General features: G+C 44.0%; 4 protein-coding genes across 17 annotated transcripts in view; 3 read left to right on the top strand and 1 right to left on the bottom strand.

Moving 5' to 3' along the window:
- Positions 1–599, top strand: part of psmd11b (proteasome 26S subunit, non-ATPase 11b) — a 7,851-nt gene extending 7,252 nt beyond the window's left edge. For both annotated transcript variants that reach the window (XM_079334398.1, XM_079334397.1), the window contains exon 13: positions 1–599. This exon is cut by the window's left edge. The gene's annotated coding sequence lies outside the window, so the exon portion shown is untranslated.
- A 944-nt stretch (positions 600–1,543) lies between these two features.
- LOC306817153 (vesicle-fusing ATPase-like) lies at positions 1,544–18,222 on the top strand. Of its 2 annotated transcripts, XM_079333806.1 has the most exons (22): positions 1,545–1,676; positions 2,961–3,046; positions 3,623–3,719; positions 4,328–4,367; positions 5,215–5,381; positions 6,263–6,370; positions 6,454–6,529; positions 7,108–7,263; positions 9,007–9,206; positions 10,106–10,271; positions 10,380–10,454; positions 10,591–10,778; positions 11,353–11,448; positions 11,990–12,146; positions 12,237–12,370; positions 12,595–12,661; positions 12,821–12,900; positions 14,107–14,241; positions 14,355–14,468; positions 16,437–16,492; positions 16,703–16,775; positions 17,733–18,222. In XM_079333806.1, exons 1-21 carry the CDS (start codon positions 1,665–1,667, stop codon positions 16,731–16,733), a joined length of 2,241 nt encoding a protein of 746 aa, XP_079189932.1. In that variant the 5' UTR covers positions 1,545–1,664; the 3' UTR covers positions 16,734–16,775; positions 17,733–18,222. The 2 variants fall into 2 exon arrangements, with proteins under 2 accessions (XP_079189933.1, XP_079189932.1); XM_079333807.1 differs by lacking the exon at positions 16,703–16,775 and having other exon boundaries at positions 1,544–1,676.
- Positions 18,223–21,091: 2,869 nt separating this feature from the next.
- Positions 21,092–41,136, bottom strand: wnt3 (wingless-type MMTV integration site family, member 3). Its single transcript, XM_079334419.1, has 4 exons — positions 40,685–41,136; positions 27,632–27,873; positions 24,092–24,357; positions 21,092–21,858 (listed from the first exon to the last, which is right to left on the bottom strand). The coding sequence occupies exons 1-4, from the start codon at positions 40,762–40,764 to the stop codon at positions 21,379–21,381; spliced, it is 1,068 nt and encodes a 355-aa protein (XP_079190545.1). The 5' UTR covers positions 40,765–41,136; the 3' UTR covers positions 21,092–21,378.
- On the top strand, positions 32,001–54,683 carry ormdl3 (ORMDL sphingolipid biosynthesis regulator 3). Of its 12 annotated transcripts, none has more exons than XM_079334406.1 (6): positions 32,001–32,138; positions 35,986–36,140; positions 40,649–40,712; positions 50,592–50,827; positions 52,168–52,319; positions 53,957–54,683. In XM_079334406.1, the coding sequence occupies exons 4-6, from the start codon at positions 50,654–50,656 to the stop codon at positions 54,090–54,092; spliced, it is 462 nt and encodes a 153-aa protein (XP_079190532.1). In that variant the 5' UTR covers positions 32,001–32,138; positions 35,986–36,140; positions 40,649–40,712; positions 50,592–50,653; the 3' UTR covers positions 54,093–54,683. The 12 variants fall into 12 exon arrangements, with proteins under 12 accessions (XP_079190532.1, XP_079190536.1, XP_079190533.1 ...); XM_079334410.1 differs by having other exon boundaries at positions 50,589–50,827; XM_079334412.1 differs by lacking the exon at positions 32,001–32,138 and adding an exon at positions 32,527–32,541 and having other exon boundaries at positions 50,589–50,827.
- Positions 54,684–70,356: the final 15,673 nt, after the last annotated feature.

Here is a 70,356-nt window from a genome sequence, read left to right as displayed (position 1 = left end):
GCTACCACACGTGTACGCAGACTCGAGGCTCTCCTCCTTCTTCATAACTTTCAGAAGCACACGTGTTCTGTTTTTGAAAGGTTGGGATACTCCTTTAGGATTCTGAATTTTTGTCAAAGAGCTCCCTGTAGCTTTTTATTTGTCCCCCCTTTCACCATATCAATGCCAACAGTTAAGTATCCTCTGTATTTCAGAAATGTATTAAACTCACTTGATTTGTTTTTGGTTTTTTGTGTTTTTGTTTAAACAAAAAAAAAAGAAAAGAAAAGAGAAACCAGATGGTTGCCACATGTCTGCCCGCCCCGCCTGTGTCGGTTCATAGAACAGACCAGTTTGCCATTTCACCACTAGTGCCACTTTTTCGGCGCTTCAGATTGCCTCACTGTTCGGGTTGCAATATGAGATCTGAGGGCGGAGGTGGAGATGTTTTCATCCTCTCCTCTTGAGCGTCTGCGAGTTATCCCTGAGTGAGCATTTCTTCATTGTTAGCTCCTAGCACTAGTGTGGTATGCTAGCAACCAAACAATTTGTATGGTTTTTTTTTGTTTGTTTTTTTCTCTTATAAAATACATTTTCAAAATAAATATTTTGTATTTTAATGTTTTTGTCTTGTCTCTTGCAACAACAACAAAAATATGCTGGTGGTAATTGGACATGCTGTCTGCGGCCCCTCAGCTGTGATATTTGATGTACTCGGGGAAGGACGGGACTGTGATTTAAGACAGTGATGTACATCAGTGGAAACATGCTGGATTAAAAGATTCAAACATTACCACTCTGGAAATAAATGTTGACAGACGCCATAAATCACTAAATTAAGATGAGTATCTTCCTCCTGCTGGCACTTTTTGTTAAAGACTTTTTTTGTTGTTAGAAATAGATTGGTGCACAGAGTCAGGAACCAGGTAGAGAATGACATGAGAGAAAGAAGCCAGAGGTCGGATTCAAACTCGGGTCGCACGCAATTTAGGACTAACCCTCTGTACATGGGTCATGTGACACTAGCCACGAGATACAAGTTCAAATCAAAGGGCACTGATTAATTGCCTTATAATTTTAAAATTGACACTTTTTTCCACCTTAACTCTTAAAACTTCAGGAGAGGCCAGGTCAACTCTACATGTACCTGAGTCTGCATGTACAGGGTTTGTTCTATGACCATCAAAACCATTCATCAGGACACATTTAAAAGTGTCTTCATACCTGTTTGTTTTTGGGTTTTTTTGAAGTTGCAGACAAGTTATCAAAACATAAATTACTTAACGCAGACTTTAGCTGTTAAGGAAAATAAAGAAGAAATACCTTTACTGTCGTTTAAAATGTTTTAAAAAGGTCCCAAAAAAAGTATATTTCATCTTTTTAAACCAACACAATAGAATATAATATTCTTCTATAGATGCATCCTGCTATGCAATTTACACTATTTCCCTAAATAATATATAATACTTAGTTACTAAGGCAAGATTAATGTATTGAGGTTTCCTTTCACTTTTCCCCTGTCGCTAACTGCATACGTCACGTACGTGATGACATCACACACCCGGAGATCCCGCCCCCATCATCGGGCACGTCTCTCCGTCTTTCTCGTTTCTGCAGTTTGTTCTGTCAGCGGGGAAGCTTTTCTCTGAGTTTCACTTAAAACTGGAGTTAAAAACCACTCAAAGATGACCGCTCGGGTGAGTTAAACGAAGACACAAGGTCGAAGTGCACTACATACGTAAAATAACGTGAACTTAAAGGACTATTTTCTGTGTTTTTTAACACGTAAAGTGAGCCAACACAGCAGCTGGCCTGTGTGGCAGAATGAGATGTCATTCAAAACTTCGTAATCAACCCGGAAGTGGAAGAGCGAATCTCATGACCACTCAGACTTGTTGTGGATGTTAATTAGCTTCATGCATGTTACAGCTTTGGGTATTTTTATTTGTCGAAAGTGTTTCAAACTTTTAAAAGGAAATGCAGCTGTGAATGTAGCTCCGACTTTTAAAGGGTTAAATCTGTGATGGCTGCTCAGAGGAAATAAAGGAAGTGAAGCAGAAATAAATGGAGCTTAAAAGAAGAACTACAGATGAACTGATGATCAATGTTGTTTAGTTACATCAGTGGAGCTGCAGTGTAAACAAAGGGCCTGTGTGTGTGTGTGTGTGTGTGTGTGTGTGTGTGTGTGTGTGTGTGTGTGTAATAAAAAGAAATGTTAAGGGGATGAAGTTGATTTAAAAAAAAATTAGGGATTTTGAACGCCTTTAAAAGTGTAAATGTCGGAAACAACTTTTTGGATGTTGAGGACAAAATATAAAGAAACAAAATCAAAATGTCGACACGTGCAAAGTAATTTTGCAAATGTGGGGGGAAAAAAATATTGAAAAGAAAGTGAAAATGTCAGAGATCTATCAATCTACCTATCCATCCATCCGATGCATTAGCCACTAGGCTACTGTTGCCACGACAACACAAACGTTTGCCTCCAAAATGAACAGAAAAGTAGAATTAAGCTCTCGTCGACACAAACGATTTCAGTTTTATTCTTTTTAGCTAGCTGCTTTCAAATGAACAGGTGACAGGCTGGACAAAACGTCTCATATGATTCGATTATTCAATGAGCTGTTTTCCTCTCTGAATATTGTAAAAGGATCATCGGTCATATAGTCTTTAAGTCACTGTGAACTCTCCGTACCTCATTAAACACTGTGAGCTGATTACGTGGAAACAATGTGAGGAATGCTCTTTACACAATCTGTGGTACTGCGCACAAAGATTTACTGTGCCGATGGTCGATCATTTCTCACATCTTCAGGTCAAGGATATCCCAAAGATATTAGTGTTTATTGCTGATCATGTTCAAACTAGGATTTTAATGCAAACTTAGAGCGTCAGCGGTCACGTCATTGAGAAAGTGTCCTGGAGTGACTTCCTTCCTGGAGTCATCGTTTCATGTTTTTTTCTCTTCTGTGTCCCGTCAGGTTATGCAAGCGGCGAAATGCCCAACAGACGAGCTGTCGCTGACCAACTGCGCCGTCGTCAACGAGAAGGAGCCGCAGCTTGAGCAGTGAGTGGGATTTCCTTCTTGACACGCGTGACCCGGCGTCGTGCTGCGGTCGCGGTGTGGAGGTGTGGGATGAGGGGCCGATGTGCGTCGACCTGCTGCGTGGGATTCACTTCTCTCAGCATGCATCCATCACTGACTTACTTTTAGCTGCTCCAGTAAAAAGAGGAAGAACGCTTACATGTGGTTTTGTATGGAAGCCCTAATGAGTCGACATGTGTTCATACATTACAGATATTTAAGGGGCAGCACAAACGGAAAACCTGGAATAAAATGTATCGATACAGTCAGCTTCAAAGGCAGAGTGTGTGTGAATGTGCATACCTTGATTTACATCATATCCTGGGAGGGTCCTTTCACGGGGTCTTTCAGGGGCCCGCTCATCTCTGAGGCCGTTACCTTTATTTCCTCACAGTAACTGTAACGCGTCATGGATCAAAAACTGCAGCCTCTGCATGCAGCCTGTGCTACGAGCTAATTTGACCTGCTACACATGTTGCACATCAAACCCTCCTTTGGTATCTGTGTGTCTTCACTTCTTGTTGGTGACCTAAAATCCTTTCCTGTGTCCTCATGCAGACATGTAACGGTGCGTAACGCAGGCCACAGGTACGTGTTCACCTTGAAGACACACCCCAGTGTCAACTCCGGCACCATCGCCTTCAGCCTGCCGCAGGTACGTTTCTTCTTCTCCTCCCCTCTGACGTGTTCTCAGCGATTCATGATAACAGCTGCTTGTTGTTGCTGTTGAGCTGTGACTGAAGCTCGTGTTTTTATGCAGGTTACTTTTATTCCAAAAACGATAACTGGATGTTTGTTTTTTTACAAAGCAGCACATTGGTGCCTCGTGTTAACCCGTGCGCTTGTCTTTGGCTTCTCTGCATGGACCTCATTGTCTCAATCTTTCTGTCACTGCTTTTTTTCCCCCTCTCTCTCTCTCTCTCTCTCTCTCTTACCTTGCCTGTCTGCCTGCTCTTCCTTCATCTATACACTTGGCAGCCTCAAATGGCACACAGGTACAACTGAAACCCTCCTTTAGTGTTGTCTTGTAGCCAACAGATAAACACGCGCGTGTGTGTGTTTATCAGAAATAGTCCACTGAGCGTGTGAGATGATTTGAGCTGTGCATGTCAGAAGGAGAAGTGTGAGATAAGGTCGTGCTGCTGAGGGTCGTGGTTGCATTGACGTCTCCTTCATGTAGAGTGTTGTAGCTGTAAATGTTTTCACCTTTTACTGATGGTTTACTTCACCAGTGGATTAAAAAATGTGTTTTTTCCTTCGCAGAGAAAGTGGGCTGGACTATCGATCGGACAAGATGTAGAAGGTAAACTTATTTTAGTACTTTTTTATACCCACCTCATGGATGAATACCCCCCCACCACCCCCCAAAAAAAAAAAATTAACTGATCCCATCACATATAGTCTCACTGCCATCATTGCTGTTGCATAGCATCCTAAAATGTGTGCCAAAAAGAGCTGCTGACGGATCATCTCTACTTTTTTTGTTGGTGCTCCCTCTAGAGGAATCCTCCAGTAACGCACGTTGAATGCAGTTTGTAAACATGCACACTAATGCAGGTTGTCTACCCGGAGGCGTGGCCTGAAGCTGTACCTGATGTGTACCTGCAGAGTCCTCCGGCGGCTCCCAGCCTTTTATGGTGCTGGCGTCTATAAAGTCGACTATTGATGAGGAGTGCTTGACAGCCCGTCTCTCTTTTTTCCCCTGAATCTCTTTGAGTCGCAGACACCTGCAGCTGAAACATTTCAGCCGTGAGCAAAAAAAATAAAAATCTCACCTTCACCTTTTAGAGGATGCAGTCGGCTTACCTGTGACTGACATTCAAGGTGTTCAGGACTCAGCCATCATGCAGGTGGCATGCTGGGTGGAGGGGACTTGATGTCCCCCTTGCTCATTGAGAGACAGAGACTGGAGAAAAAGAAAAGGCCTGCTCTTTGATGAAATACCTCGCCCTTCTCTCCCAGGCCGAGTGATGCCCAAAATGATGAGCGCTGTAACGATTCTGAGCTTCGTATGTGGAGAGAAAAGGAAAATATAATCCACCGTGTGACGGAGTGAATAGGCCTCTCGATTGCTTTGGTCTTTCTTCACGTCCTGTTTAAATGTTTTCCATCTTTTCTTCCCTGAACAACGTGTTTCTCTTCCTTTTTAGTCACGAACTACAAGTTTGACAAGTCCAAACAGCTGATCGGCTCCATGACGGTAGAGATTGACTTCCTGCAGAAGAAAAGCGTGGACAGTAACCCGTACAACTCCGACAACATGGCCAGTGAGTTCCTCCAGCACTTCAACAACCAGGCCTTCAGTGTCGGACAGCAGGTGAGTTTGGATGGTCACTAACGAGCACTGAACACACTCAGAGTGTTTCAAACAATACCTGATTCACAGTTTAAAGAAGTTATGGGGTTTTTTTAAAGAGGTATTTGGTTTAAAGGTCACATGATCTCCTCTTCTTCAGGTGAAATAAGAGTCAGAGCTCCTCTTCAACATGTGTGTGAAGTGTGTTGTTGTAAATCCACTCTGATCCTGTATTTGATCATGTCTATAAACCCCTCTATTTCAGCCCTGCTCAGAACAGGCTGTTTCTGTGTCTGTAGCTTTAAATATGTAAATGAGCTGTGTCTGACCACGAGAAACATGCTGGTCTATTTTACATAACATTCGACCTTTATGTGTCCAAATTGAGCACAATAATGTTTTATGGCTCGTCTACGGGAGGCCAAGACACAACATGGGAAAAAAAAGCCCAAATTCCTCAAGTCCCAAGCAGCCACGGAAACTTTTTTAAAGGTTTATTTTTGGGGGGGGTTTTTTACGCCTCCATCTTGGAGACCGGACATAACAGTGGACAGAGGCAGGAATCAGAGAGAGAGAGAGAGAGAGAGAGATGGAAAAAGGCGGAGGACCACAACCTTTGCACATGAGGGCGCGCACGCTAACCAGCAGGCCACAGGCGCCCCCACTGAGACTATTTTTAAACATTTAACCACACTGAAGATTTATTTACAACACGTTAACATGTGAATGACTCAGGAATGAACAGAAAGGTGAATCAGGGCTAACATAACAAAAAAAAACAAAAAAAAAAGAAGCGTTTCTGAGAGGTAACCAAGAGGACAAAGTCGTCCCGCTGCACTTTTCTGCTCAAACACTTTTTTAAGTGTCTGTCTCTAAACGCTCTCCTTCGTCCTCTTTCCCAGCTCGGGTTCAGCTTCAATGACAAACTGTTCAGTTTGCTGATCAAAGATATCGAGGGGATGGACCCAGGCGTCCTCAAGTCAACAAGCCACTCCGTAAAGAAACAGAAGGTAACTGGAGAACAACCGACAGGATGTTTCTTCATGTGAGCAGCCGTGTTAACTGTGTTTTTTTTTTTTTTTTTTCTGCTCAGCTTGACATCGGGCTGTTGCTGCCCAACAGTCATGTGATCTTTGAGAAGTCAGAAACCTCGTCCATCACTCTGATCGGTGAGTGTCAACGATAAACGCTCTATTAGTACACTGTGAGGCAGCAGTAGCTCAGACTGAAGGGACTTGAGGATCGTTGGTGTTAGTCCTGGACGCGGGTCTGAAGGCAGCCCGAGTCCTTTCTGAGCAGCTCCACTCGGACATCTGTCCGTCCACCGGTCCTGTTTGTGCATGTGTGTGTGTTCCAGCCTGCAGGGGGAAATGGGGGTCTTCTTAGAAAAGGATAGGAAAGTGTTTTCTTTTACGTCCCCTGCCTGCAGGACAATTCTTGATAACACCACCAGGGGGCACACTTCACACATGTTCCTCAGCTTGTTTTCACTTTCCAGCATTGTGGTGTCACATCTACAGCCAGTCCAAAGGTCGTCAAACTGGCCCCCCTCAAGGTTTAACTGTAGAATATTCTGGTTGTATATAAATATTCAAATCAGCGAGAAATGAAAGTAAACTAAATGCACCAGGTGACTCTCCACATGTCTCCGCTTGATGAAAGACCTCGGCTGCTTGTGTAAGAGTTGATCCGGACGAATCAATAAATAAATAAAGAATTGAACACATTCACATGTCTGACCCTCCAGGGAAGTCCAAGACCCGAGAGTCCCGTCAGTCCATCATCAGCCCGGACTGGAACTTTGAGCGGATGGGTATCGGCGGCCTCGACAACGAGTTTTCAAACATCTTCCGCAGAGCCTTCGCCTCCAGAGTCTTCCCTCCGGACCTCGTAGAACAGATGGGTGAGTTTTCTCTTTTTCTCCTCCTCCGCCTGCCATCACTTATTCATTTGTTTGTTCCTCTTTATTTTTTCACACGTTGTACTTTTTTCTTTTTCTTTCTTTTTTTTTTTTTTTTACACAATGTACTTTTTTTTTCTTTTATCTTTTTTTTTTTTTGGAGAACTTTTTTTGTTTGTTTTTCGAGGCACATATTTCCATTCAGGGACTTCTGAACAGGGGCTCTGCGATGATGCAGTCGAGGAGGTTCCTGGTTCAAATCCCCGTCAGACGGGACATCTGTGTGGAGTTTTTGCTAGTTTGCGTCCTCCTGTGTGGTCTGATCCAGAACCTTGAAGAAGATGCCGTGATCCGTCTGTAGACGGCAGCAGTCAGATTATTTCTATGAGTCACTTTACGCAGGACAACAGCTTGTTTTAATGAAAGCCATCAGGTAACTTTCTTTGTGACTCACACACAGACCCCCCCCCTCCCCCTTCCTCTTTCCTCCCACGCAGTCACATCTGTGCTAATCCTCGCTCCCAGGTCTACAGGTCCTGCAGTAAAGACCTCTAAGCCTGGCAAACACAGCACACATTGACACCCACAGATACCCACAGCGCTCGGGGCCCGTGGCAGCGTCCAGCAGCGTGTGAGCTGACCTTTCAGCCGGCTGCTCGTGTGCAGGAGTCGGCCTTTGGCTGTGGCCAGCTGGCTGCTGTAATGAGATGGCGTGCCCTGATAGAGCGAGCAGCTAAAAGGTGAAGCTGTAATTGGCCGGCGCAGGGAGAGCGGTGAGAGCAGGTGCTGACGGAGAGGAGCTGTCGGAGTCAAAGTTTTCAAAGTTTCACCTTGTCTCCCCTTTGCTCCCCCGACAGAGAGAAGCGTCAGTGCTTTTCTCCCCCAAACACAACAGAACCCCCCCCCCACCCCCACCCCCCCCCCACCTGTCATCCTGGCTGCTTCTCCTTCAGCGGGCCCAAATGGCAGCTCTGATGGTTATCTCGGGGCCTCTCAATTAGTCTGGGCTAAATGTCATTAGGCAGGTGCAAAAGGCCGTTAAAGAGACGCACGCTGCTGTGAGCTGATCTTCACAGAGGAGGAGAAATCAACGGTGGCGTTTAGAAAAAAAAAAAAAAAAAAAAGTCCAGAAGTGATGAGCAGGAAAGCTGTGTATGGACTCCTGACTCTACTGATACTGAAGTCTGAGCCACTTACTGATACAATCCTCAAACATGTGCAATCACACTATAATCAATAAGTCACTGGTTTAAAATACTTTCCATGACATGAAAAAAAGGAGCCGACCGCCTCTGTACACGGGGCGTGTGAACCCACCACTAAGCCACCATTGATGTAGCGTGGTGAGGCGTTCTCCAAAAACGACGACACACACTCTTTTTGTTCGCTTCCTTTTTGAAATTAAAAACATGTGATGCCTCGACCGGAGGAAATGTCCCCCAGAACTGTGCTCCTGAACGATGTGCATTTTGACCAAATTTACCGGAGTAAATGTGCATCCGTCTTGTAACCTCTGCAAACAATTCAATTATTAATCTGATTATTAATCTGCTAATCTGATTAGCAGAAAGATGCTCTTTAAGACGACTTTAGACTTTGTCATTCTCTTGTAAAAGTTTGTTTTTGGTCGACTTGTCTCTATCAGAGGAGAAACAGTCTGCTCTTAGTTTCATTGTAAATTCCTCTCTCTCTCTCTCTGGCCGTGTGTGTGTGTGTGTGTGTGTGTGTGTGTGTGTGTGTCTCCAGGCTGTAAGCATGTGAAGGGAATCCTGCTGTACGGACCCCCGGGCTGCGGTAAAACCCTGATGGCTCGACAGATTGGCAAGATGCTCAAGGCCCGCGAGCCCAAGATCGTCAACGGCCCCGAGATCCTCAACAAGTACGTGGGAGAGTCTGAGGCCAACATCAGGAAGCTGTTTGCAGACGCAGAGGACGAGCAGAAGAGGGTGAGGCGAAGGGACACGTGACGGTTTACACGCTTCGACTCCTTCAAAATCACATTTACACTTCAGCGTGAATCAGAGCTGCCATAAAAACTCATCTGACTGATGACACATGAAACACTGAACCTCTGTTCTCATGTGTCAGTGGTCCCTCATTATGAGCCCTGAAACACAGATTTTGATCTATGAAAACATAACGAAAAAGTCATTTCTGCAGGAGCAGAGAGATCTGCCCTTTCGAGAGACTCAGCTGTAATAACTTTAAGTTCTGCAGCGACAGCTAGTTTGTGTTGTGAGACACCAGCGTGGAGGCTCACTCTTCACCAGCTAATGAGGGGCTGGGCTGTCTTTGACCTCCCAATAGACCTCTCTGAACACACACACACACACACACACACACACACACACACACACGATCAGAGAGCAGTGTGTCACCAGGACAGCTCCACACCTGCTTTAAATGCTACGGCTCAGACTGACAGGTCTGTAGATGGAGGGATAACCCCCCACCCTGCTGCCCCCCCCCCTGTCCCTCACCTGAGGCTCCGCTCAGACTCTCAGGTCAGGATGGGGGGGGGGGGGGGAAAGTCAAAGATGGAGCCTTTATGGTCTTATTCAAAGATACTTTAAGATTCAGTTATTTGAGGTAGAATCCGCTCGGGCTAATTACGTTACAGGAAATGATTGCATGGAAAAGTCCTTTAATGTGATGCCCGTGTAAGTTTGGGAAATACTGCACTACATAATTATATTCTGTGTGCTTCAGAAAAAGGTGCAAAAATTCATGCAAATGCAAATGTTGTATTTTTTTTATTTTTTATTTTTATTTGAATTTCCATCCACCATCAGATTTCACATTTTGAAGTGTTGGTCTGTGCTCGTTTGTTCTCCTCTCTGATCAGCTCGGAGCGAACAGCGGCCTCCACATCATCATATTTGACGAGATCGACGCCATCTGTAAACAGCGCGGCAGCATGGCGGGCAGCACGGGAGTCCACGACACCGTGGTCAACCAGCTGTTGTCCAAGATCGACGGGGTGGAGCAGCTCAACAACATCCTGGTCATCGGTAACCATCACACACACACACACACACACACACACACACACACACTTTCTCCTTCTGTTTCCATGGAGACACAAGGTAACACTGCACGCTCTCTCCTCCCCCCCTCAGGTATGACCAACAGGCCCGACCTGATTGATGAGGCCTTGTTGAGACCGGGGAGACTGGAGGTGAAGATGGAGATAGGTAAGAAGGGAAAGAGGCACCGATAAGGATTCACACGAGTCATCGACAGACGGTTAAAAAGGTCGACACAGCGGCGCTTTGCAGACGTTGCTGAGCGCGTTTCCTGAGGCGGCGTGTTCTCTGTCGCCCCCTGCAGGCTTACCGGACGAGAAGGGAAGAGTTCAGATCCTCAACATCCACACGGCCAAGATGCGTCAGTTTGACCTGCTCGCGTCTGACGTGGACGTGGCCGAGCTCGCCGTGGAGACCAAGAACTACAGCGGTGCCGAGCTGGAGGGCCTGGTCAGAGCGGCACAGTCCACCGCCATGAACAGGCACATCAAGGTCAGAGTCCTCGGAGGACGTTCGATGTTCACCGAACGCCTGCTGGGTCGATTTGAGTTCACTGTTTCTGAGCGGAGAGGAGGAGGACGTCCATCAGATCGACTTTAACCAGTTTACACTTTGAACAACTCAGTCCATAACGTGTGTGTGTGTGTGTGTGTTCTCACTTAACTGTTTTAACAGGTTCATTGGCTCAGATCTACACATTTCATCTGGGCACACAGACATTTACACACACACACACACACACACACACACACACACACAGAAAGCAGTGATATTGGAGGGTGATGATTAATGACAGACAAGGGCCTTTCACATGTCTGATGGCTGTGACGTTCTTCCTCTCTGAAGAACTGAGCTCCTCCTCCTCCTCCTGCTCCTCCTACTCCTCTGACCTTTCTGCTCTGAGGGAGCACTGTGTCTCCTGACATCATTGTGGAATCTGAATGTCTAATAGTTCATGTTATAGATTCATTAGCAGGAGGTCTAAATCAGAGCAGCTCATAATCTGCATTCAGTGTGAATCATGTCTCTGTGTGTGTGTGTGTGTGTGTGTGTGTGTGTGTTGCAGGCCAGCAGCACAGTGGAGGTAAACATCGAGACGGCAGAGAAGCTCCTGGTCAACAGACTGGACTTCATGGCCTCGCTGAACAACGACATCAAACCTGTGAGTTTCTCTCCTGCTGAGTCACTCTGAGCTGTGTTAATAACACAACATGTCTCCACACTTCCCAACTCATCGACCACGTACAAAAAGCACGAGTCAGACACCGCTTAAAAGAAACCAAAACAAAAGTCAACAAATAAGAAAAACAAACAAACAAACAAGTTAACGTGCATTCATATTCAAAACACCCACGACAGGTGGCTTAGTGGTTAGTGGGCGTGTCCCATGTACAGATGTCATGGTCCTGCATCTCTCTCTCTACAATTAAAGGCAGAAAATCCTTCACAGCCTGCTGCACAAATTCAACATTTAAAATTTTGAAACGTTCAGATCTTGTCTGATTCGTGCATTTGAGACCTTTTTTTGAGGGTCTTTTGAGGGTTTTTAAAGGGGAGTTGGGTGCAGTTGATCCCTGTAATGTATCGAAGGTATCCTGACAATGTGAGATGCAAAAGAGCGGGACACCTCTCACACTTTCATTTCACCTGTCACAACCTGACTGATCCTCTCTCTCTCTCTCTCTCTCTCTGTGTCTGTGCAGGCGTTTGGTACCAACCAGGAGGACTACGCCAGCTACATCATGAACGGGATCATCCGATGGGGCGACTCGGTGTCGGAGGTTCTGGAGGACGGGGAGCTGCTGGTGCAGCAGACGAAGAACAGCGAGCGCACGCCGCTCGTCTCTGTGCTGCTGGAGGGTGAAACAAACTACACACTTCACATCCTGTAAGTCAACCACAGAGTCAGTCCTTTATCGTTAATACGATCTGCCCCCCCTCTCCCATTAGGCCCACCTAACAGCGGGAAAACCGCTCTGGCTGCTAAGATTTCCGAAGACTCCAAGTTTCCCTTCATCAAGATCTGCTCCCCCGACAAGATGATCGGACACTCCGAGATCGCCAAGTGCCAAGCTATTAAAAAGGTAACGACAAACGACGTGGACATGTGGAGGTCTCCGAGGGGTCAGGATGTGATCGCCCAGTTTTCATGCTCAAAAAAAGGGCAGATTCATGTGGCGGTTTAAAACTTTATTTAGTTTGTTACCTGCAGACATTTCTTCATTAAACATCATTTATAGAAAAGCTGAACAAACTGGTGGTTGTTCTGAATCTGGTCCTGATCCTGCACTTTTATTCCCTGTGATAGATATTTGAAGACGCCTACAAGTCCCAGCTGAGCTGCGTGGTTGTAGATGACATTGAACGTCTGTTGGGTAAGTCGCTTTTTAAGAATTCAAATGACTCCCGATGAAGTGAGGGAACGAGAGACTCAAACACGGAGGAGCTCCCGTTGAAGGCTTTTTATTCGCTCGGTTATTATCGTGGATCTATCGTTTGGATCCTGTGGAAATAAACTCCTCTCTGCCTTTCAGATTACGTCCCGATCGGCCCTCGCTTCTCCAACCTGGTGTTGCAAGCTTTACTGGTGCTGCTGAAGAAACCTCCTCCGAAGGTAGAGAGCGCTTCGTCCTGGTGTTTGTGTGTCGCACGCTCGCTGTTGTTAGTCCTGATGTGGCAGAGAGAGGGCAGCAGATCTCGCCCGACGCCAGCTCATGCGTCTTGTGTGGAGTTGTTGGAGGTCTGCTGCTGGCATGTGTGAGCGGCTGTGTGTGAGTGTGTACGCTTATTAGCCAGTGTTTTGGTGCCGGCCTGTTGTGCTCGCAGTGAATGGTGGTGCTGGAGACCCATTTCTCATAGTCCCTTTGGTTTGTGAATGAGAGTATAAGGCCACTATATGGCTGCATGTGCATGAGAAGTGGCGCGGGGCCGGCTGCTGAATGCCTGGCTGCAGTGCTCCTCTGGGGTTGTAAAGCGCTGGGCCCAGCGGGGTGCCTGGGGCCGGGGGAGGCCAGGGGGACACGGAGGAGAATGGGCTCTGTGAGAGAGCCAGGACCTGGCAGCACCGCCGCCTGTGTGGCACCTCATCTGCATGCAGCATCACAACCCCCCACGCCATGGGGGGGCAGCCGGCAGCCATAATCCCCCTGTCTGCTCGCCACTCCTCTGCCTCTCCTCCTTCGTCTTCTCCTCCTGGTCCTCCTCCAACTTGTCGGCTTATCGGAGCTACTTTTCTTTAGCTCCTCTTCTTTCTTCTCCGCTCATGTTTGTGTCCTCCGCCGTTGTCCTCTGTTGTGCTTCAGCCTGTTGTCCGTTCTTCTCCTGTCTTCTGTTCGTCTCTCTCTCTCTCTCTCGCCCGTACACTCTCTCGGCCGTCATCTGGCCCAGGACAGAATCGCACAATCATGACGTGAAATGTGGCAAATCTTTCGTCAGTGGTCCGAATCCAAAGTGTGAGTGTCTGACACCTGCAGAGCCCAACATGTGAGACTGAAACAAAGCTGCATCATAATGTTGAAGAACTTTTCAATGCATTCAAATAGTAATAAAAAGATTTCATCATTTTCAAAGCGGTGTCACAGAGTATCGTAAATATCATTTTGACACCCTGGGGGTCAGAGAGCCGATTGGTCGCTCCATGAAGAGAAGCTGACCGACCTCGTGCTACTAGCTGCACATCGTCTCCCACTCTCCCCAGTCTCTCTCTCTCTCTCTCTCTCTCTCTCTCACGTGTTAAAGCGTGGGCCGTCAAACACTCGAGTCTCCTGTGATTGTCAGAAGTAAAGGAAAGCAATGAAAAGTCTTTTTGTGCCTCGCTCAGGGTCGCAAGCTGCTCATCATCGGCACCACGAGCCGCAGAGACGTCCTCCAGGAGATGGAGATGTTGGACGCTTTCAGCACCACCATCCACATCTCCAACATCACGAGGGGGGAGCAGCTGATCGAGGCGCTGGAGGTGCGAACGTCCTCTCTTCTTTCACGTGCATCACTTCTGTCGAAAGGAAACATTTTCCTCGATACGTTTCCACATCTAATCCCAGCTTTTCTTTTCTCTTCTCTTCCAAACAGCTGCTGGGCAGTTTTGAGGACGTGGAGCGGGCCAGCATCGCTCTCGCTGTGAAAGGACAGAGTCTGTGGGTCGGCATAAAGAAGCTGCTCATGCTGATTGAAATGGCCGTGCAGGTGAGCGAGCGAGAGAGAGAGAGATGCTTTGCACTCCAGCAGAACGGCTGCAGTGATGCTAATGCTAACCTCAGTTAGTGCAGATGAAAATCTCTCAATGACTTTTAGTAAAGACGTCAAAGGTTTCTCAGTTCTATCCGTGTCATCTGGTGCATGCACTTCTGTCCTCATCAGAGGGAAGCATCATTGCAGAATTCCTGCAAAAACAAAAGCATGTAATTGTGACGCCGATGAAAGGTCGTATCAGATTAAGCACACATCCCGTCACATTTTAAAGTCTGAAACACACATTTCAAACCGGCTGAACCTTCATGTTATTGTTTTTCTGATTTCTTGAACCCTCCTCTCCCTCGACATCTGGCCGGCACTCTCAGCCGTCAACAGAATCCGTCTCAGTCACAAAAAACTGTCATCCATCAGCTGGAGTGAAAAAAAAAAAAAGCTCTGCTGATGATTTGTCGAGCAGAAGGATCCAGTTCACAAAGCATCCTCCAAACCGTGGAGTCCTGATACATTCATGGTTATGAAACAGCCAAACTGCATTCACATGTTCTGAATCAGAGGGGAAGACGCTCGTGAGAACCGTCCTACACACTTCTTCATGGTTTCAGTGTACCTACTATTACAGTAAATCCAATTCACTTCAGTTGTTCTGCGGTTGAAAACACATACGTGTGAATTAAAGTCGTCCAACTGCGGGGAGAAAAAATGAAAACGTACATCCGCAGCTGAGAGCCGAGTCCTCGCCTCCTGAGTTACACCGCTTTGTTTGTTTGTTTGTTTGTTTGTGTGTAGAGAAGTACACATGAAGTTCACTTCCCCTTCACTGTGGAGGTTTTGTGGTTTGGAAACAAATTTGTGTTTTTGTGCTTTTTTTTTTTTTTTTTCCCGACGTGGTCTCCTCAGAAAATAGTGCAGATATCTCAAACACAAGTGTTTACACGCACACACCCTTTCAGGGTCTGTTAGCCTGTCGGGGCTCCAAAACAACCAATCAGACGGGGCGTGTAAAAAAAAAAAAAAAGTATATTTCTATTTATTATGTATGTGTATGAAAATACAATAAAACGTTTTAATGTAAGTACAATGATAACTTTTATGTATAGAGGACTTCTGAATGTCACGAACAAGCAGCTCGTAAAACCATGACCGTCACCGTGACGCATGCATCTGTAACCGACTCCTTCAAAATCCAATAATCAATGAATCACTGAAGTTTTTTCGTTCTTCTGATCGCAGTGATGACTCGGAAAAATAGACGATAAGCGACAGCCTGGACCGGTCTTGATTTTAACTGTCTCCACTTTATTTCTCTGCAAACGTCTGCAGCACAACCTTTCATATCTATAAAGAGGTCATTACTTTTATTGCACCTTTATGGTTTATTAATTATTGACCTCTGAAAAACGGGGAGCAGACTCGCAGTTGGAGCTGCAGAAATTGACCTCCGTGTGACAGTTGGCTGGTGTTGATTTCTCTCCTGACTGCACGTCTGTGGTATGTCGATGATGTGTGTGCTGCCTGTTTGTTGAGGCTGATGCCGTGTAATTGCTGTGGTATGCACAAATGCAGCCATGTTTTGCACCCCTCCCCTTTTCCGTCCATGAAGAAGTATGGACCTGTGTTTGCCGAGACATGCTGCAAACAGCCACACACACACACACACACACACACACACACACACACACAGAGTCAGCTTCAGTCATCTTTTTCCCCTCTCATTCCAGCGTCTTCTCTCTGGTAGCTACAGGCGATTCCAGACGTACTGTAAGTTATTGCATAGGTTGCCATTAATTTGACTTCCTCCCCTCCCCCCTGTCTTCTTGCAGCCGTGCACAAACTGCAGCCTGAACTCCAGGATCCAACACTTAGTGGTTCTGTTTCTTCAAGCAAGACAGTGTTTGTGACTGCCATGTTGTTAAATTGTTTGCATATGTCCATAAAGAAAAGACGTGTCTCCTTCCTCAGATGGACCCTGGCCACAGAGTCGGCAAGTTCCTGAGTCTACTGAAGGATGGAGGAGGGTAAGTAGCGTCTTCCTGTTTCCAACCCGACTCCTCCACGTAGAACGGGATCCTCTGTGATACTGAACACTCGCAGCACACTGTCACTTCGACCACTCTTCCCCTTACAGATGTAGCAGGCGGAGGGAAAACATTTGTACAGAAAGGCGCAGAAATGTTAACATCGCATCAAGTGAGATTAATAACGGACCTCCTGTCACTCTCTTGCAGACTGCGTTCTGATAAGTTTGCGGCAATCTAGACTCATTGGAGCCGCGTGGTGACAAAGAGGCATCCTTCAACGGTAAGACTGCAGGGCTGCATTGTCTCATGTTGTGCTCGTCGTATCCTCTGTGGCGTGAAAGGCATCTAATGTGTTAAAATCATGCGGGCCCGGTAATATGAATCATTAATAATATATACAGATGGACGTCTTTGCCTCGTCCGATTGTACACAAGTGAAGACAAAATATCCCTGTGACGAGTGCTGCCGTCTCGCGCAGAACACATGTACTCTCCCTGCCCTGCGATGATAATCCAGGGTGCTGAGCGGCGTTTGTCAACAGAGCTGTCAATCAGGGCGCTACACTCCTTGTGATAGCGTCAAATATCAACTTCTCAGAAGTCTTCTCAGAAGTCCTCATGATAAGAGCTAACTTTAAAGACGGAAACCGTGATTCAGAAAAAAAATAGTAGCCAAGGATTGGCTTTGTTTGTTTTTGTCCTGCTCCCGTTTTCACACCAGTAGCATGAAATGCAATTTAACATCAATCACTTTATCTGATCTGATCGGAGTCTTGTTGATGGTAATAAAATGTTAGTACGTAGTCCTTTCAGTCAAGATGGCGGCACCCTGCTGGCTCGTGATAGCAAACAACCCGGTCCTTGCTGCTGTTTTTGTCCTGCACTACGAGCTAATGCAAGAAAGATTTCGTTCTTATCCGCACTAAAGTTCAAGTTTGAATGACAATAAAAGTAAGTCTTTTTTTTTTTTTTTTTACAAAGTTATCCAGCCATCTTGCTAATCCTACTTTGTGAGACGCTCCCCACGAGGAGCAGCTGCGGCGGGTGATGCACAACAAAGGACTTGTACAACTTTTCAACTCGCAGCCCGTCTTGAGTTTTGTTTCTCGTCGCAGCCTCGGAGGCTTATGGTATAGTTGGCGCTAAAAATAGGTCGACCAGACAGGTGCTCTCCTGTGGCGGCACGTCTCCTCTGCCTGTCTCTTCTCACTTTTATTTGTCTCTCTTCACTTCACAGTTGCCGAGGAACGGAAGCCCCTTAAAGAGAAGACGAGGAGGAAGCAAGCGAGAGACAGTTTCCGTCTCTCTCTCTCTCTGCATCCTTTCCTCTCGTCCCTGAAGCTCGGAGCGCTTCTCTCTCCACTGCAGCTCTCTGCAGCCAGGCATCCTCCTCCTCCTCCTCCTCCTCCTCCTCCTCCTCCTCCTCCTCCTCTTCAGCACACATGTAAAATAAGAGAAATACGCCGTGTTTGTTTCAAGCTGTGTATATTTGCATTTTGGACGACTCTGTGATGCACTCCATCGGGATGTTAAATGTCAAAGAGTCTGTTGCGAGTGTATGAGCATGCACAAACACTAATCAGCACACTGTTACGATATTTGTATGCACGGATTTGTAATTGGATCATTCCAGGACGAGATCTCACTTTGTTCGTATAATGTCGTGTACTTGCTTGTGTCTTACCTTTTTATTTTATCAATAAATTAATTCTGTGATTACCAAGAAACTTTGGAGTTACGAAATGAATGACCGCCAAACTTAAAGGCAGGGTTGGTATTATTCCCTCAGTACGCCCCTTCCCCTCTGCGCTGCCTAAAAAGCCACGCCCCTCACTCCCATGCACCGACCTCAGCTCGTGCTTGGCGTTTGGGCTCGTGCATGCATGCGGTAGAGAACGTGCAGGGAGACGGGGAGGCTTGTAATTGGTTCATCAGATCGGTACCTCGTGGCTGCTAACTGCTACAGAAGACGGAAGACAAAAGTCTATCTGGAGAAAAAGTCCAACCCTGCTTTTAAGTACTGAAGTTCCCTCACAGCAGGGGGCTCATCCTGCTTTTATGATGCGTTGTACATTTTTACATCCACAGTGGAATATGAAGTTCTTGAGTTACTGATTTAGCTCTCTTTGCCAAAAAAAAAATCCTCAACATATTAATGTGACACAGTCCAAATAAAAACAACAATCTCCTCCCAGTTGTTTCCTTTATTGAATGTGTTCCTCGTTCTGTAGTCAAAGCAGGTTAAAATCATCCCAGATTGTCTAATCCAGTGTAATCGCCTCCTAATTAGGAGACATTTCTCATCGCCTCTCGAGATGAACATACTCTCACATTAGCGGTTAACCTCCAAACTTTATGTGTCGCAATCAGCGTGCAGCTCAACAACAAGTCATACTCAGCTTCTTCTTTCTTTTACACCGAGCAGCTACTGCAGCGTGTCTGCAGAGGCTGCTGTGAAAATCATCAGTTAGGTTGCAGATTTTTCTTTTCGCCATCAACGTGCAGATATCTATTTTCCAACGTCAGTCAAACCTCCGCCATGACTCTGTTGCAGAAACGTCTAATTTATATATACTGTATTATATTATTATATTAAATTCTAAACTGGGGAAATTAAATGAAGATGTGACAGAGGGAGCGAAGTATGAAATGATTTTCTGTTCTGTTAAAACTCTACCTTGTCGAATTGGTGATCGTCTGTCCCCTTCAATATAATAAATATATAATATATAATAATATAATGTTCCCTACTATACGATATATTATATTAAATATTCAGTGTGTGTGTGTGTGTGTGTGTTTGTGTGTGTGTGTGTGTGTGTGAGAGAGGTTGTGTTCCTGGTGGTGAAATCAAAAAAAACAAGGAGACCGTTTTGTTCTTCAAATATATAATCTTAGTTCAGTCATACAGATATATACATTGTATAATAAATAATATTTATAAAAACATAACATTTACGATTATAAAATAAAAAGGGAATTATTCACTTTAAAACATTTGTACAAAACTTTGGATATAGCGGGAAGGAGAAGAGGGAACTGAACACAGAAAGGTAAGCCCAGGTGGGGGGAGGGGAGGGGAGGGGGGGGGGGGGTCTGTGTAGAACATGACACAAATGCTAAGCTAGGAGAGTCACAAGGAGAGGACAGGCTATACACTACTTTCGTTGTTGATTATAATGAGTGCAGGTGGGAGTGTCAGAGCACGCCGTGTGTGGAAACCTCGATCCAGACACCGAATTTAGATTTTTCCCATCGCTTCGCTTCAATTCGCATCTTGAACTCATAAATCATCCTGACGACGTTTCCCCAACCTTCCTCTGTTCTCAGAATCAGAAATCAAGAATCGACCGTTTTTCTCAGTCCGTAAATCCATTCCTTTGGTTAACGAGTAAATGTCAGAATGAACTGGGCTCATCGGAGTGAACCCGAAAAAAACACATCTTCATCAGATTGTAGTTTGTAGTTCTTTAAATATCAAAAACAGCTTCGCCAGAGTGGTTTTAGGTGCGCTGACAGAAGTCTGTAAATTAGCTTTCTAGAAACTTCAACTGTCCAAGCGAGGGGGAATATGGATGGAAGGAAGGAAGGAAGGGAGGGAATTTTCCACACGTCGTCATTTGTCACTTTTTTCTTTTCTTAATCGTGACGACGAAAAGAAACGACTCTAAAATGGACCTGCTGGATCCGCGAAGGGTTAGAACACAAGATCCTCCATGTTGGAATGGCATGCTAACGCTAGCGTTTCATGAATGAAAAAGCCTTCCACTCGTGTTGTTGTTCATCGATCACCCTAAAAAAACGCGCGAGTAACACACGACTGTGTTGAGGGGTGGAAATCGTGAGAAATTTACAGGTTGATGGTGCCACCGAAAAGGAGGAACAAAGTCGTCATTCATAAGAACAGCTCGCTTGCAATGAGAAGAGAAGCTTCTGGCGTTAACAATGCTCGAATCTTTCCCACCTGGAGCTCTGTCAAACTGAATAGTGCATACATTTGTTAGTGAGTGGAATGAGCATGCTTGTTCACACACATGCTGCATACCTCCAGTCCCAGCCAGATGGTAATATTTCAGAAATGCAGGGCTATAAAATCAGGGCTGTAGCATATATCTTCCAGGCTCCCCGGCTGACTGGTGCGGCAGAGTCAGTCAGCAACACTGAGGATTTCATCAGCTCAGTAGTTTTTACAACAACAGCAACAAAAAAAGACAGGACGGTGACAACTTCCAACACCTGCCTGCTGCTTCTCAGTTCAGTTCAGTAGTTACAAAGTGACGGTTTCCTGGGGCTGTGTTCAGTTTCACTTCCAACTAAGTGATGCTTGTAGAGGTTGATTTAGTTAAAAAAAAAAAAAAAAAAAGGTAAACCAGCCAGTTGAGCCGGAGAAGTGAGGTGTTAGTTAGAAGATGCTTTTTGTTCAAAAGCAGAGAGAGTCTTTTTTTTTCTTTTTTTTTTCCTTTTCTTACTGCATTAATCTCACAGGTAAAAACTGTTACTGTACATGCCACAAACATTGTGCTGGCATGGATGAGGGGGAAATAAATAAAGACAGGAAGGGAGAAGACGGGGTATAAGGGGGGGGTCATGGTCCGATGCTGCAGGGAGAGGAACGAGGGGGAAAGTGGCAGAATTTTAGCTTCTTCCCACATTTTCTGGTCAGATATTATGGAAATAAAGTGGTTTGGAAGACTGATTCTAAAAAAAAAAAAAACATGTATAGAAGTATCCATTACTGATGTGCCATCACCCTTTAGTGCCTCAGTGTGTGCCGATGAATATGATTTTGTGTTTGGGGAAGAATGGGAGTCGTGCAGGAGCAGGAGGCGGGGAGTTGCAGGGAAGTTTGGGTGGGAAGTCCTTGTAGTCCAGCAGTCTGTTTTTCACTTGCACGTGTGCACGTCGTACACGCGCACGCACTCCTGACAGCTGACGTAGCAACACCAGTGGAAGATGCAGTGACATTTCTCCTTGCGTTTCTCAGTCCGGGTGTTGTGGCCACGGCCGCAGCACAGCAGGTCGCAGCCCTCGATGCCGTGCGACGACACGTTGCAGGCCCGGTCCCGCGTCCCGAATGAGCCAGTCTCAGGATTGGGCTCGCAGAAGTTGGGCGAGCCCTCGTAGTAGACCAAGTCGCGCTCGGTGGGGTGCTTGAAGAAGTTGTACTTGACTCGTAGCGTCTCAACCCAGCCTCGGGACTCGCGGTGCTTCTCGACCACCATCTCCGATGCGCTGTCGTACTTGTCCTTCAGGTAGTCGCCCAGCATGCGGAAGTCTGGCTGCGCCCACCAACACGTTTTGACCTCACAGCTTCCTGACAGGCCGTGGCATTTACAGCGCAGGTGCATGTGGTCCAAGATGGTCTGAAACACACATTAATGTATATATATTAATATTTCACAGCAATGCAGATGACGCTGATGAAGTCTTTTATTTAGTTTGAATTTAACGAAATGCATTTCTACATTTTTATGTTCCAATCTATCTGGTTAAAGAAACTAATGCAGCCACGTTGTTATGCAGATAACACTCTGACTTTCTTTGCATTGTCAGAAACTAAATAAGATCCCTGGAATCACTCCTTCACTGTCAAAGAGGAGGCAATGAGATGATGCAATTACATTTCCTTAAATAAAGTTAAGACAACACAGAAATCCTTGAATTTGGCACCAGGACAAACAAAACAATCTAATTTATGTGTAACAGATGGTTATAAGGTTCTCAGTGGTCTGACTCCCTTCTGAACTGTCTCCGGCTGAACTAAAACCCCAACCACATAATCCAAGGAAATCTAAAATGCACTCCTATCATATTTTTTGCATCGCCTTCTCTTAGCCAAGAAGTTCCCAAATACTCGTTGTATTAAAGAGCTTTGGAGCCTTTTTAGTGAGTCTCTAAGATGTTTGGCCTTTTTTGTTGTTGTGTACCCGAAGCTTCCATCTTTCAAGGTCTACGGGCTGTGCAAATCTGAAATTAGAAAGGCAGAATGGAGGGAGTATTACTGTAATTGACTTCAAATAAGCCGGCCTTAATTAAGTGACTCACCGCTCACAGGGCAGTCGAAGTCATTCACCACCGAGAAAGATCTTTTGGAATTTTATGGTCAGAAAATTTACAGGAAATTCAGTTACGCAGACTAACAAAACCACTAAAGACTTTCCGAGCCGGGCCAAGAAAAACAATATGCCACCGGCTGCAATTTATCTAAGTGTCATGCAGCTGTGAAGTACAGAGGCTCTGTGCTGCAGCTAATTCCCTCTGAAGTCACCGGCTCGCACCATGACTGTGCTGCCGCGGGGCGAGTTTTTACCTTTGTGTTTTGATTTTGTTGTGCTTTAATTCAACGTCTATATTTAGCTGCAGAATTCCCCCAGCTGCGGCGGAAGGCAGGTGGCTGGGGCACCTCTGGGTGAGGAGTGGGAGTGTGAGGGGGGGGGGGGGGGGGGAATTAAGGGGGCAGATTGGGCTGGTGACATCACACTGTGAGCTTGTCATGCCAACATCAAGTCCCAGAGGCCCTCGGGGCTAAATAGAAGAGCGTGAGAGGGCCAGGTGGATGAGAGTGGAGACTCCTCACAGTGCTGCTGTTCAGCTCGCTCCTGTGTGCTCTCTCTCTCTCTCTCTCTCTCCCCGCCTGCTCCTGTGTGCTCACATCAAAGGCCTGCTTGTTGCCGTGTGGTCCTTCCATTTGCCCCTCAGCGAGCGGCCAGGGAGTGTGTTTTCTCCAAGCAGTGACAGCAGCCAGTGATGTTTTAAGTCAGAGCTGATTTCCTTCTTTTCCCCCTCAACTCACTCGGGTTATTTGACTGGCAGGGAATTTTTCATCGGGATGCAAAGGCATGAAAAGAAAGGTGTGTGTGTGTGTGTGTTGGTGGGGGTGCACAGATGAGTAATTAACCAGTCATTCAAAGTCAAGTCCTCATTTTTAGGTGGAAACCAAGAAATGTGCAGACAAGTTGGATACCAAATCCCTGGCTGTCAAATGAACAATTAGAAACCTCAAACAGCAAAATGACTGAAAACCCTTTTTTATATATTTGGAAGACAAGACATTGATTGTCCTTTTACTGCCTCTCAGTACAGTTTTATCCTCAGGCTTCAGCTCAAATCACAACTTTCGCTGAGGTCATTTAATTTACGTGAAGCGTTACAAGAAACAAGTTAAACGCTCGTGCTCAGAAACACCTTCACCGTATAAGATAATGAATCTGATTTCCTTAATCCTACAAACTGTCATTACAATCAGAGGACATAAATATATTAGTATTGAAATGTGGAGGGCTGACATGCAAATACTTCTGACTTCTACACTACCCCCTTTTTGGATGAGCTGGATTATGGACTGCGTGCCAGGCTTAGTCACATCAGTGTTGGACCTCACTGATGTTCTTGTGGCTGAATGGGAGCAAATCCCTGCAGCCAGGTTCCAAAATCTTTTGGGATTCCTTCCCAGAAGACTGGAGGCTGTTACAGCAGCAGTTTTTTGCAGACTAGCACTTATGTCATGTCCTGGTGTCAGCCTAATTTGTGCCAATTAGCGCATCTTAACAGACACTTTTCAGCACATACTATATAGATGGATTAAAATGGAGTTACCGAGCGTCCTGCCTCGTTGTTGTGTCGGTTCATTGCAGAACGAGCATCTGGACGATTCTCTCTGGCGTCTGCAAACTCCCTGGACACCAGCACCCCGAACTCGGCATCCTCGCTGCAGCCGCCCCACTTCCAGCCTTCCCCCGGAGGACCCTTGTGGTGAGAATCACAGCCGCACATGGTGGACGTGCCCTCGGCGCAGGAGCGAGTCACCGCAAACGCCACGCCCGCGGAGGCTATGGCGTGGACAAACGCGGACTCTCTGGTCGCTGAAAGAGACGGATGAAGACAGACGGAAGGAGGGATAGAGAGTGTCAATCTTTGTAAAACACAGACCAGGTGATTTTGACTACTGCCAACACCCAGACACAGGTATTGAAAGGGATACCTCGAGGCTGTAACCTTTTAACACAACATTTCATCTTCAAGAAGGCACATTTATGACCTGGTATTTGCCGCTGTTAACAAGAACCCCGTCTTATTTCACAATATATAAACACTAATCAGAGATCACAGTGGTTTTTTCATTGGTCGGCTTTTGCTATGACGAACCTCAAACACGGGACACATGAAGGAGCCTAAAAGCAGAGTCCCTGCAGTGACATCAGCCCATTGTTGTTGTGTCAGTAGGGCCTTATGCTCAGCAGGATCTCGGTGACCTCCTGTCATCCTTGAGGTGTGCTGCTTTGCATCTGGATAGTGTTTCAGGAATGTTGTCACCTCCCTCCCTCCCTTCAGCCCCGTCCCTGTTCAGAGCCCAAGGCCCTGAGCTGAAACCTAGCAGTGTGTCGGCACTGTTCCTTTTTTTTTTTTACACTCCGGGATGGAGTTACACCTCCTTTGAAGGCAACAGCTTATTGTGTAACCAGACACCATTGTTTCACAATCACAGCACACTTACCGTGGCTCACCCATTACACTTGAATAACTCAAAAATAGACTGAAAAAACACACACACACAAACAGAAGTATGGGGAGTTCAAGAAGCTGTGCAGTTTCTGATATTGCATGATTCCTTAAATTTGTAAAAACACAACCAGAGGATTAAACCCATATTTCCGTGCATGTTGTAGGACCCAATCATTCTACTTTATAAGCAGAAGACCAAGCCTACAGATGTTTGGCTAGCATCTAGTCACATGTTCCCATCCTGAATGCGTCTGCAAGCAAAGTATCAAAACAAAAACACCCCTTTATATTTTTTCTAAATTGTCTAAATCTGACATTTCTCATTGTAAATTAAAAAGGGAAAGAAGCACATTCAGAAAATTCCCTCAAACTTGCATTCTTTTGACAGGCCTGCAGGGGGCAACTCCACTGGTTGTAAATAAGTAAGTTACTCATATGAGAAAATTGCTGTCTATCTCACTCAATGTTTTTGTCTCAAACATGTTAAAGGTCTCACTTGAAAGTCTCAAACCGTCTTTGATACGCTGTTTTTTTAGAAGTTATCGTCCCAGTTAGAGTTAAATAGACCATGAAGAAGGGCATACTTTAGGACCTAGCTGTGATTGACAATTCACTACCATGGAAACCTGAGAAATGCTGGACGAGGAATTCAGCTGTATTCCTTGACACTAAACAAATGTGTTTATTTAAACGTATATATATATAAAGGCACTTAGCTTGTTCGAAGCTTGTTTTTCCCCATCCAAAAGGTTCATCCCAATTTCTATAATAGTCTTATTGGATTACAGATGTACCCTGTTAATCAAGCAAGTGTTAGCATTAGATAAAAGCTAGCCTCCGAATCCACTCGATCTGAAAGCCTCTTGTCCAAATACGATAACTTCTGGCACCAAAAAAATGGGGGTGTCACTGCGAAATGTTAGCCCACAATATCAGATGACCTTATGCCTGCTATGCCAGCTGACAATCATGTGCATGCAAATGATTGTCAGGGTGAAAGATATGATGGATCACTAATATGTTGTTTTTTTACAAAACCATGTAAACATATAAAAATGGACTCTGTATCTTCCTCCGTCATTCTTAGTCAAAGGTTTTGGTCTAAATGAGCAGCAAATCCTTCCACCATTGGATAACACACAGTCCTCAGGTCCGGCATCCCTGCTCGCCCTGGCAAGCCGAGCTGGGCCCTCCACAACAGGGGCCTGTGAGCCCTGGGCCCCTGGAGCTCTGGCTGTTAGCCAAGGCTAGCGCTGCTCCTGCTACCTGCTGGGCCCATCAATCCGCCTTTGTTTCCCTTGTGTCACACTGTATTATCCACACAAAGGGCCCAGCGACTCGCGCCCCCACAGCCCCGCTTTGCCCGGAGCTGGCATTCCCTAAACTCCCTAACCCCACCACCAACCCCCGCCCCCCCTCCTCTCTCTCTCTAGCCACCTCTCTGCCAACACCCTGAGCTGAAATCCCATGCACCACCACCACAGGACCTCAACCCCCCACTTCCTCGAGGCATCACCCACCATCGCCGGCAAAAGGTGGCTGGTGCTGGTGGTTGGTAGCTCTTCCCTCCCTTCATCAAACTTTTCCATTTATCACTCCCAAAGTGAGACAGGTTCTTTCCTTCCCACCTTCCCTCCAACCTTCCTTCCTTTGCATCCTTTCCCCAAAGTGCGCACACCCGGGCTAGGTTTGCAGAGATCCCCTTTCAGCCTGTTTTCATGACAGAGTCAAAAGGGCGTGTGAATGGGGCGTCCGTGGGAGCTGGACTGTGTGAGGCACGCACTGGTCTTCATGCACAGTAGGGGTTGAGCGGAGCCCCCCGGCCCTTTTCTATTGCCCATAATCTCATTTGGTCTCCCTTCTCCCTTTTATTTGACGGAGGAGCTTGGACTGCTCACACTGCCCATTCCTGCCCGGATTCATTCCCCTCTGACATACGGGGGTAATTCATTTCCAATCAGACGCCTTGCTATCAACAAACACAAACATCTACTGTACCTTTATGATTTGGAAGTGCAAGGCCTTAAGCAGGACACCTGTGTCTATAGTGTCCCACTGTCAGCTTCAATGGGATTGTTTTTGAAAGGACACGGTGAACGTCGAGAAATCTTACAATTAGTATTCTGCATGTGAAGCGTGTGATGGATGTCTCCAGTATATCAGCTGTACATGTCAGGTGGTGCTGATAGATTCACCGCACTGACCCTCTTTCATGTGAGAGAGTGTAAACATGGTTGGGCAAACTGAAAAAAAAAAAAAAAAAAAAAAGAAAGAAAGAAAGAAGTAGCTGACTCTGAAGACAAATGTGATATTGAAGGTTAAGATGGATGGAAGTTGAATGTGTCAGTGCTTGTACCTGTGCTCATTTCTCACAGCAGCCAGGAAAGGTGTATATTATTGTAATTGCCCTAGTTAAGCGTTTGTCAGCAGAGGCCCAGAGAACAGGCAGTGCTCAGCCTGAGGGGGGAAACTGTTTAATCCTATGTTTTGTAACAGCTTGCAATAGCCTCGGCTATACAACCTACTTTTTAGAGGTTGGATGTTGTTTGGCAGTGATCATTTACACAATCATTTAGTTCATACTGCAAGCCTCAAAAGCAGAGGCATAAAGACAATACATTACAAACATGTTACCTTTATCAAGCACAGGGCCAAAGATGGCCAGGTTGTCCTTGATAGTCGTACAGTTCCATCGGCGGCCCCTGAACTGGTGTTGGCATTCCTGGATTCCCAGTTTGACACCTTCTGCAACACTCGGCATAATCTCTATGTAGTTACGGCAGAAACGCAGCTGCTTGGCTACAAGCCCAGGAATAGAGCCACATAGGATGGGTTGGGATCCCAGCGATGAGTACTGCTGTCCAAGGGCCAGGGACCTGTGGCAAAAAAAGAAAAACACACAAGGGAAAGAACAATTTAGCATGATCGTCTCGACCTCTCTCCATTTGTACGAACGATCGGTTTTTTAAAAGTAAGAAAAACTGCATTTGGAGTATCCAGAGGGCCACCTATAGGGATAAAAGGAACAAACATGGGTGTGTACCCAGCTGTGGTGCTTTAACAATTTCAAAGATTAAATTGTGAAACTGCTTGCCGAAAACACAAATCAGAGACCTCTGTGAACGAAACCCGGAAATCGAACTTCTCGAGGCTCGCACAGTCAAAAGAATCCATATCCATCCGTATCCATCGATCTCAATTAACTTTACACAGTGATTCATACTCAAGTGCTTTATTGACACATCTGTTTAATAAAGTTAATATTAAGAGCTCCTCCTGTTTATTTTTCTTTTCACCGGGAAACATGGGCTAAAGGTCCCACTTCAGGGCAGGGATATAAGCTATTAATACTGACTTCTAAAGTGTTCCCACTTGTTAGCGTACACATATCTGCTGATCTCACAGATAACACACGAGAACCTGTCTGTTTAGTTTGGGAAAAGCCCCCTCACACTATTCCAAACACATGAAAACACCTGTCACACTAGAACCTTAATTAATTTGTGGTTTTGTCTCTGCAGCTGATTTTTTTTTTTTTTTAAGAATGATAGTGTATACAGCCGAGCTCGCTGTTGATGGATGAAAACAGCAATCTGAATCAATGTGCCTCACCAGAAGGCTCAAGGAGATGTGCCTTAACAAGGATTAATCCTCACAACAAGACAGCCAAGATCAGCCTGTGATGCCAGGAACCATTATAGTTTCACCCAGGTAATTAATTTTAATTGCTTTTTCTATCTCTTGAAATAAAGTAAAAGAGTGACAACGTGTTTGCCATGCCTGTGTTTTAACATGCTTTTTGTGATGACAAGTTCCAACAAAACTATAAGTTTTCTTCCAGAAGCTCATGCAATTACTGCACAATCTATTTATTAAAGTTATTATCTTTAGGAAAAACATGCTTCTGTACAGTCCTTCATTCTTAAGGGATGATTGCTTGACAATGTGGGTGTGATTTGGGGTGTTTACAGGGTTTAGCAGGCGAACTGGCAGTTCACATTTTTTTACATAAAGAGCTCCACCAGACTATCCAGTACTTAGCCGAGTCTGGGCCGACAACATGGCGCTGGAGGCCATGAGAGGATCATGGAGGACAATTGACGTTGATCAGATCAGAGCGCCACTCAGGATGACCTCAGGACCCCCGCAGGGTGCAACCCAATCACAGCAGCCTCTGACTCTGACAGATGAGTGCAGCGCAGTGTCCCACCCCGACACAAAAGTCAAAGCATTGAAGTCACAGGGAAAAAATCCCCCCTTAGATAGATTCACAGCTCATGTGCGCTTTTGCTTTCTACATATCTAAGCCCCGCCCCCACCCAAAATAACCGTACACACACTGTTTTTGATCTCAGGTGAGCATTGTTACAGCAAGATCACAGGTATCAAGGTTTGGGGCTTTCGCACAGAGACACAAGGCTGAGTTTGTTTTGCTTTTACAGCTGGTTTAATGGATGATGATCACATAAGCAGCTCTAAGCCACTTGCTTTGTTGTCATGAGCTTTCTGACTCACACTCGTACAAAACAAACAAGGCTCAAGTTTCAGTATGAAATCCTGTCTGATCACAGCGCCTCGATGACATGATGCTTTCAATTACCACGAAGCAGCTAGCCAAGTGTTATTCGATTCTATTAGTCCACATATTTATACGTTTTCTTTAAACAGTGGAAGCAAGGGAGGAACTTGTTGCAGATGAGATTGGCATTTGCCTAATTGGTCCAGTGTGAGAACATTTAAATTAAAAATTGATGTCATGTTAAGTCCTGTGCAAGGAAATAGGCTTCAAAATTGTTTGGAATAGTTTGTGTTGAAGTTGTTATCATAAAAATAGATATACTAACCGATATTCTACATATAATAAATTCATATACAGACAGACAGACAGTCAGTTACATTGTGAGGTAGGTATTGGAAGAAAAGTAATAATTATATCAAGACATACGTGATAAAAATATGGAAACGTTCAAATTTTAACTGTTCAAACTTTCAAACATCATCCAGCGAAAGGAAAAAGAAGTCTCATCTCTTCATATCCAACCGTTTTGCCAAACCTGATGTTCCCATGCAGATTTAGTTAAATTGAGGGCTCATCAATCTCTACAAATGTTTTTGTCATGAGATAACCCAAGCAGAGGCAGACCCTTGGCTTATCTGCCAGCCCCAATACCAGCAACATCTCTGAGTTCAAGTGTTGCTGACTTCACTCTGTCTGGTGACTGGGTGACTAAGGACCTTAATTACACTGTCTGCTAGCTTGGTTGCTGCCCATTAATCTCTCAGTCCTGAGCAGGGTGCATGATGCCATGTGTTAGGCTTAGATCTTAACCCTGATGTCACAAGCTCACCAGTACCGTCTCTCAATCAACTCAAAGGAAAATCTCTCCATTTAAATTTGGTCCAAGATAACTGTGTTTCGACTTATTGCCATATTTTAAGTTCTATCCAGGCCTGCTCAACTATTTGCCCACAAACCGAATTTGAGATTTCTGATGGAATCAATTATCTAACCGCATGAGACTTTGTGGTGGACACAGCATTTTTAGACTACACACTGTGGATCTGCCAGCCAATTTGTCTTTGTTTGCGAAGGATGTGCCTCGCTTGATCCTTATGGACAGATGAGATGAAAGGGATATCTTTTTTTGGCGAGGTGCTAATGAGAGTCTTAACCCTGAGGGGTTATGAGGCGTATCGTGCAAACAGACACACACACGCAGACTCATGCATGCAGACCACATGTGTGCCATGCTGATCCTGCCCGCTCTGCCTCACTTCTCGGAAGCCACGAGCAACGTGTCTCAACCAAGTGAGGGAGCAGCAGACGCAGAGACCTCCACAGAGGCAGAATGCCGGGGGAATCTGCTGCAGGGGACGAGACAAGCAGCAGAGCAGCAGCGAGCGGCAGGGCTTGGCAGGCGCATGTTCAGGCAGGTTGTTATGGGGCCTCTACTGGCCTGCGGGGGTTTACGGCTTGGTTGGGGGTTTTCTCTGTATCCTAACTGGTCTGATGTGAAAGTATGACGGGCCGTTTGAAACCACAGAAATGAAGCAGAAGAAACAAAGGGATTCCACCACACACCTTGCTGAAAAAGGGAAATACATGCAATCCAGACAATAACACTGTCAACATAAACTTTTTATTCAAACACTGCCAATTCCCTTCAGTAATGTCTGCTCTTCGGTTAGAGGCGGCAGGGGTTACCCTTTTGCATCTCTCAGTTTCTGTTTTGTCTCAGTCGGTAGGTTAGTCAAAGACCCTTGTACTGTTAGAAATATGTTGCTGCTGCTGTTGTGGGAGGTCTGTATTCCAGGGGTCAGTGTGAAGCACATGTCTTCACACAGATGAGCTTTCTTTGTGTGACAGCCTCCTATGTCCAGAGGCACAAAAAGCACCAGGTGACCCTCTGAACCTGTTGAACACATGACACCTGACCTCACTGCCTTTAGCCTGATGACCTACAGAAACAGTTTGAAGTTCATGACCAGAGCCTTGATCTAAGTGCAAAACAGGTTTATTCAGGTGCCTGCTCATATTGGATGCAACTACAAAAAAAAATCTTATAAATTTAACTTAAAGTTGCTTATGTTTCTCAACGAACAATGCAATAAACAAGTATATATCGGGAAAACGAACGCTCCATTGATTTCGATTCTGAAATTGGCCTTCATTGTGCATGCATACCCCTGATGTCTAGATGCACATGAAACGAAAGCACTCCCAATTTAAGCTACAATGGTGAATAAAGCCTAATCATTTAAGATTTAACAAACTTCATGTGCAGAACAATAAAAGTTGCTCTGGGTAAAGAAATGGTGCCCTTTTTTTAAATTTATTTATTGCTAATCCTTTACACTCCTTACCTTTACCCCCTGGCAATCAAACATTATGATTTTCTTATCAGGTACATGTATCTTTTTTGTTCTTTCATATAATTGTATAATTAAATAAATAAATGAATTAATTAATGGGAAAAAAGGCAATACATCACTACCAGCTGTCACCTTTGTTTAGAACGCGCTCATTACGTCATATTATGATCTTATCACGTCATATTATGCAGCAAATTAAGTACTTTTTGTTCTATTTGGAAAACCGAAGAAGAATATTTAATAGTGTGGAGATGTTCTCAAGGCAGAAGTGAGTTTTCTCAAACGTTTTTTTTATCAAATTGATTGAAATTTGAGCGTCATAATCTTATGTTAGGAAATGCGGAGTCAGAGCTATAGCCGCCGTGTTTAGCTAGCTGAGGTTCATAAAGTATGATGGATAATTGTGTTCCCGACATTTCAGCTGGGTAATAAGTTTTCCTTGTCTTTAGTTTCGTTTTACAAAACGTTCTCTTGCTAACAGTGTATTGTTTTTACAGCTTTAGCTTGTACAAACGTGAAAATGCGCTCCATGTTGTTGCTATGGTTACTTCCCACCGTGCTCTCGAAGGCACTTAATTAACTCGAACGCACGTGCATTCGCTCCTCCTCACTTCTTGTAAACATGAACCAGAGCTGCTTTTTGTTCGGATACAGAAACAAACGACTTAAAGGTATTTTTCCTGGTTTTAAAGAAAGGGTGACGTGTTCAGCAACAGTATAACTGGCAATACAACAAAGTCCAATTACTACAATACAATTCCTGCATTTTACACTGTGTTGAATATTGTATAGGCGTGTTAACTGTTTATTTCTTAATAGTGGTCTACGAGTGCTCTTTACATGAACATTTAGAGTTAAGTTAGTGTTTGTTAAACAAGACTGAAGCACAGTAGACCTATGTTTAAGTCTCAACCACTGGTTTTAGCTGTAATTATAAACTTTTAATTGATAAAAGAAACACAATCTCTAGAATCTCTTTACTTCCTTATTGTATATAATTACAATTTGCATAATTAAACCAATGCCAATTGTATACAATAGGGAAGTAGAGATCCTGTCATAATACATCCCCGTGTGCATCAATCCCTAAGCACTGCTCAAAGGCTCAGGGAAAGTAGCATGTATGTGTGAAAGTAGATTGAAGTTCAAGGTTGTGTTGCGACTTGTAAGTTCCTACTTCCAATAAGGTTATCATACTTGGGTATGAAGTATGACGCTTCATGAGCCTCTCTGTGCAAACATTATTAAAGTGTAAATGGACTTGCAGCCTCGTTGCAGGACTTGCTGAAATCCATATTATGATTTAAGAATCATTTCTGTTTCATTGCAAGCTGGAAAACTCTCCAGGTTGGTGCTTCTCAGGTGAACAGGAGGCTGATGATGTATTCTGCTGTGCTGACTTTGGGAAGGGCCTCAATTAGAGATGTACTTTGATGATTTCAGGTTAGAACAATTTCTCAGTGAGTAATTTACCACGTATTTTCAGTTCAGATTTTCTCTCATTATCACTCATTAAACCTTTTACGTCTTGGTAGTGCTAGTGAAAGAGTCTTTTTAAAAATAAAAACCCAACAAACATGGGCTTTTCTAAGCTGGTTTTGAGGGGGGAAGGTCACTGCATGAAGAATGTGGAGGAAGGTGCTGCAGAATAAGTGAAAGTGCGATATGAAAACAGAGCTTTTCTGTGCTGATTCTTAAGCATTGGTTGGATCATGCAACGTTACTTTAAAAGCTTCTCTGTTCAGTTTATTAGAAATAATATGACGCAGTGCTGCCCACCATTTGCTCACCTGTTACACTCAGTTACATTTGCTGGATTGTTGTATAAGAAAACGTTGTGGTGACACAAGAAAATGACATATTCCCCTACATGTGTTTATATCAGGGATTCAAGACATCCTGCAATCCTGCTAAATGAACCAATACCCCTCTATATTTTTTAAATGACTCTGAAGGATTTTTGTGGTCATAGCATGAAATATCAGTTCTTCTTATTTGGGGAGTTTTTTTCCCCCTCTGTTGCCGCCAGTCTTTTCTCTTCTTTTCTTTTCAGCCGTAGTAACTGTCTGTTACCTGGAACACTGAAACGAACAAGGAAAACACTTTCAAACACGAGTGAGATGGGTCTGTTTTTCCTGGGAGTTTTTGCCTACAACACCCACTTTATAATCCTTCAAAAGCAGACGCAGTATCGGTTTTTTTAACCTCATTTGGCAACGATTATTTAAACAAAACTTGATTTGAGATTATTACTTAAAACAAACTGCTAAATAAAGTCAGCAAGGCCTTTGAAAGGATTGAGCCTTTACAAACAGATATGATTCTGCCCCTCAGATTTGATGTTTGCTGTAGTGATTATTGACAGTGTTCTCTGCCGTGTCTGTACAAGTTAACTTATTTCATTAAAGTGAAATGAGTGTTATCTTATGCTGGGGTAGGTTGTGCCTGAAGCACTGACACCCAAGTGTGTTCTGTCACTTCCTCAGTGAGAGTCATGCTCCTGAAAACTCCTCTGCAGCAACAAACTAGGGGAATACTGTTTGCATTAAACTCTAATCTACCTCTAATTTACTGCTATATGTTGACGCCGCAGCTCAACTTGTCAGATATGCCTGGAGGGCATCATGTTGCTGAATGAGGCCCTGGCAGAGCAGTCAGAGACGTACATTGAAAACATTGCCATCACGATTTCAAGTCTAAATCCCGCAATCCCTCAACAGAGTCTGCAGAGAGATAAAGACACTCAAAAGAGAGTAAGTGGGCCATGGAAAGTTGCCGGCTTTGCCTGAGGATGGGACTTTTCCTGGTGGAGGGTGGAATGCAAAAAGCTCCTGTCTGCGTTTTGTTGTCTTCTCTTTTTCTTTGGCACACTTTTGATTTGTAGTCCAACAGCTCCTGGCTGATCAGATAAAAAAAGACAGGACCCCCTTAAAAAAATGTTCCAACCTGTTCCTACTTTCTCACTCTTCCTCCCCTCCTTCTCGCCTCTCTGCAGACTTGCAGAAGAGTGTGTGGAGTTGGGACAAGAAGCCCCTGCAGTCACATGTACGCAGACGTGAAGAGGGGAAACTGAACAGGGTGTAAACTTGTGAACCTGCCTGTCAGGAAGTGAATGCACACAAGAGAGTACAAGGCACTGACAAATGCATGTCAGACTGCGAGCTTGGTGCCTCGGCCTGTTTGTAGGTGGACACAACAGAGTCTGGGCTGCTGGCTTGAAAGGACAGAGCCTGTTTGAAAAGAGAGTCTTGAGAGAGTGTGTGAATGAACCACAACTCAAACAGCGCATTGTTCCCCCCGCCTCTGCTCATTAGGGGCAGCTTGTTGGCTCCGCTGCTTGAATTGTCACCTGTAATGCATCCTATGCAAATCATAACTCGCAACGCATTGTCTGGAGTCCGTCTGGAATTTATTTGCGGATATCTCAAACACCACGCAGCGTCTTGAAAGTTATTAATATTGAATTGCTGTTGACTTAATCGTGCTTGGTTGATTTCACAAAACCTTTAAAAAAAAAAAGTGCGATGTAAAACTCAATTGTTTCTGAATGATCCTGATTGATAAAGCTGCAAACATTTCATCCATAGACAACACTAGTTAATTTACCTGGTCAGTACAATCTGTCCTGATTTATATCACATCAGCCGACGTGCCTGTTTTTCTCTCTCTCCTCTTTTCTACCCGACAAAAAAAAATCCAGCACTCTGCAGGCATTTAACGTCAAGGCTCAGAATCATTTTTTTTTTATTTTTTTGAGATTTTAAATAAAATTGTATACTTTTTTTTTTCAAATCTTATACAACCTTTTTTTTCTTACACAACCTAAATGTTCTTTTTTTTTTTTAGCGACCACTGTTGCTTTAATAAAAATGACCTTTTGAAATGGTTTTAAACCAAAACTGAGCGAACCTGCTGCTCACAATGTTGTTTCAGTTTTCCACAAGGAGCTGAATTATGTCCAGAGGTAACATTATTACCTTTTCAGACTCTCTTAATGCAGTTCTGCGTTAGTTGTTCGATCCAATGATAGTAGTTTTTTTCCCCCCTCAACATTTGTCCTTCCCCGCTGCTCTATGACATTCTGCTCTATCTTCCCACACTGACTCTCTCTGCAGTTCTCCTGACCTGGTCGGCACCCCGAGGGCTCTGACTGACCGCAGGTTGCACAGGTGCGATCCGTACGTCTTAGTCACTGACCCCGTGTGCCAGAGAAGCAGCTTTCTGCTAATAAACAACCTCTGCCACAAACCACGCAGGTGAAATGAGTGAGGTAATGAAGACTTTAAATATTGTGCGTTTGTGCGTCCACACGTGTCCCCTAACGATCCGTTTGCCCCCGGCCGTTTGCAGTTTTCCCTTTGAGGAACTGTCCTGGCCTGTGTTTTAGTGCAGCTAATAGCTGAGCACTGGGGGGACTTTGTCATTTCCTACAACAGCACATTGCTTGTCCTTTGATGGTTGGTGAAGATTAGGACTCGCCTTCGCTGCTTTGAAATACCACTCTCCTTTGAACCGCTCACCTCGCTTGGATTTGGCTTGTAATGTCATCCCACACGCTTGTGGCTCTTCTTCTGGTGTGAAGTAATGCGTCTGATGTACGGATGGTACAAGTCCAGTTAAAGACTGGTACGTTGGACAGCGTGATAGACTGGTTTTTTTAAAAACAAAAAAAAAAAGTTGGTATTTATTTGCTTCATTTATGCAGTTTGACTTGTGTTGAGATATTATGAATACAAGGAATGCATCAAATAGTCCCAAAACAAAGAGGACGGGAAACAAATCGGATCAAAGAAATCAATCATTTGGCCACGTTAACGCCAGTATCGATAAGTGGAATATCTTCGGAGAAATGCAAGAAACATCTCAGAGTGAGGAAGGAAATATGTGACCAGTCCATGTTAGCTAAACTTCATTTTGTAGCTTTTACGTAACACGTGGTGAATACACAAACAGGCTGACCGATGACGAGGTTAATACAACTTAACACATTACATCACCTGTGAACATGACGTCGAGCTGAGTCCTGTTCAGAAGGTTTGGTGGCTGTTTAAAGATGAAGACGACGCCGTCCCTTTATGAGGTCATGAAAAATACGTCTGTATAATTTATTACATGAATACATCTAAGCTGCAGTGTGAAATGATGCACCTTGTTTAGAATCCGAATATACAAATGCATTGAAATGTATTTCAGTCATAAGACGTTTAAACAAACCAAAGTGTCGTTCGATCCGCTCCTTTAGCAAAGTCAGAACACGGACGATGCTCTTCGTAACTTTAAACATATTCAACCAGGTTTTTTTAGGGATGTGAAATCCCTCCGTGCTCTCTGCTCTCTGTGGATGTGACTCTGTCGGGACATTTCTCTCAGGCTTTAGCCCAAAATTGCCTTTGACCCTGGCCCTACGGCGGCCCTCAGCCATTCATAATGGAACCCCGAAGTTTCTTATGAATGACATTCTTCTGGACTTTCCTGCTCTTTTCTCTACCGTCGGCTGCAGTGTGGAGAATAATACCCAAACATCCTTGATCTTTTCACACAAGACGGCAGGCAGAGGATTTTCCCGCAGTAAGAGTCATTTAAGTGAGCCCTTTGCCAGTGGTAGGGGTTTTGGGGTTGAAGATTGGAGGGGGGGTGGGGGGGGGGGGGGGGGGTCACAGTCAGATAATGACATTCCTGAGACCCAGAGATGGACTCTAGAGCCCCGTTTAAGCCGCTCAGGTTGAACTGGAAATTTCTGAACTGTGGTAAGCCCAGATATGGCCTTGGTGAGGTGTGCTGATGAATGAGCCGGTGGTCCCCAAAACTCTCACAAGTAGTGCTTCAAACTCAATGTTGCATATTAAGTCAGGAAGTTTCTTTAATTGGTTTTCGTTCTACGTGAAATCATGTCTTTGAGATTGTTATTCAGCTGCTCGTTTGAGTTTTTACTCAACCCAATTTGGGTGATTTAAAATCTATTGGCTGATGTTTGATGTTATTTAAAGCTTTTTAAGGTGCTGACTTTTTTTCCCCCCAAAAAAATAGTTAATAACAACTTTCAATGCAAAGGTTTCCTTTTCTCTGTCTCAGTCTCTCTCCAGACTTCCCGACGGTTTCCAGTTTAAATCCACATTTGTGTGTGCAAAGCAGAATTCAGCTGAGGTTGCATGACATGAAATTACAGCGAGCACTAAGAGAATTGTAAATCAGGTGTTCAGCGTCTCTTCTCTCCAACGCTGTGATGATAACTGGGGATGAAGAGAACAACAGTTATCGGATTTGAAAAGAAAAAAAACCCCAAAACGTTTTGCTTTGTAGTGCGAGTTAAACCGATAATGGCCGCTAATGCGTGATGGCTGGCGTTGGAGTAAATTCAGCTGAAGGTAATTCCTCGATGAAAGTGACTGTCATCATTCTCTTACTACCAGCGCTGTTTACACAAGCAACATTAAAATCTCAGCCGGCTGACAGAGTTGCTTAAAGCTGCTCTGAAAATAGCTGCGATAAAACCACACGGGCTTAATGTATCAAACGAGCCGGGTCTCTTCATGATCACGAATATTCAGTGATATTCGTTGATGTTGCTCAATTTTTAGAAACACAGCGGAACAAAAACACGGCAAAAAAAAAAAAAAGTCTTAACAACGGATCCTCTTTCGTTTGTCTCGCCACACACAGAAAGGATGGCGTTGACAGATAATTGGGCAGGGATGTTTTGGGACCTGTGGATTATTCGTGACCACAGCGTAGCTTCAAGCTGTCAAGGAATTCCCTCAAATCTTTATTTTCAACAAAACAATCGTTTCCCAAACATTCTTGCATTTCAAGAAGGGCAATTCACGACTCCGTCTCGCCTCTCTCTAAACCCTGCCACTTAGCTTGGTATGCCTTTTCTTTCTACTACACCTTCATCCTCATCCATGCATATGTGCATATTACTTGAGTTATTTATGCTCTGTTTTGTTTTCAACACCCCGTCTTGTAAAAGCGAGGCTGCCAGGCATAAAGCAGTCAAGAGTCCTCTTCCCTCCAACCCGTCCCACCTTGGCTGGAGAATTTATGGCCGAGTCATCGCCCCTGAGACAGAAGTTGAGAGCAGCCTGCCTGGGCCCTTCGCTGAAACTCGGCACCCTCCCGTTTGACGCACCACCTCATTTTGTCTCGCTTTTTGGACGTGTTGGACACCGCGGGCTGATGCCCCGTGACAGCGCTGTTTGACATCCATTCCTCAGCACCTGCCCAGTCACCTGGAGCTATACGGCTTGGCGTTTCATCTCCCCCCCCCCCCCCCCCTCCCCCCTTCCTCCTCCTCCTCCTCCTCCTCCCAGTCACCCCTCACCCTGCCTACACTTCCAAATTTGTTAGCCAAATCAAAGGTGGAGTGCATTGTTAGGCTTCGAACATTACACCAGTGTCATGTAAGCTGCTTGAACAGAACAGCTGCAGGTAATTCTCACAGAGGGCGAGAGAGAGAGAGAGAGAGTCCCAGGCTCTTTGTCGCTGTTTGTCTGATGGGTCCTGCTGAAGCCAGGAGTGAGTGTAAAGTCCTCTTTGCTATTAACACTTCAGCCCTGTGGCCTGTGTGCTTGGCAGCCGCCCGCTCTGTAAATGAAACCAGAAGATGCTAGCGGTTTGGACAGCACCACGGTGGGACCACATGCTAGTTGGGCTACTAAAAGTGCAGTAGCGCTGACAAGTATTGTGTCAGGAGCCAAAAGAGCTTTGTCATACGCCTACGCCGATATCTCCGATATAAAGCTTTATGTTACAAAAGAGGAGCAGGAGCCATGAGGTCAGCTGCATGTAGCTGAATTTGTAATGAGACAGACCTCTAAATTTCACTTGCTGATGCCAAAAGAGATCTGGGATAATTTAGCAAAGACTAAAAACCCCGCGGCACCTAAACGTATTGTCTCCTGACAAATCCGTGGTGGAGGGGGTGCACGGTGTGTACAAAAGCAAAATGATATGCTTAAGTGTTTTGCAGCAAAACCAGCAGATTAAATTAATAACAGCTGATACCACATGGAAGACCACAAAATTTGTCATCTTTGTAAATTGTGCGCAACTTTGCAAGTGGCAATGATTTAGCCTTCAGTGCATGTCAAGTCATACAAACAAAAACAAAAGAAAGAAAAGAAGAGCCACAACATTTCAGATTCAATTCACGGCTTGTTTTGATGGCCGGCGGCCTGAATGTTGAACACTGGCACACAATAGCATTTAAAACAAGATGACGCTGATCTCATAAGTCAGGATCGTTGGACTTCCTAAGATGCTCTTGAAATGATTTGGCTGTATTCAAGAAGAGAATTGATTATGCTTCAGGAAAAAAAAAGAAAAAAAAGTGCTCAGACTTTTTTATGGGTATCGTGAAGTGTCATTTTCTTAGAGCGACATTCACAGTTTCTTCAATGATGAACTGACTGACTCTTTTTTTTTGTTTTTTTGTTTAAATGCCTGACGGTGCTGTCAACAGTTCCCTCTCGCTCCTGTATTCCCCCTTTAATTCAATAAAGAACTCCATGTTCTTCACCACTGCATGTTTTTTTTTTTTTTAACTTAAATTTTACCCCTTTTTCACGTCACAACATACTCCAATATGATAAATGGACCTGAGTGTGCAGGGGAAAAGAACGGCGAGCCTTTTCCGTTACACTAGTATTTGAGGTTAAGATTCTTTGGACGGGGCCGGAGAACATTTTTCCACGCAGTCAACTGAAAGTGCACATTCTGCCCTCTCAGAAATCATCATTTGACCGAAAAAAGGCTCTTTCTCTGTTTTTGCCTCTATAGGGTTCTGATGCTGAAACTGCTGGATTTTGTACTCACCACCAGATGGGATAGCCTCCAAGCACCCGTGAGTTGGACAACCACACACACATCAAATATCCAATCAGATACAAATCCATGAGGTAAGTCTTGTAAAGTGTGCGAGAGGTTTTAAATGGATCAATACATGTAGAACTCCCAGCAGGCGATGAAAAAGAGTTTCCAGGAAGAGGAGCCTAGGAGCCGCTTGATTAGGAAGATTAAAATTGATATTGAAAAAAAAAAAATCTTCCTCCTGTTTTCCCCCCTTCTTAGAGTCGGGCCAGGAAAGTGTGTCTGTCTCCTAGTAGTTAAGAGAATAAGTGTCTCTTACACACATGCACACACGCTCCTACCCGTCCTCTTCTTCCCTCCCTCTCTCTGAGGTTCTTCCCTAAGGTAGATATCTTTTGCCTCTCTCTCTCTACTTTTTTTTCCCCTCAGGATGCCTCATCCACAGGCCCAATATTAAAGGGGAGGGGGGTGAGGAGAGCAAAGGGGAAGGAGGGGGGGGGGGGGGGGGGGGGGGTGAGGTTTAGAGATGTCAGCTGGCAAGCCAATCACAGGAGATGGCCTTAGGTTACGAAAAAAAAAAAAAAAATTATTATTCGTTCCCATCTGTCAATCACACGCCACCCCCTGGTAATGTGGAAAAGAAAGGAAAGAGTGAAAAGAGGGAGGGAGGGAAGTGAGAGAGGGAGGGACACGCGAAGAAGGTAGAGTAGAGTTGTTACTCAACTTGTTTCATCCGTGATCATCGAAAAAACTCCCCAAAGTGGCTGCAGGTAGTTGAAAGGATGAAGGCCGGCTCCTCTGCAGAAGCCTACGGGTTCACACACGCCGCTGACACATTGATTTTTTTTTTTTTGTTTTTTAAGGGGATGCGCCCTGACTAATTGATCCGGATACACTGCACTCGCGCATACGTCGACCCACGCAAAAATCTCCAATCCAACTCACGAGGACATTTACAGTGAATTTTCTAAATTGTTGTCCGCCCACCCCAACAGGGGAGGACATAAAAGGGGACACAATAAAGCCATAAACTGCAGCGGTGGCTTGGCCAGGCATGCAGGGGTTATATGCTTGAGCGGCCCAAAGGCGACACATTTTACATCAATACTATTGTCATTCTGATGGGGCTGTGGGGCGAGCAGCAGTGGGACAAGGGGGAGCAGGGGGAGGACAGAGAGAGATAGAGAGTGAAGGAGGAGGGTGGGGACACTTAGCGCTGGACTTAGCCTGAAGTAACCATGCATTTGATTCACACACAAGGAAACTGATCGGGGCGAATACAAACAGGACACCAGGCGGAGATCAAACAGAGTTCGTTGTAATGATGGCAATCTCTTTGAGAAGTTCTGACTCAAAAGGCTTATCAGTCGCTAATCGCCGCAAACACGCAAGCGCTGCTCAAGAGGATGAATAAATGAAAACGCCAGGACTCGGTTTTGCCCGTTAGATTTCTGCCCCGTTCCCCAAAATGGCTGATGCTTTCATGAAAGATGTAAAATAAGTCAGTTCAACGATTTTGTTTTCTGATTTTTCGGGGGGAGAATTAAAATGTATCCTACAAGGTTTGAAGATTTTTCTTGAGGAAAAAAAACCCAAAACCAAAACGAACAAAACCTCCCATTTTGAATGCGAGTTAATACTCATTAAAAGTACAAGTAGGAGTCATTAGACCAGATGGGATAGATTTCACAACAGATTTAAGTGTCTGCAGCCATATGGAAGCCAGCTTTTCAGAGACGTGTTTCCAAGAATAAAAAAGGTCATAATAGGTTCAGTGACACAGTAAGACATGTTTTATTGATTCCATTTTGATTTAATATTGTAGCATCACAGAAATGAATGAAATGATCTCAGTTGCCTTTTTGAGATTCATATTTAACAAATACTAGAGCTGGGCGAACGAGAGCAAACAATGTCATGTTTTCTATTTTGATTATTAGCGTATTTAGCATTCAAATCATTTCAGTACCCTGTCAATGTTCAGACACGGGGTGAAACTGTTGATCATCGTTAGTGTTAAAGATGCATTACAGTCGTCTTGTGAGCTGAGCTGCTGCTAACGGTGTCCGCTCGATCATTTTTTATCGAGGTCGAGTGAGGTGTTGATTTTTCGATGTGTTATCTACCGTCTCCTCGTCTCCAAAACAGATTTAAATGTTTATTAAAACGTGTAGAATTTGAAAAAGTCTTTGTCGGTTGCAAGTCGAACTGAAACGTCAGCGAAAATCAACAGAAATTAAACTTTGAACAGCGAGGAAGACGTCAGTAAGAAAGTTTCAACACCCAAAGTTTGTTTCCTCTTTAATATATGTTTCATTACTTCTTCTTCAACACTACTCGAGCAAGAACTTAAAGTTTTGACTTTGTAGTTTAGTGTTTTATCACATTTCACCGTCTTTCTTACCAATATTGTCGACGTTGTTCGACTTTCATTGATGTCGAAGTGTTTACACAAGCAAAGGATCCCGGTTGTCGTTCCCTCTGATGTGAGGAGCGAACACCTCCGGGGCATGAAGGGAGCCTGCAGGACTGAAGGGGCTGGAAGGTCGCTCAGCAGGGGCTGGGAGCGTGCACTCTGCAGAGAAGAGGCCGAGTGCCCACTGTGGGGAGAGAGCTCACTGACCACAGTCTGGAGGTCAGCAGTGGAGTGCCCCCTTCACCCACCCCTTCTGTTTAATTCCTCCATAACAAAGAAGATGGGGAAACAAGCAGTGACTGAGCAGCACTCGACCTACCGCCCTGTTTGAGAGGAGAGAGAGAGGGGGGGGGGGGGTTCCCGGAGTCTCTAAATGTGACAATAATTGATAGATGTCTTTGTGAAACTTCTATGAGGCTTGCTCTCCAGCAAGTCGTGGTGGGGAGTCTTCTCCATTCCTCCGATGAAGATGACTTCTCAATGCCTCCACTCAAGCTGCGGTATGTCACCGCGGTGCTGACAATGAGGCAGGTCTGTTTTCAATCACCAACATTGTCGCGTGTTACGGCATCGTCAGAAATGTGCCGAGCTCAGCTCCGGGATTTGGATGACGGTTGCTCTGTAGGAGCGATAGACGGTGCGTCGGGGGGCCAGCGATGGATTGGGGGGGGGAAATGTGACAGGGTTCGAATTTATGAGCGCAGGCGGAGGAATCAGTCTGCGGTTTGCATATGAACAACATTGAAACCACGTTTTTCCCAGGTTAAGGCCGTGAGTGCATATCGAACTGTCTGGGAAAGGTAGCAGCTCTCGAGGTTGGTAACGTTTGGAGCCTGATCTCATGCTGCTGTTTTCGAGTGGTGGTGTTTTGTTCGACGCGGCTGCAGTGGAAGGCCTGGGTCTTGCGTGTCTGCATCAGTAGGTGCACAAGAGGGGGAGGCACACACAGAGGTCCCCTACTGGGCCCGTTTCTACGGTGACCTGAGAAAGGCCGTAACCAGGTCCGGCTCATTCTCAGGCCTAATCAGCGTATTACCACAAAGGGGGACATGTGTTGCCCCCCCACCCCCCCCCACCCCACCTCTCTACCCTCCCTACTCAATCCGACCAGCATGGCTGGACACAGGCAGCCAATAAAACCAGGATTAGGAGGGTATCTACACACACTGGGCTGTAGCGAAAAAGTTTCTGAACACGCCCAATCCCGCCCCGCTCCCTTCACAAACTTCTTTTCAGCATTTCGCCGTCTCTCATTCCTTCCATCTTTCAATTTATCTCACTTGCTCCCGTGTTTATATCCGTCCTTTTGCTCTTCCTTTCAGAGCTCTCACCCTGTAAGCCCCTCGCACAATGGGACATCCAGAAATTACTCATTTTGCCCAAAGCAGCTCAGCTCATTCCCAATGCCACCCTAAAACATTCTGCTGTCCTTTCATTGAAATATCTCAAGTGCAAAAGCAAAGTTATGATTGTGTTTATGTCTGCGTACATGTGCTCTGGGTGTTCACAATTTTTTGACAAACTCCAAGATTACGTTTTAGGTTTCTTTCACGTCCAAAAAATAAGCCCTGTTTTCTTCTTGCTTCCCTCTAAGAACTCATTTTCGGATTAATTAATAGCAGATAAAGATGACAAAGTCCTGGGGAGCATGTGTTCTGTCTCTGCAGGAAGTGATTTGTGTTCACTGTCATGGTTTGTCTGGGGAATTTTGGAAGTCATAATGCATCCTGATGGCTGAGGCTCTGCTGCTGCATCCAACTCCCAAGTCCCCGCTAATGTGTCCTGGAAATGGGTGGGTGTTAAATATAATATCAGCGCCTTTGTCAGGCCTCTTTTAAGACTGTGAACAAAGACGACAAGAACTCTTCCCTCAAATAAACCTTTTTCATTAGAGCAGCAAACACTTCATCCATTGGACTGTGTGTGAGCCGCTCAGCAAGGTCCCACAGGGAAGAGCCTAAACCCTCAGCGGTCTTCAGCCGGACACTGAGGCGGCCTAATTAAAGGGCACTTAAGCCCCACAATGTGCCGCGGCGCAGGTTGGAGTTGGTGGGGGTCCCCGCCGAGAGGGACAGAATTCATGGCACTCGTAAACAAGGGAGTCTAGGACAGAGGGACAGAAGAGGGCTCAGTGCCAGAGACTTTGTTCACACAAGATGAAGAGTCAACAGCCTCCCCATCCCTCACCCCTCCTTAGCCATCCCCCCTAATAACCACCTTCTTCAGAGGAGCTGCAAACACAATGCCATCCCACTCCCCTCCTCTTGCTCTCAATCACCGTTGGGACAATGAGGGGAACCCTCCCACCCCACCACCACCATCCTCCTGCCCCTCCCCGACCCCCAAACAGACACTTCTTTTATTGAAATTCTTTGGTGTTCTAATCCTCAGCTTCCTCCAGGGGCAATAATGGACTCCCTGCGTCAGCCTTTTCCAGCGAGGATATCATCCAAGCCGGCCTCGGTCACAAGTCCACCTCTGCTGTGTGTCATTCCTGTCACATCCTGCCCGTCGACGGCTCGTACAAGCCCCAGTGCGATTGACCTTTAAAACGCTGAACCATATCGCCATTCATGTTTTTTTTTTGTTTTTTTTTGCAAAAGTTATCAGATGACTCACCTTTGAGACAGGTGGGGAACAATTTTCATGTTTTTTTTTTTTTTTAAATGATCATCATTGTTGCATTTGAACAAATCCCGTTTATTGCTTCACATTCATGTCGGTCCTTACACGCAGAAGTATCCTAAATAATCTGTGACAAACCATTATTAATGGAAAGGCTAACCAGCATTGATACAAACAAGCAACATTACCAATCACTGCAGCCTCCAAAATGACCTTAAAGATGAACCAAAACTTCTCAAAACCAACGTTGGCGTTGGCTGGAGGTTTACCGTCTGATAACTTTACTCTGCATGCAAAATGATCTCATTATATTCTACTTGTATACACTGCACAAAGAACCCTTTGACCTCAGCTATTATGTGGAGTTCATATAATATTAATATGTAGGTGCGTCTGATATTGATTAGCTGCAGCTGGTACAAACTGAGAGGGGCCTTTGATGAAGTGTCACACCTGTGGACTTGATGTTTGTGTTGATGTTTGTCAGCTGAAGGTGCATCACAGCGCAGACTCGTGAGGTGGTGCTGAGCAGCACAAGGTGTGTTGATGGTGACATCTGCTGGTTGCACACAATCAGAGGCTGCTGATTGTCACATAGAAACAGTATACAGGATGGGTATGTGGACGTAAAGCTGCGACTCAAGAAATCAGATGATTCAGGGGGATTTAATTTTCAATTTAAAAAAAAAAATGTGTTTCAATAATTGTAAAATAATTAGTTTTCCAATCTTGTGTTTGTTTCTGATTAAAAACAAATGGAAGGGCAGAAAATCTTTTCCTCTTTGAACAAGAGCCGAATGTGTCAACTGTAATTATGTAACATTTATCTTTTAGCAGTAAACCTTACACTTTTAATTTGTAGAAAAAACTAAGAAAAAAATATTTCATTATGAGATGAAAATAATTCAACAATTTGCATAATAGCTAAAACATGTAAGATGGTAATTAATTCCCAAGTTATTCCTTAAAGAGGAAAAGCTTTTTTGTTAATAACAGTTTAAGGTACTAAGTTTTGCAGAGACACTGATTCTAGAGCAAAATACAAAATAAAATGCACCTTTTCGGTAAGGGCTTTTATTTTGATAAGACGTCCTGTTAACAGAATCACACCATCAAGACGTCCTATTGGCAAGATGGCAAAGTCCTACTGGAATGCACATTTTGATGAACAGAACGTAAAAAGGACTTTTTGAAAAAAAGAAAATTATGATATGAATTAAACATTCAAAAACATCTCATTTGATATTTTACTTAAAAATTAGTTTAAAATTGTGACCAGTTTTTAGTGGTGATACAGTAGGTATTCTTTTTATTGATTATGTTATTACAAGACTTTTGATCTCAAAACAATCATTACCACATTCACTTACAGACTGAAAGTACTGAAAATGTGTCGGTACTCTTTATTTCAGCCAATACAACTTCAGCGTTGCTCAGTTTAGGATAGTGCTTGTGGAGTTGCAGACCCAGGTGGTGGTTCCCATTTTTTTTTTTTTTTTAATGGGACCTTCGGGTGTGCTCCAGTTAGTGAGGTATCGCACGACTCAGCCTCCTGGGGAAAATTAAAAACTCTAGGTGTCTGGAAAAGGAGGCTCTGACCGAGTGTTGAACCTCGGATAAAGAGGGAACATTTTGGATTCCTTCCTGGCTGTGGAGCAGCTCTTTACTCTCGCTGGGCTTCAGAGGCGGTCTACAAGTCTACATGTGTTTTGAGGACTTCGAGAAGGCCTACGACGACGGCCCTCGTGGGGTCGTGGACTTACTGAGCATGCTGGACGTTCTACGAAACACCCTGTGGACCTGCGTGACCAAAAGGAGAGCTTTCGCCGAGTCCTGAGGACAAAGTCAGACATGTTCCCGGCGTCACCTTTACATAAAGGTTGCCTCTTGTTTACCGACTCTGTTATTCATTCTTTTTGGACGTGAAGTCAAGATGCAGCTGGTTGCAGCAGGGTTTCTGATTTGGGGACCTCAAAACTTTAAAGTTAGCGTCAGGAGGCTGGACATTTACAGGGAGCTTGGAATAGAGCGGCTGCTCCTTTGCGACTCCTGGTGGCTTCCTCATGAAGGGTTTCCAGGTATGCCCAACTGGGAGGAGACCCAGTTCCTATCTGGCTATAGAACGTATTGGAATCCCCGAGGCGGAGTTATGGGGGAGTCTCGGTTAACTTCACCTGTTGTTGCCCGACCTCAGAGAAGTGAAAGGAATGGATGCATGGTCTCTATTTCAGATGTGTGTCTCTAGATGCCGTGTGTACAGATGACGTCTTCTTGTTCTCATCTGTATCTGTCATAACCCCCCCACCCCTCCTTCTCCTTAGGTTTGTATTATCAATGTCAAATATGTGGCCATTGTTCCATCTCCAGCAGTGATCTCACAGCTCTGTCATCTTTAGTTCACCTCTGAACAGAGCTCTAGGTTTACACAGCGAACACAGCCGTAGCACCCAGGGCTACGAACACATGAGAGTCCCACTGTCAGTGGGCCAAACCTGTTCCCTGACACTGATCACAGGGGTACGACAGAAACAGTGGGTGTCACGTAACATGGCATGCAAGTAGAGCACTGCTCACCTCATTTGGCCTCAGGCTAGTGTGGGACTAAATTAGCATTAAGGCTCATCTTGGGAGCTAAAATATGACACTGTTGATCTTTGATTTCGGGACAGGAGTATCAGTCTTGTCAGGATTTTTTCATTGCCGCCAGCAAGGTCTCCACTCGCCCTGAGTACATAAGTATTGAAGGGCCTCCTTTTGTACTTGGGTAATAAATATGTCAGCAAGGCATCAGAGCAATTGGCTGTCTGAATTAAAAAGAAAAGACTAACTTTAGTGAATTTAAATAAAATCTGAAGAACCATCTTTCACACAAATAAACAGGGAGAGAGAGTCAGGAATGACTTGTGAGAAAGGAGCCACAAATCACACTCTTTATACTTTATGTTTCCTATAACCTAATGGATCTAACCTAGCTGCATATCCTTTTATATTTCCCCTATAAATACAGTATGCATGTAGTTTTTTACACTTACTGGTAGATGCTAAACTGTCCTTTGCATCAGCATGTTATCTAATTGTATTTATCAAGGTTTGTTTGCCTGAAATGTCTTGACAAGTGTTTGATGACTCGCCACGATGTTAAACAGAAGCATTCAGGTTCCCCTCAGAATGAATTCTATAATCTAATGGGAACACTACTTGTCCTCTTGCAAAAGTAAAAGTACTAAAATCAGCCTCAGCTGTAAATTGTGTGTTTTTTAGGATATCATTTGGGGCTTTTGTGCCTCTATTGGAGAGCCAGGACAGTGGATAGAGTTGGAAATAAGGGACAGAGAGAGTGGGGCCTTAACCACTGACTGGTTGTCAGAAAGTTTGCATTGTGTCTGTGATCATGTCGTAAATCTGATCCCAGACATTTAACGTCTATGCTATTAGTTCAGCTTTTTTTAAACTTTATTGTAAAAAAATATCTTACAATATTTTATCAAATTAAATACATCCATGTTTGCTGGTTATAACTTTTTTACTTTCAGAGCTTAGAAGCCACGTTCACAGTTGAAAGTAGAGATGTAGAAAGTAAAGATTATTTTTTACAACTATTGCCAAGAAGAATTTGGGTTTTATATTATTTTATCTTATTCTATTTGGAAAATTCAATCTTGTTTTCAAAGTTTTCATTCTCAATTCCAAGTGTCAATCACGCCCTCTTCCTCGGACCCGCCTCCTTCGGGTTTCGATGAAAGGGGGGGGCGTAGTCCGCCTTTAGTCAACGCTTTAAACGCTGATTGCTCAATTTCGGTCACGTGACGCGCGAACACCCAACCCTGGCGAAGTGCGAGGAGTGAGGGAACCGAGCCGTGGTAACGAATAGCGATGACGTCACATCATGAACTGTGCCGTGTTGTCACCAGCTGTTGTCTGGAAGACGAAGGAAAAAGTGCTCGCGGTCTCGGTCGACCGTGAGCCCCGCGAGCGCACCAGGGCACGCGGCAGCAGCACGTTTTTGGAGGAGAAGGATGATACCGAAAAGACTGGACCTTTTAGCTCGCTCCACACTGAGAGGATCACTTACATAAATGAAGGCATCCGACAAGACCAAAACTGTGATAACGGACCAACACAGGTCGGAGTTGAAGCCATTTTTCTCTGCAGTGAGTAAAACCATTTACTCACTCACTTAGAGCGGATGTGTTTGTTGTGCATTGTTCTCTTATTAGTGCTACAGTGTAGACGTGTGTAGCTATGATGCAGATCACAATGTAGCCAGTAACATTGTAGACCTCTTACAACTTACAGCACAGCATGCTGGAGCTGGAATGACCTGCTGCATGATGCACTCTCGTTAATCAATTAGAGTGGAGTTTCCTTTAGGTTAAAGGTCACTGCTTGAAATGAGCCCTCTTGGATTCTAGTTTACCCTCAGGTCAATCATTGCCCTCTTGTTTCTGATTGGCTTGCACATTTTTGTTTGTAACATCACCAGTGTGTGTTTTTTTTTTTTTTTTTTTTTGCACAAAGTCCTAAACAATAGCTGCTTAAAGTTTGATCATGAGGTGCTTTTAAATCTCATGACTGGTCAGCATTGTGTGAATCACCTTTTACTGCTAAAATGATGTGAAATATAATGCAATGATGACGCTTATACTGATATGGAAAATTAAATTATGTTTTGTTCCTTTGGTAACCACGGTGATTAAATATGTCCTCACGAACTTCTCCATATTTGTAAAGTGCAAACTATTTAACTTCCTGTTTCCGAAGCCAAGTTTGTTTTAGCACCTTTTTCTTTTAGATATCAGAAGATTGTTATGTAAACATGAAATCATCACAAGACAAAAACCATGATCCATGATTGTTTGTGTCTCACAGCAGACGGGTTGGCACACAGGTTCAAACAGGAGGTTCAAAGAGTAGGTGCGGCACCAAACGCCATCATGAACGTGGGCACGGCGCACAGCGAGGTGAACCCAAACACGCGTGTGATGAACAGCAGGGGCATGTGGCTCTCTTACATCCTGGGCATCGGCCTGCTGCACGTCATCCTGCTCAGCATTCCCTTCGCCAGCGTACCTGTGGTCTGGACCCTCACCAACCTCATACACAATCTGGTCAGTGAAGCATCATTTCCACACGCCGCTACCAACCAGCCTCGCCGCTGTTCTCTTCACGATAGGTTAAAAAAGTCAGGTCAGCTCAGGACACGTAAAAAGGTCAGCCTGGTTAAAAGGTTCGGTATTTGATGAATGAGCAAAGTTTCAGAAGTGAACAAATCTCTGCATGAAGACAGTCAGAGTGTTTTATTGAGCTGCTCTTAGTCATGGTCCTTTATACCGAATCGTTGCCAGTAGTATTTCAGCAGCCTGTCATCTCAGAGCTGAGGTCATTCTAGCATCTTGAACACAGATGATCTAAGCCTGGTCCTCATTTTATAAAAAAAACACACAAAAAAAACATATTGACATCCGTTTTATTTTGTTTTTGCAGATAAAAAAAGTCACTCTTTATAAAAACATCTGGCTAAATTCTCAAATGGATTTTTTTCTCTTCAGCCATGAATCAATGTAGAGTTTTTTTTTTTTATTTCTGAGTGCCTGCATCTTTTTCCGGTTGTTTTCACAGGGACGGAGCGTTCGCAGCAGCCGGCCGGCGCGGCGTCCATTGTTCATAGCGCTTCGCCTTAGCATTCGCGTTCGAGTTGAAAATCTTTGAACTTTTCAGCTGCTGACATCACCTGCGCTCTTTTCAAAGCGTTCCATATTGCCCTTGCGTGTCTTGTACCTTCATCTTCTTTGCTTCCGTGTTCAGAAATATCAAACATGCATAAATAAGAAACAGATCAGCGTGTGTCACACAGGACTCTGCCAACAGAAACTTCTCATAGAGACGGGGCAGAAGTGCACTTCATGCAAGAGCTCCCAAGCGCACAGCCATCCTTTACTGCACAGAAAGAAACTCTCGTTGGACACAGAGCCTGATCATAGATTAACTCAAATAGTCCTTGATTATATTTACATTTTATCTAATGTCTCAAAATATATGAATGGAAATTGTATTTCCTCTCAGTCCTTTTGGGTGGTCCAGTTGCAGTAATGGGTGGTCCCAAGCCCAGCCATAACACTACGTCTGCCTGAACCAAACTTTATTTTTAGATGAATTTTTAGTTTCAGACGGGACGCTGGTCTGAGCTCCGAGGGGAAACGTGCGCTGCTTTGATTTGCAAAACCACTCCAGTCCAGGAGGTATAAATCTGGTTCCACTTTTTAAAGTCACGGCTGGTCTCGTTTAAAAAAAGCTTCTTTATCTTGTGTTTCTACAAACGCATGCTGCTGGTTTAGGAGTAACTCAAGCCTTTAACATCCTACTTATTCAAACACTTCCTGCACTTTTAACCGAGCTAATACAGCGATGTTTGATTTGTTTTTAACGTCGTGTCTCTCATCTCTTTCAGTGTATGTACCTCCTACTTCATACGGTAAAAGGGACGCCGTTTGAGACCCCAGATCAGGGCAAAGCTCGCCTCCTTACACACTGGGAGCAGATGGACTACGGCGTGCAGTTTACCGCTTCACGCAAGTTCCTCACCATCACGCCCATTGTCCTGTGAGTGTTTCTCAGACAGCTTTAATAGTGTAGCAGGAACAGCTATTCATACACACCGAGAAACGAGTAGAGCAGGAGACGGAGGAAGAGACTCTCTAGTGCTTCAACAAGGATGTGATCCATCACTGGCTTCCTGTCCAAAACCATTTCAACATGTTTGTGAGTCTCTAAGGACTTCCTGTTGTCGTCACCTTCATCAGCCTGCTCGCTTTACTGATTCGTATTTTCAACCAAATTCACTTTGCCGATTTCATTTCATCAAACTTCTCCTCCTTCACCTCTATTTGATTTTTATTTTTTTTTCACCCATGAGTGTTGATTGATGATCCTCCCTGCTGCTTCCTTATTAGTCAAGCTGGCACAGTGTTCAGAGGCTTAGCATTTGCAGCAGGACCCCATGCAGGCTCTCCTGCCCTTTGCTTTGCTGATTAACCAGCAGAGTTGAGTTTACAGGAAGCACTCTCTCAGGCTCCCTGGGGTTGGTTTGCCAGCTCAGCCTGAACATTATGCTGATAGCAGTTTTGCAGGTGTGCGTTTTTTTTTTCTTTACACAAAAGCCTCTCCTTCAATTTTCTTTCGCAGGCAGAAGCAGGAGAAAGACACAAAGTGGTTGTTGTCTTCGCTCTGTGTGGAAAAAGCTACACATCTACTTAAGTGTCTCAAGATGCTTTTCCAACACATCTTCACTCGTTCAGCGAAGAACAGAACGTGCAGTCCGAACTCTCCAAACAAGTCCCAACTCTTCTTCTGTGTTGTTGCATCTTAAAATGCTGTTCACATCCAAACTTTCTTATTGCTTGTAGTGTCTCTCCACTTATGGACGTGCTGACAACATGTTGCAACACTGTCTTTTTAGAGCTGTATTTCTTCCTTACGATCCTTTTTTTTTTTTTTTTCCCCATCATTTTTTTGTCCCCATCATTTTTTTTTCCCCATCATTTTTTTGTCCCCAATGAAAAGTAAATAGCTCAGCAAGTAAACAACCTTTGGCACAGAACACATGGTCAATCACAGCAGAGCGTTCAGGCCGAGCAGCCGGAGAGTATCAGGAGGAAACCCTGAAAATGATCGACGAAATACTCTGGAGTTTCACCCGGTCATTGAATCATCTCATCAAGTTGTGTTTTTAAACAGAGATTTGTCTTATAACGAGGTCATTAGAGTGCAGCAGGACGTCTTACACACCAGCTTTTATTACACACAAAGAAGAATTCAGTGGACACCGTCTTCAAGACAGAAACCAAAGAAAGGGAGACAGCGTTTTCTTCAGAGTCAGATGTTAGATCTTTGCAGCTTTTTATTCAATTTGCGTCCAGCTTTTTCTTTGGTTTTCTACGACAGCAACGACCTCCGTTTGTAAAGCGGCTTGAAGCGCAGGAGGTTTCTTCTTCTCCACTTTGAAAACACTCAGAATCAAGGCAGCATCGTGTCCTCCTCTCTCGTCCCTCGTACGTCTTCGATGGCCAACGAGACAGAAAAAAAGGAAAAGAGGGTGAAAGGGGGACTTTTGGTCTCACTGATTCTGGTGTTAGCACCGTGTGTGTGTGTTATGAGTTATTCACTTGTTGTTTAGCAGAATGACTCATCTGAAGAAAGAAATCTGCTCCTCATTAAAATCTCGTCTTCTTTCTGTGCAGGTACATCCTGACGAGCTTCTACACCAAATACGACCGGGTCCATTTTGTGGTCAACACGGTGTCTCTGCTCACTGTGCTCATCCCCAAGCTGCCTCAGCTGCACGGTGTGAGGATCTTCGGCATTAATAAGTACTGACGGCGCCGAAGAGGACACCGCCTCCTTCCTTCAGTCCCCGTGGACTCGCTGAGAGCACACAGAGTATCGGGCCTCTGGTTTGGCTGCAGATTCACGAGGATCGGTGGCTCTCGACTCTGCTGAGCACGGCTCTAAATGAAGCCTATGGGGGATACTGCCATGGTACCAAACCCCAAGAAAGTGACACAGTACACTTTACAGGGAGGACAAAGGGAAAGTGTACTGCAGTGGTTCTTTGCCTTCAAGGTTTTTTTTTCTGGAGACACTTTAAAAGCATTCTTAAGGGAGCATAATGTCTGATTTCGATCCGACAGGTGTCGAGAGGAGTCGCTGCACGATGACGTGGCACTCTGAGGCCGCAGACAAAGTGATTTAGTGTGTAATGATACAGCGCTGTATTTATTTAGCTTCTACTCTGCTCTTTTTTTTTTGAGCGTCAGAGGAGAGAGGAACAGACTTTGAAGTGGTGAGGGACTTTTTGAACTGCTGCTGCAGAGGCGCGAGAGACGACAAACCACAAACGTTTTATTTTTAGCCCTCGCTGTTCTGCTCGGGGCCAAAGCAGGGAAGTTAAGCAACCCCTTTTTTTTTTCCTTTTTTTTTAATCTGACCATTTCCATATTTGGACTCCTCTGGTCCTGTTCTGTGTTGCCTCCCGTCTGCAGAAGCGTCTGGCCTCTAGTGTTTTGAATGTTCAGTTCTTTCACCTTTAGAGATGATGGGGAGAAAATATTGGGAACACGCACTTTATTAATAACTAAAAGGACTGGATGCATAGACGGATCCCCCTCCCCTCGAAGATAACAATCTTTGAATGCAGGATCGACATCAACCCAGAGACAGATTCAGAGGTAGACGTGTTGGATTAAATTCACTGCTGACATTTCCAGCAGACACTGAGCTGAATGAGAACTCAGTGTTTGGATATCCGGTGAATTTAAGTCCAATATTCAGAGCTGTGTTCGTCTTCACCAGCTTCTGGCTAAAACACTCGGCAAAGAAGCTTCGAGCCTGAAGAAGCAGCCGCTGCTTCCTGAGCTGGTTGAGCGCTGTAGATTTTAGCTGCTCGTTTAAAAAGAAAATGGAAATAACGAGTTTGCAACATAAAAAAAGATAAAACCAGGAGATGGAAGACACTAAAAAGCTCCATAAAGCTGAGAGGAAGCACAGACTTAGATGTTTGTTTCCGAGCTGTCCCGCTTCGTCTTGAGTTCATTGTCTATTAAAGGCTAAATGAGGACGACTAAGCATAGAAGACAGTGTGATCATGCTCCTGTTCATCTCACAGGAAACGACAGTCATGGCAGGGTCTTACCTAATGACACTCGGCCTTCTGCTTTTTTTTGTCACGTCATGTTTGTCTTCTTATTGTGCCTGTTTGATACATACCTGGCCTTCACTCTTTGCACAATGGGTGTGTGGGCCCAAGCATATATAATCCGGGGGGGAGTGAGGCTTCCTGAAAAGGTAGCGACCAGGTGCAGCGGCGTCACAGAGGAGGCGAGCGGGGTCACAAACTGCGACGAGCCGGTCCCTCTCACTCTGCTCGGAGGAATCGTGTCCAGCTTTGACTCGGCTCCTCTGCCAGGAAAGAAAGACGCGTTCACCAAATATGTAAAACCACAGTTTTTTGTTTTTTTTAAGTAGACATAATAAAGTCTGAATCCAAATCCTTTAAGAACAGTTGAGTGATCCATTTTAAAATCTTTTTTTTTTTTTTTTTCACGATTTAAAGAAGGACGTTTGGCCCTGTGTCGACCCAGCTGACCCGATCACACACGAGGGGAAGAGCCTCTGGGTAACAGACATGATCCGTGGACGGCAACAATACGGGGAATAGCTTATATTTGGGAAAGAGCGCCGCTGAATCGGCTAACACAGGTCCTCAAACGATGAAGTGCTAAAGGGATTCTGACTGTTCCAGTGCTGCTTTGTTTTATTATTAGGAATGACTAAAAGTTGATATATAAATATATATATTTTTTTTTTAGAGGACATTTCTGCTCGTTTACTGCAGCTGTTAAATCTCTTTCAATCGACCCCTTAGTTTGTTAAAGTATTTATGCTATGATCAGGTTATAGTCTTATAGGAATGTAGTTTGATTTTGTTCTCCATTTCATTCAGCTTATTGGGAAATCATTTTGATAGTTGTAAAAGACGTGCATTAATTCTCCGACAGCGTCAACTATCGCTGAAAAACTCCCAACTTCCAAAAAGTAAATCAGTGGACTACATATACTTTCCAGAGTGGACCAAATAAAAAAAAAATCCAACTCGTTGTTTGAAATGTGTTTAAAGATGTTGTCCGTGTCAGAGGTCGCGTTTGTAGCCCGTCGCTGATGAAGTAGCAAAATAACTGACAGACTTTATTTCTTCGAGCGGCTCGATGTGACCAAAGAACCGTCGCTGCGTAAAAGCAACAACTGTCCTGATGTCATCGCGGCGTCACCATAAAGGGCTTACTTCAACGACGTGCTGTGATGATTCATTCATAGCACAAAGTCTCGTTTGTTTCCTTCAACATTGCAACAGTTTGTACCGAGTGTTGATTAAACGTGAAACGGTGTGCTCTCAGCTCCTGTGTGAAGGAAATGTCCTTTTGATTGTACGAGTGCTCGATCCAAATTAAAGTATTTTTAGAGTATAATCTGGTAAAGTCTCCTGTTTTTCTTTTTTTTATCGGACTGTTTTATCCAAATGGACAAGATGACATTTGGATTCTTCTTTGCTTATTGGAACAACGTTCAACTGTGTTGAGGGGTAATTCCTGAGTTTTAAACATACATGTAATCTCTATGTGTAACATGTTTGGAAGTAGGCTTTGTTACAATTTCAACATGTGTAACTTAAATGCAACACTAGTCGTAGTTTCAACATCTGGAAAAGAAAACATCCAAGACTGTCGATATATCTGATTTTTAAATACATTTGACTTGACTCTAAATATAATCTCTGTGCACATTTCCACTTCTTGTTTACTTTTGTGTGCACCATATCATAAAATGCAACTTACACCAACCCCTCCATTTCACAATATCACAGTTTTGCATCATCGAGCAGGTGAACGTCGAAGCTTGTTGCATATCGAACAACCAGGATGACGTGTCTGTGTGTCATCACCAAAAGCACAATATTCTGTAGATTTAAATCCATTAACCTTCTGCTAAGAGGCTGAAGCATCAGTCAAGTCAATTTTATTTTTAATTGGATAATACAAATACATTTGTTCCTCAAGGGGGCTTCACAGTCTGCTGCATACAGCCCTGTTTGAAGCTCTATTTGGAGGCAATTTCATCCTTTCTATGTCATCGGAGCTTTAGGAGCCCGGGGCCTGGGGCCAACGAGGGATGTGATTTGTGGTCGTATATTTGCAGTCCAATTAATTGAATTATATCCCGTGCTGTGCGGTTAGAATTTAGAGCATATAGAGCGCACATTAATGTGTCTCTGGTTAGTGTGAGGAGCTTAGATTTATGATGAAAGTTCAACATAAAGGAATCTGAGTGGGTTCACACACAATGTTGTCCATCTGTAGAATGATGCAAGTGGAGATGCTCCTGGTCTCTCCAGCAGAGGGCAGCAAAATGCCGTCACTGACCTTAATCTGGAGTGACATTCAACTCCTATAAATAGGATCGCCTCAAACCAGAGATTATTGGTCTTTTCTCTTGTCTTTGTGTCCAGAGGTTTTCTCTTGCCTGCTCATTCAATCAGTCTTTTTCTTTTCTTTTTTTTTACCATTGGGATGTAAAATCCCAGGGAAATAAATCAATTCGTTTTTGACGTTTGAGGTATTTAAAAAAAAAAAAAAACCTTCACTGTAATTGCCCTATTTTTTTCTGACAGTAAACACACAACCCAACAAGCCGAGATTCATTTTGAAAAATGTGCTCTGGTGTAAAAAAAAATGAAAAAAGAAAATGTCTTTATAAGAGCGTCATTCATAAATGAAAAATAAAGATGATTAGAATAATACTGTGTATATCCAGACATGTACTGTCAAGTGCTTTGCAGGCATATGGAGGACATGTGTTGAAGGGTGGCAGTAGCTCAGTCTGTAGGGACTTGGGTTGGGAACCGGAGGGTCGCCGGTTCGAGTCCCGGCACGGACCAAGTCCGGAAATTGGTCTGGTAGCTGGAGAGGTGCCAGTCCACTTCCTGAGCACTGCCGAGGTGCCCTTGAGCAAGGCACCGGACCCCAACAACTGCTCTGGGGCGCTCTCTGTGGGCAGCCCCCTCACTCTGAGACCTCTCCATTAAATGCAGAGTGAAAACTGAATTTCCCCTTGCGGGATTAATAAAGTATATGAAAAAAAAAAAAAAAAAGAGATGGCAGTATTCGAACTGGGAACTGTGCAGCAGTGAGTAGCAGCAGATTATAAAAAAAAAAAGACATGTTTGCTGCTTTTTTCCTTTCAATGAAGGATTTCTTTTTACTATTCAGTTCATTGTATTCACGCTGCTCGTGTACTGTTCTGTATTTCCAGGACATTAATCAGGATTAAATGTACCTAAAGAGGCTTATATGTGAATTCATCCAGTTATATTCCATGACCCTTTTGAACTCCTGGGTTAGGAGAAAAAAAAAACAGAAAAAAATATTTTTTCTGCAACATTTCTCCCACTGCCCTTTAAACATGTAAACACCCGACAGGCTTTTTGAAGAATTGGTTTCTGGTACTTTCTGGTATAACAGTAGCTCCTCGTTTTAATGTGCTCATGATCTCGACAACTCTGGAGGCGAGGGAAAAGCTCAGTGTCTTTTGAAGAATAAATATAGCTTTGAACAGGAACATAAAGGGCTGACATTTGTTTGCTCTGCTGATGTGATGGCTTGAGTTTTGTATTTTGGTCCTAAGATCTCTTCTAGAGGGAAGAATAACCTGATGCTACCTGGACTTTGGGGGGGTGGGGGGGGGGGGACTTGCACTGAACATTTGTGATTGGTTGAGTACTTGAAGCATTCAGAAGACACGGCAGAAGAATAACTTGCCTGATTATGGGAACATTTTAAACTTGGTCGAAGTGCTGAATAGTTTTTTTGAACAGTAGATCCTTGGACAAAAAGATCCAGGTATTTTTGGTCGAGATTAAACTTTTATTTCAGCATCTATTGCTGGTCATTTTGCGGCTTCCTCTTGTTAGTTCTGTCGACATTGAATAAAAAAGCGTACCTCTATCATCCTTGTGCTACATCCTAAATATGATCAGATTATTCATTGTCATTTTATTGTAGCTTGATGAAGAGTTTGTGTTGACACTGGGCGGGCAGCTTGTCTGCAACACACCCAAAGACGTTCATTAAAATGGATAGTAACCCTCCCTCTCTCCAGCAGAACCTTAGCAACCTAGAGAACATGTAGCGATGCCATCTACTCAGATTGAGCTTTTGAAATATGCATGCCCCATGTTGTGAGGCTCCCACTGTGTGCACTCTGGTTTTTTTCCGTGAAAGTGACAGCGACAGGGACGAGATGAAACATGACAAACCATAGATTCATCCCTCGGTTTCCCCTGCTGTGACATTGACACAGTTCAACCTGATAACAATGTGCTTGATCACGAGTGTTGTGTGTTGTGTGTTGTGCACACAGAAGTGGGGAGTAGGAAGTGTTACAGTACGGATGTGGTTGACTATAAATAGAATCTAAGCAGAATTAGATCAATAAATGATGAGCTCTGGAGACCCCACAGGGTCTTTGAACTAACTGAGAAAGCCGAGGGCGAGACTGACGACAGGAGACAGTTTTCCCCTCGGAGCTTTTGTGCTGTCGCTGAAAAGCACTCTGGGCTCTGCATTCTCATGGTCAGTCTACGGTTTTATGGCTGTTCTGCCTAACATAGTCAAGTCATATGTGCTGAAGAAAATTCATAAACTGAGGAGATGGAAGAGAGTAGAAATAGCTTTTGGTGGTATGCACAACAGTACAGTATGTTGATTATATGTTTGTGCAAGGCTCTATGCTATGGATTTGTTCTTCTACGTATGACTGCAAAACTTAAATTGGCATATGATGTATTTTTATGGTACTTTTATGGTGCTTGAATTTCCCTCAGGATCAATAAAGTATCTATCTATCTATCTATCCATCTATCCATCCATCCATCCATCCATCCATCCATCCATCCATCTATCCATCTATCCATCTATCCATCCATCAATCATACCACTGAAGGAATACAATAATTAACAATCATTGTGTTTTTAACTTAGGAAACAATCTGATTTTAATTGATTAATATTTAGTATGAGAACGTTAAACAACAATCAGTTTGAAGAAGGATTTTCTCATCTTTACTTTATGAGCCCATTTACACCAGCCGTACCTGTAATATAACACACACATATAATTGCAAACTTTCGACAGTAGTAGAAAACACTATCAAAACAAATGTAAACTGCTCGATTGGGTCAAAGCAGCTACTTTTAGGACCATAAATACATCAATCCAATATTGAACCAATGAACGAGTTAAACTTTAGAAATGTCTGAGACTTTTCAAATTCATTGCAATGGTGGTGATGTTCAATCAAATACAATCAACATTGTTAACATAAAAGCTGTTTAGAGTAAACCTGCTACTTTTGTCCAATAATCCTGCCCCCCCCCCCCCCCCCCCCCCCACACACACACACACACACACACACTCACACACACTCAGAGTAATGACCAGCTCTATAGCTGCATTCTTGGCCTTTAAAGACCATAGATGCCCATTGTTGGTGTAAGGTGATCATATGGCTGTATAAATACTTTCAGAGAAGCTAATGGTGACTAAATGGTCAACGTCCAGTCAATAAACCGTTTTTTTGCACCAAACTGTTCCTGGGACTCCCAGAGAGAAAACACAAGCCGGTGAGCCCCCCCTGAGAACTTTATACCTCCAAGAGATTATTTTTGGTTTGTACCAATAATAAACTGCTAACGGAAGAAAAAAAACACAAACAACAACATCGCAATGTAGGGCAAGGACCTGCACTCTCCAGCAATTAGTCTGTATCTTGGTCTTCAAGGTGTTGGTACATGGCTGTTTCTGAGGCTGCATTTAAACACCACTGTTAATACTGAGCTCAAACTGAGGCGATGTTCGTTATGCAGGAGTTCAGGGTATCTGACAAATCACCACCACATCGTTGATTCTCTATTGATCAACATCTTAAACACTAGTGTCAGAGTCACAGCCTTTGACGGACTCAGAGCCACTTTAGCGCTTTCACAGTCAAGACAGTCCACGTTGACACCTTCAAATGATGAATCTCTTTTTAGAACGAGCTCTCGGCTCAGAGCTGAGCTATGAGCCGACTCCTCACGACTCACCAAGATCTATCAGAGGGCTTATGAATATTCACACACTGCTCTTGTGCTACATTATTAACACGCTCATTCCACCCAATAATAAGATTTATGAATGCTTGGTGACATCCAGAATTTAAAACCAGCAGTTTAGGATTTCCTGGTCACCATGGTGGTGCCACATAAATTGAGAGAACGTTCTGGAAATGCAGTCATAAATAAAACACACCACGACTTAAGAGTCGGGCCTAATTAGCTCTCACTCCGCTGCAATTTAGCGCGGCACTGCTGGGTATTAAGCCATGACTAAATCTGAACATTCTTAATTAATTACCCAGGGCTTATGGAGCATTTTTCGCTGGCTTTGTGTTATTTTTTTTTGTTTAATTTTCTCTCTTCAAGGACAGTCAGCGCTATTGTTCTCCCACAGTGTTTGTCTGTGGATGTGTGTGGGTGGTGTTTCCAATCTGTGGTGTTTCATTATCTCTTCTTGTGTGAGTGCAAAAAAAGGGGGCTAAAGAGCCGTAGAAGTGGGAGGAGCAGATTGCGAGAGGAAGAGGAGAAAGGTGCGCAAGAAACGGGAAACATTTTTCACGTCTCTGCAGGGTGTAAAACACGACAAGAGGGATCTCAAATAGTGAATTATAATTCAATTTCATTCAGTTGCTTAATGCATTCATTTTGATTTTGAAAAGTTTGCTGCCAGGATATTTGCATACTTTGCTAAAATAAGAAAACAAATCTGACACATATTTGTGATTTCTGCATGAATCTACATTTCCACAGGAGGAGTCTCAGTTGTTACGTGTATAAAGCACCATGTGCCCTTGTAAATGTCAGTCCAGAGCGGTCTTTGCATTTGACATTAGAGAATAGCATGTTACCATGGGGAGGTGGCATCTGACTGAAAGGGAAGAGGAAAAGACTGAGACTGAAAGAAAATACCAGTGACCGAGACCAGTCTGATACAGCCCTGTAGCTTCCATTGAGGACACCTAGGTAATGTCCTCATTATCATGTCTGGGGAAGATTTTCCAGTTCTCATTTGACAGTTCCTTACATGCCTGCACCAAACAGTGACTGTCCAATTATGGCTTATCGGAAACTACGCGCACATTGCTTGTCAGACGAGGGATTTCTCCACAGGTTGGGACATGTGCAAGAGCTGGACGATGGTGTTATTATTATTTTTTTTAAGATTTATTTATGGGCATTTTTCAGCCTTTATTATAGAAGGAGGACACTGGATAGGGTCGGAAACGAGGGAGAGAGTGGGGATGGACATGCGGGAGAGGAGCCACGGGTCAGACGCGAACCCAGGCCCCCAGCGCGAGGACTGTGGCCTCGATGCAAGGGGGGGCCCATGCACTGCCACTGCACCACCAGCGCCCCCCATGAACGATGGTGTTTTTTAACCTCTTCTAAAATCCAACAACCACAAAAGATTGACCTCGGGATAAAAGTTTATTCGCTAAAATCTACGCTGCATAGGTAGCATCATCTATCATATCTACCTGCCCAAGCGAAGTATACACATGACAGTTTTAACATTTGCAAGTGAAGGTAATAGAACAAAAAGAGGAGTACGTCTTGTGACAGTCAATCATTTGAACCCCATAATTCAACATCATGGGTTTTGATCTGATTGAAAACATTAAACAAAGTGTTTCCCTCCTTGTGTCCTTTGGAAAGAAACAATAACAAGATTAGAGTTTATAGAAAATATTGTTCCAAAGTTATGTTCAATTACAATACATGGGGGAAAAAAAAGTCAATGTGTCCTCTTGGTGTCCAATTAAAAAGAAACTCTGAGGGTTGATCTGTTAGCCGGGTGTTACAGCTCACTACAACAGAACGTGTGCCTCGTTCAAGCTCTTAAGTGTTCCTTTAGCCATCGCTACACACGCCCTCACCTTGTGAAGGGTGCGATAATTTCATCTCCTGCACCACAATTACATTACTCACTAACCTCTTTGAACACACACAAGGCTGAGAAGCTCACACTGAAAGCCTCTCGTCGCCTCCAAGACATTTCCGAGGTGTTAGTAAGACACATGACACATGAGTGTTACATATGTCTTTCTGACTCACCTGGCCAAAGTGTCTTTTTAATCTCCTTAAGTGGTCCAGCTCGACGCTCCGTTAGGGAAATAAAACACCTGAAATTGCACCCCCAGCACGTATTCACCCCCACTGCTAATGTACATCTTAGTATAATCATGCTGATGATGCGGGGTATGAGCAGAAACCGCTGAGTGCCAAACACTGCAGTTCCTCCAGTGGCCACTTGAGGCTGGCTTTTAAAAGCAAGTACCCCCCCAGGTGTGGCCCAGTTGATAGCGCTGGTTATTGTTTAATGAAAAGAATGAGGGAGACGAGATTACACCATACTTTATTTGAGGAAGGGTTTTAACTCTGACTCTGGTTTTATTCGGTACTGGTGTCGTCACTTTACTTCTATTGGTTGTTAGCCGCTCTTTATCTGAGATTCAATGATTCATATGTGTCAACCTGATCATGGGAGGCTGTACGTGTTTGCAGCTTACAGGTTTAGCTTTGGTTGGCTATCAACACAATCTCATTCTGTGGGAGATATGATGGTTATTAGCTTATCTGCTAGCTTTGAGTACTTGGTGTTTGGCTACCTCGTGGTCCATTGGGTATCGCCCCTTTAGCCTCAAATAAGTGTTAAGTGTAGTGTGCTTTTTTTTGCTTGTACAGCACTTTGGTCAACCCAGGTTGTTTTAAACATGCTATAGAAATAAAGATTGATTGATTGAAAGAAAGAAACCAACATGGCGAAGACCAAAACTCTGAGCACGGGCCTTCAAAACAGGCGTTCCCAGACCAGTGGGTGACGTCACAGTGGTGCGTTTATACAGTCTATAAGTGGATCAAAGGAGTTTCTAATTAATGTAATTAAACCACGTCAACATGCATTTGTACCTATATAAAGGTTCAAAGACGAGTTCAAAGATTAAAGATGTTTTAAACCCTGTCTCAGTTGATGCCGATGATTAGCACTAATTAATGATTAGCATTTTTATCATATAGACATCTTTGATCAGCATTCTGCTTGAAACGCTTTACGGTACCTTTTTTCCCCTCCGAGTTCACTTCATCTCATCGCTATTCCCCATTTTCTGTGCCGTCTGACGGGTGGGATATATTCTCCAAAGATTAGACGAGGCTTTGGTGCTGAATGTAAATCCTTTAACTTCAGTTTTTCTTAATAACGCACTAATTACTATCGGCGTGCTACGTTAATCTCCTCCTTGCATCCAGTGATAAACATTCAAAGCTTTACTGCACGGTGAAGAGACGCTTGTCCAATGGCTAATTATGCTGAGCATTAATATTGTAGTCTATTTGATACTTTATGAATACAACCGCTCAAGCTCTCTATCCAGCTATCATCAAATGTAATGCTTCTTTTCCCGAAGTTATTAGCGAGTCTCATTGACAAGCTTCTGCCAGAGGGCATGTTAGCTGTGAAAAATCTTTAAATTGGATGATTCGACTTTGAACTTTGGACAGTTGTTTCATTAAAAAGATCCAGAGCTGAGCTGCACAAGTGATAGGACTGTAACTTTCTCTGTTCATTGTTGTTGCTCCAGACCTCTGAGACATTGTGAAGCTGTCTTTGGTCAAGGCTTTCTGGCCATGAAAAGACCTCTCTGAGCAGTTCTGTCATTGTACGCGAAGAAAGGTTAATCTTCTTCTTCTTCTAAAAAAAAAAAAAAACCTTGGAGATGTTGAGCTGGGACAGAAATGATTTCTGCTCCATCGGTCTTTCACAATGTGCTGAATAAAAGTAACAGAAGAAGAAGATCCTTGGAGAAAGATAAACAGTTGTGTTAACGTTCTGAGACCTTATTTCAAGTCAGACATTTTATTCACGAACAGCTGGAGAATATAAGATGGCTGAATGTAGGTTTTTATCTTGTAGCGTAACAGTCTATGTGTCCAACATAAAAACTAAAGGAGCAGGAGGTTTGGTTCTGTTTCATCTTGTTTTAGTTTTCATTCTGTCCTTAGTGTTCTGTTTGTTTCCTAGTGTTGATTGTTTAGCTTGTGTGTTTAAATGTTTCATCGTCGTTTACTTGAGTCTTGAGTTTGTCCTCCTATGTTCCTGTTTTGTATTTTAAGTCTAGTCTTTGGTGTTTCCTGTTTTATTTTGTAGTATCTGCTTTTGGTAGTGTCAGTGTTGGGTTTTACTTTGTACTTGTCCTCTAGTGTTCTGGTCTTGTGTCCTTTGTTCCTTGTGTGATGACCCTGATTGTCCTCACCTGTCTCGTTAGTCTCACCTGTGTCCAATCAACCCTGTCTATTTAGTCTCTGTGTCTTTCCTCAGTCCTTTGTCGGTTCATCGTCTATGGTAGTTGTCTGTTCCAGTTGGACTCTGTCTTGAGCGTCTGTTGTTTGTTCCCTGCCTTTCTGGATTTACTTAGTTTTTTCTGCACTCGGTGTTCAAGACGTTTTGGATTTTTGTTTTTGAGTAAGTTTTGTTTTGTGTTTTTGCCTTTTTGATTTTGAGTTTGCCTTTTGTTTTAATAAACCTTTTGTCAGCCCCAATCGGGTCCTCCCTCCCTGTTTTCTGCCTGCCTTCGTGACACTTACATCCAAAGGCCGTTTTTTTCATACCAACTCAGAGCATTTAAACTTTGTTTACATACGAAACTTCACTTTAGGGGCATTTAGAGATAACAAGGCTATGTTTCATGACTGTGATTTTAACACTATTTTGTGTGTCTGTTTTTCTGTCAACGACAGATAAATGAAAGCTGCTTTGATTGTGGAGCAGAAACTCAAAACATCCATTTGACGCCAACACTAGCACTGAGCTAAGGTAAGACCTGAACGGTGAATGTGGAACTGGTGTCTCAGCAGGCAGGACACCTGAGTCAGGGTAGGAAAAGATGAGCACACCTCTAAGTAAGAGAGCTTAACAGCACACCTTATTAAAAAGCTCTTTCTATATAACCATGTGCTTCAGATCTTATCCTTCCATCCCTCCTCATCAAGCCTTGATCTTTTCAGATCCTGGAAAGATCAAGGCTTAAAATATCAAGATACTTTAGCGAGCAGGACAATTTAGATGGTGTAATGAGCCATAGACTTGAAGTGGGTGGTGCTTTAAAAAAACCGGCTTTGATCTGGAATCAAGTTATACTTAGGCTCCAATCACGAGGACACTTTGTGCCTCTGTATGCGTTAATAGCTGCTCGAGGATTTTCTTGAATTTGGCACCAACATTTATTTGGACTTCAGGAGGAACTTGATGTTGGATGTTTCGTCGAGCCACTGATCCAATCTTGGGTGGAAATTGTTAGAATTCTGTTAATAGCGGGCACGCCTGTTAAGAAGCATGTAAAGCAGCGAACGCCTCTTTTACCGCATTGTCTGTTGTCATGGCTACGCGGTGTTGTTCTTCGAGGATTCATCCGTATGTCGATACATCGATCAATCTATTTAAGTTTCTTCCATCAATCCATCTATCATCCATCATTATCCTTATCCATCAATTCATCCGTCCGTCAATTTATCCATCCATCCAATTTATCCATAACTATCTATCATCAGCCATCCATCAATCCATCCATTTATCCATCTCTCCCTCTAATAATCAATCCATCCATTTATCCATCTCTCCCTCTAATAATCCATCCATCCATTTATCCATCTCTCCCTCTAATAATCCATCCATCCATTTATCCATCTCTCCCTCTAATAATCCATCCATCCATTTATCCATCTCTCCCTCTAATAATCAATCCATCCATTTATCCATCTCTCCCTCTAATAATCAATCCATCCATTTATCCATCTCTCCCTCTAATAATCCATCCATCCATTTATCAATCTCTCCCTCTAATAATCCATCCATCCATTTATCAATCTCTCCCTCTAATAATCCATCCATCCATTTATCCATCTCTCCCTCTAATAATCCATCCATCCATTTATCCATCCCTCCCTCTAATAATCCATCCATGGACTATCTATACAAATTCCATCTATCCGTTCGTCCATCCATCCTTGAACTTTTCGTCCGTCCGTACAAAGTGAGGACATTGGATAAAGATTGAATTTTTGTTTGCAGTTTTCGTCCTTCCCCTTCTACTTCCACCTTTTTTTATGTGACTTCATGTCTCAGGATTTCCCGTTGGGTAATAAAAGTTCAACAGTTGCCCCTTAAGTCCACTTGGACTCGCAGTGAAACTGATGAGATTTTGAGCGTCCAAGGTCAAGGTCAATGTGAACTCTTTAAAATGTCATTAGCCATAACTCATGGATTCTTTGACTAATCAAGACACCACACAAAAAGATAATGAAATTATACTTAACTCAAAGGTCAACTCTGTGACATCACAGTGTCCTGAAAAAACACTGTCTGTCAGAACTTTGTGCACTTGTCTGTCAGCTGGGCTCTACGTCGATGTAAACACAATCGACAGAGACAGATCATGTTTTTCTATCTGTCCTGTTGATGCCGGTGTCGAGACTCTAAACAGAGCTGAGGCTCATCAATATTTTTGGATTGATTCCCCCCTCCAACCATCAATGTGCACACAGGTGCTGCTGGTCCTCGGATGTCTTTCGGCTTCTTGTCTCCCACAAACGTTTGAAATGTCTGCTGGAGACAGGTGATCCATGCTGGGAAAAATGTAAAGAATGACACATATTTCCCGTGGTCTTTAAATGCAAATCCGCACTGAGTCTCCAGTATGTTTGTTCAGGGTGTAGCTTCCTATGACTGACCTCTAAGTCAATGTTTCCCTTCAGGGAGCTCACCCCTACACTTTATGGTTCATCAGACGCACAAGTCATTATTTTAATAATTCATGGGCGATGGCATGTAAATGATGAGCGCTGTAAGTCACCCTGGATGAAACTGGTGCTGCGATGAATAATGTAGACTGCAGCATGATCCCAGGACACCGGACACAGCTCTCCCTCCTCCCTTTTTATGTTCAGCCCTCCTTTCCTTCCATGCCTCCTTTTTACTTTGACTTTATGCATCATCACGCTCCTCTTCCTCTCCTCTTTCTCTTTGTCTTCTCTTCTTATTTGCTGTCCGTCTCGCTGTCATCTATTTCAACTTTTCACTGTCTCCCTCCTCCTCCTCCTCTTCCTCCGTCGTCTCCTCCTCGCTTCCTCCCTCCCTGACCCCTTTCCCCTCCCTCCCTCCCTCTTTGTTCCTCTGTGAAAGCATTAAGAAATTATTCACAGTGATTTTTCCCCTGCCTGAGCTCGGGCTGAGTGCTTGGCTGATTCGTGAGGAGCACCAAGGTCAGCCACAGTGGCTGCTGCTGCTGCTGCTGCTGCTACGAGTGCATCTCTCCCATTACCTCCTGCAGACATCCAGGGAGGGAAAATTGCCTCCATTGCCTCCGTGGCCTCGAGAAACTCCCGGCTGCACAAGCACCAAACTTTGACATTTGTGTGGTCCATACATTAACTTCACATTCGGGACTTGTTAATTGTTTTTTCCAAGCAGCAGTCAAATAATAACAATGTAATAAAAACTAAAACCCCTTCTCCTTTGTCAACATTTAAAATGAACAATCCCACACTTTGGTAAAGTTGCAAATTTAGCACAAATTTGCCAGAAAGTTGGATAAGAAAAAAACTAATTAAATTTGCATTTTACTCCTTACTTTGATGTCAATATTAGCATGTTGAGATAAACACTTCTCCAGTTGAGATTCATTAAACATTTAGAAGAGAACTCCATAATGAGATGACTTAATTGAAAGAAAGGCAGAGGACTTCTTTTTTTGTCTCTCTCATGTTAAATTGATGGTGACTCCTGAAGCCTCCTTTATTCGCTGTTATTCTCTATTTCTTTAGTGGCCAATTAAATTGTTTGCTTCAAGTGTGCACTCACACTCGGCGCTCCTTACCGCGCCCAAGCTCGAGCACGCTTCACCCCTAAAGTGCAGTTTGTTTGACTGGTGCGGGTGCTCCGGTCCGTTCAATAACTTGGCTTTAATTCGGTCTCTCTGCTCGGCTCAGAAGATGAACTGACTTACGTTTGTGTTGTGGGGGAAAAAAAATTAGCCTTCGAAATGATTGATTGGGCTGATCATATCAGACTCCTTTTTCAATATTGTAGATGTGATATCATCTGCAGACTGAAGGAGCCAGGCATTTCTGCTTTCATATATTACTTCATCGGAGTCGAATATTGCCTTCGCTATTAAAGTCAATAAATTCTGAAAACTCGCAGAAATGCAGATAGTCTCCTCCCCCTCCCAGCCTCGCCAGACCCTGCGACCCACGACCAAGATTTAAGACCCTGAAACCTGCATGTGTTAGGGTCCCATACAGGATCCCTAAAGACCCATGATTAGCACTGATAACTACAGAAACACACGAGCACTGTGTTCGACTTTCTGACTTTGGTTTAGTGTTTAAGCACAGCGAGTCGAAGCGAGGAGAGACAAATTATTCTTATTATATATTTTCATTTCCTCTCTGGAAAATACAGCCCTTAATATTTGCATAATACTGTATATATCAAGACATGAAGTTGCATCATCCTCCATATTTATTTTCCTTCTGCAGTCATATATGATCACAACCTTTCGGCGAGATCTCATGTCTGTTACTACAAATAGCCGCTGTGTGGCCAACTCCTCCAGTGTGTGTGTGTGTGTGTGTGTGTGTGTGTGTGTGTGTGTGTGTGTGTGTGTGTGTGTGTGTGTGTGTGTGTGTGTGTGTGTGTGTGTGTGTGTGTGTGTGTGTGTGTGTGTGTGTGTGTGTGTGTGTGTGTGTGTGTGTGTGTGTGTGTGTGTGTGTGTGTGTGTGTGTGTGTGTGTGTGTGTGTGTTACGGTCTCACATTTTCTATTTAAAATCAGTTCGAATTTCAAAATCATCTTGTGTTTTCATCCTCAAACTGGTCGGACACTGGTGACCTCTCACTGTAAATGGGAGCGTCTGGTTTTGTGAATAGAGAATCTAG

The sequence above is a fragment of the Symphodus melops genome (genome assembly GCF_947650265.1).
Source record: "Symphodus melops genome assembly, chromosome: 21".
Lineage (NCBI taxonomy): Eukaryota > Metazoa > Chordata > Actinopteri > Labriformes > Labridae > Symphodus > Symphodus melops.
Note: the sequence above shows the minus strand (reverse complement) of the source record. Positions and strands in the feature narration are given on the sequence as shown.

Excerpts from the sequence above, each read along its gene's own strand:
- wnt3 (XM_079334419.1), bottom strand. The coding sequence starts at position 40,764 with ATGGATTTGTATCTGATTGGATATTTGATGTGTGTGTGGTTGTCCAAC. Across the intron at positions 27,874-40,684 it reads GGAGGCTATCCCATCTGGTG|GTCCCTGGCCCTTGGACAGC; the intron begins GTGAGTACAAAA and ends TTTTTGCCACAG. Across the intron at positions 21,859-24,091 it reads ACAACGAGGCAGGACGCTCG|ACCATCTTGGACCACATGCA; the intron begins GTAACTCCATTT and ends TGTGTGTTTCAG.
- ormdl3 (XM_079334404.1), top strand. The coding sequence starts at position 49,606 with ATGAACTGTGCCGTGTTGTCACCAGCTGTTGTCTGGAAGACGAAGGAA. Across the intron at positions 49,871-50,588 it reads TGAAGCCATTTTTCTCTGCA|CAGACGGGTTGGCACACAGG; the intron begins GTGAGTAAAACC and ends TGTGTCTCACAG. Across the intron at positions 52,320-53,956 it reads ACCATCACGCCCATTGTCCT|GTACATCCTGACGAGCTTCT; the intron begins GTGAGTGTTTCT and ends CTTTCTGTGCAG.
- LOC306817153 (XM_079333806.1), top strand. Across the intron at positions 3,047-3,622 it reads AAGGAGCCGCAGCTTGAGCA|ACATGTAACGGTGCGTAACG; the intron begins GTGAGTGGGATT and ends GTCCTCATGCAG. Across the intron at positions 12,901-14,106 it reads TGAAGAAACCTCCTCCGAAG|GGTCGCAAGCTGCTCATCAT; the intron begins GTAGAGAGCGCT and ends TGCCTCGCTCAG.